The 58,169-nt window shown below is 45.6% G+C and overlaps 1 protein-coding gene across 1 annotated transcript; it reads right to left on the bottom strand.

Moving 5' to 3' along the window:
* Positions 1-1,179: 1,179 nt before the first annotated feature.
* On the bottom strand, positions 1,180-57,601 carry CPSF2 (cleavage and polyadenylation specific factor 2). The gene is made up of 15 exons (XM_069736926.1): positions 57,479-57,601; positions 56,954-57,126; positions 47,308-47,467; positions 47,113-47,218; positions 19,797-19,926; positions 19,576-19,691; positions 16,860-17,047; positions 16,409-16,699; positions 15,670-15,770; positions 15,382-15,582; positions 15,154-15,306; positions 8,760-8,985; positions 3,299-3,601; positions 2,484-2,618; positions 1,180-2,295 (listed from the first exon to the last, which is right to left on the bottom strand). The coding sequence occupies exons 2-15, from the start codon at positions 57,100-57,102 to the stop codon at positions 2,203-2,205; spliced, it is 2,352 nt and encodes a 783-aa protein (XP_069593027.1). The 5' UTR covers positions 57,103-57,126; positions 57,479-57,601; the 3' UTR covers positions 1,180-2,202.
* Positions 57,602-58,169: the final 568 nt, after the last annotated feature.

Raw genomic sequence — 58,169 nt, 5'->3', positions numbered from 1 at the left:
TCACTCGGCTCTCGCGGATGCGGCTGTATCATTATCCATTGTGATTTCAATATACAAAACTCTCCTGACAATGTCCACTGTCAGAGGGGAAATATCTGATGAGAAGAGAAAGCTGCTGCATGTGGCACAGCACCCCCTTCTACAAGCAAAGCTCTAAAACACTCTCCTGAATCTTCCCCCATCACCTGTGAGTGGTATTACTGATAAGTGGAAGGAATCGCAGCAACTCAGCGAAGACCCTTGAACGTTACAGAGCGTGGGCCCATGTGCTGAGGAGCAGAATAGTCACCACCATTTTGCTGATATCAGAGCAGGTCTGGACACTACAGTTATCGGGTCAGCAGAGACACTGCACTTCCGCTGGCAGCATAACGGCAGAGAAGCTGCATGCAGCCGTACATCACCAAGCACAACGCCGAGCACTGGATGGAGTGGTGTAAAGCTGCCACCACTGGAATCTGGAGGAAACGTGTTCTGTGCAGTGATGGATCGCAATTCTCTGTGTCTGATGGAGGAGTCTGGGTTTGGTGACTCCAGGAGAACATTACCCCCTGTCTGCAATGTGCTGCTGTACAGATGGTGGAGGAGGATAATGCTATGTGCTGTTATCAGGAGGCTGCCTCCGCCCCTCAGCTCCAAGGATAGGAAATCTTAATCTTCAGCAAAAGACATTGTGGACAGTTGTAGCTTCAGTTTTTTTTTAGAACAGTTTGGGGATGGATCTTCTCTGTCCATGTACTGTTCTAGTGCACGAAATCCGTACAGAAATGGGGGGGGGGAAACACGAGCGGCTGCTGAGCCGGACCTCCACCCCATCCAACACCAGATTGTGAGCCCGGACTCCACAATGTCAGGGTCCGACCTCACAAATTCTCTTCTTAATGAAGAGGTAAAAATTCTCACGTACACCTACAAAATCTAGTAAAAGTCCCAGAAGAGCAGGAGCTGTCATATCTGCAGAGCAGCAACTGTAGAGTAAAGTCCATGGATGTAGATGAGGACAAAGATACTCCTGGGGGTGGATGTAGGGGCACATACTTTTCTTCATATAGTTTGTGTCCAATTTAAGTTACTCATCTTATATCGCTCCAGGACTATTTATATCTGCAAAGTTTGAATATGGAGAAAACAATCAAGTGCCCCGAGGTGTTATCGCTATGAACAATCAGAAACAAACGGTTTGATTTTGATTTTATTTCAGGATAACCAACAATACAGAATGACCATTTTTGTATCGATTTATCATTTGCGGTAAGGACGACTCCATGTGAATGCAGGCAATGCTGTAGTCGTAATTTACACATTAACGAACGTCATATACGGCAAAAGCAATTAAACACCTCAGATAACAGAGGCATTGAACATGTCACACTGCCGAGGCAGCCAAGCCCGAAAGTAAGACGACAAAACTAAGAAAATCAGGACATGTGGCGATCTGCCGCAGAATCGCTACTGCTCCCTGTCTGCCCAGAGAGAAACAATTAAAACAGAACTCGAAATAAAAACTAAAGAAATTTTATGTATCTACTCAAAAATCATAACTATTTCTTCAGTAAAAAAACAACAATTTCATATATTCACATCTGAGCACATGCAGAAATAATCTCCATGACATCCTGCATTATACTCCAGAGCTGCACTCACTATTCTGCTGGTGCAGTCACTGTGTACATGCATTACATTACTGATCCTGTATTGATCCTGAGTTACATAAGCTCCACCAGCAGAATAGCGAGTGCAGCTGTGAAGTATAATACAGCATGTAAATCAGGATCAGTAATGTAATGTATGTACACAGTGACTGCACCAGCAGAACAGCGAGTGCAGCTCGAGTAGAATACAGAATATAATTCCACATCATAAATGTATGTACACAGTAACTCCGCTTTTAGGTAGATTAGATCTGTTTATAAACTGGTAAAAAAAAAAAAAAATGTGACTATACTCTTCGGATGCATAAAGATCCCCCAATTTTAAAGAGGGCATCTGGTGCTGGTAGAAAATGTCATTCCTCCAATAACACTGGTTGTCCCAAAACACAATGAAGCAGCAAACCTGTACAATTCGAACAGCTCACAATCCACTTCTCAGATGTTCATGATATAAAAATAATTTATTAAAGGGAAAAAAAGAAAAAGTTAACAATCAAGTTTTTAGTTTGCTGTAGATCTCGGGTCAGAGGTAAAGTCCAGTAACCTCAGCTCATACAATGGCATACTGTGCATATAAAAGCTCTCTTATTTTATAAAAGTCCTCGCAGATGCAGCCCTCTAAACCGATACGCCCAGTCTCCGTCTGCAAACACAGAAAAAACTTAGGGTCAAAAGAAATCCACCCTTTGGGCCAAATACCTCACCTGAGCCCTTCTTATGCCAGTGTATGTAATGAAGACCACCTTACTTCTACATGGGGATTGCTGCATTCAGCGAGATCAGAAACATTAAAAGTTTGTTTTTATTTTTTTTAAAGAATTTTCTACTTACCCTGCGAACTGCGACCACGTTGTTACAGACGAGGACACCCCCCACAAACTCTGCCTGGATCCCCTCGCGTAGGAGGACTTGCTTGAAATCAGACAATCTGGGCTCGTTCATGAAGACAGACTGATGTCCAGGAACCTGAAAAATAGAGTGATACATGAGCTTCAAGAACACAAAACAAAAAAAAAAAAAATATATACATAAAAAAAAGGGGGTGGGGGAGGAGGGCAAAAGGTAAGCATGTGATAAAATAGTTAAAGGCGCTGTGCTTTAAATCACCCACTGTGGTAGTGGCCCCCTGATGCTTTCTTCTGTTCTTTACCTGGCTGCATTGATGACATGCTGCTTACACACGTCACTGCTGCAGCCATTCACTGGTCTTGTGCTGACGCTAAATTCCAGTGATTGGATGCAGTGGTCCTAAATGTGGGTGGCAAGAAGCACAGGAGCAGTCACTGGTGTGATTAATTCCCATCCACGCTCCTGGGATCCGTTTAATATCTCAAGATTTTACATAATCAACATAATTAAAAGGGGTACTTGGGTATTTCTTAGCTGAAGGCTTTCTGCAAGAGTATCTACACAATCCTCTGCTAAGCTGTTTGACACCGGTCAGATACATTTTAACCTGCATTGATACATTATATCCATCTAAAAAAGATGTGCGCTTCTGGTGTTTGCATTCACAGGACGCAACTGTTGCAAACTCTGGCCTGTGAGAAGTATTAGGCCCTGATCACATATTAGGGAGATGAGAACTTTGCAGATTTGATGAGCATTTCTGCAACAAACATTAAACCACATGCTACACTGCGTACTTCATTACTAGGTAGTGGCTCCAGAGTCGGGATGACCTCGCTTTCCTCTGAAAATTCCTTGTCATCGTCCCCAAACAAACTTTTGATGGCTTTCTGCTGAGCTATGGTGCTGGCATCAACGGTAGGAGTATCCACTTGCATTTCTGAGTCTTCAACTTCTTCTTTTAATTCCCCATCTTCCAAGATGACGCCGGTGTCCACCTTTGCCACCCGCATATCCAGCACGCCGTCAATCCAGGCTAGCTCTGTGTCCTTTGCTTTGCAGAACTTGAGGGAGCTGACGAGGGAGTCTTTTAATCTTACCTGTGTGAATAAGGACATTCTAGATTTTTCACAGAATTTCAAATACAAGTGCCTTAATTAGATTAACTCACCGACAAATGACACTATTACACGATAAACCAAAACCAATCACCAAACCAAAAGATGCACCAGGAAGACCAGACTGGATCAAGATATATTCTTTTATTAATTATCAAGCAGCGATACAATATATAAAAAACTACCGTTAAAAAATATACGATAAAAATACAAAACAATCATACAAAAAAGTGTGCAGCACGGGACGGCATATAAAAATGAATATACGGATACCCAACCGCACAATAATAATTATTTATATATCCGTGCAAAGTAAGTATTACCCACAATCGGGGTATATTAGTTCCCTGAAAAATTGAGTGACACAATGTGGAAACAATAATAAAAAAAAATAATAAAAACTCCAAAATTGATGTGCAATATATGCAAAAAAGTGCTGAAGTGCACGTCGTCAGGGAAGGAATTTAGTTCCGAAACGCGCGTCGGGTGTGTGCGTGTACTCAGGACGGCACCGTGCCCTAAGGTAATATCCACTATTTTTCCCTGAAATCTGTTATAGTTCAGCACTTAGCACTTTGTCTCTATCAGCACTGTGCAGGGTCTGAAAATAACCCTGATGGTTACAACAATTGTGTTCTTTGAATTTATTTGCACTTCAGCACTTTTTTGCATATATTGCACATCAATTTTGGAGTTTTTATTATTTTTTATTATTGTTTCCACATTGAGTCACTCAATTTTTCAGGGAACTAATATACCCCGATTGTGGGTAATACTTACCTTGCACGGATATATAAATTATTATTATTGTGCGGTTGGGTATATTCATTTTTATATGCCGTCCCGTGCTGCACACTTTTTTGTATGATTGTTTTGTATTTTTATGTATATTTTTGTATTTTTATGTATATTTTTTAACGGTAGTTTTTTAATATATTGTATCGCTGCTTGATAATTAAATAAAAGAATATATCTTGATCCAGTCTGGTCTTCCTGGTGCATCCTTTGGTTTGGTGACTGGTTTTGGTTCTTGGTTTAACCCCTTAGTGACAGAGCCAATTTGGTACTTAATGACTGAGCCAATTTTTGCAATTCTGACCACTGTCACTTTATGAGGTTATAACTCTGGAAAGCTTCAACGGATCCCGCTGATTCTGAGACTGTTTTTTCGTGACATATTGTACTTCATGTTAGTGGTAACATTTCTTCGATATTACTTGCGATTATCTATGAAAAAAACGGAAATATGGCGAAAATTTTTAACATTTTGCAATTTTCAAACTTTGTATTTTTATGCCCTTAAATCAGAGAGATATGTCACAAAAAAAAGTTAATAAATAACATTTCCCACATGTCTACTTTACATCAGCACAATTTTGGAAACAAACTTTTTTTTTTGTTAGGGAGTTATAAGGGTTAAAAGTTGACCAGCAATTTCTCATTTTTACAACACTTTTTTTTTTTAGGGACCACATCACATTTGAAGTCATTTTGAGGGGTCTATATGATAGAAAATAACGAAGTGTGACACCATTCTAAAAACTACACCCCTCAAGGTTCTCAAAACCACATTCAAGAGGTTTATTAACCCTTTACATGCTTCACAGGAACTGAAACAATGTGGAAGGAAAAAATGAACATTTAACTTTTTTTTGCAAACATTTTAATTCAGAACCATTTTTTTTATTTTCACAAGTGTAAAAACAGAAATGTAACCATAAATTTTGTTATGCCATTTCTCCTGAATACGCCAATACCCCATATGTGGGGGTAAACTACTGTTTGGGCGCACCGCAGAACTTGGAAGTGAAGGAGTGCCGTTTGACTTTTTCAATGTAGAATTGGCAGGAATTGAGATTGGACGCCATGTCGCATTTGGAGAGCCCCTGATGTACCTAAACAGTGGAAACCCCCCACAAGTGTCACCATTTTGGAAACTAGACCCCTTAAGGAACTTATCTAGCTGTGTGGTGAGCACTTTGAACCCCCAAGAGCTTCACAGAAGTTTATAACGTAGAGCCGTGAAAATAAAAAAATCGCATTTGTTTACACAAAAATGATCTTTTCGCCCACAAATTCTTATTTTCACAAGGGTAACAGGAGAAATTGGACCCCAAAAGTTGTTGTCCAAGTTATCCCGAGTACGCCGATGCCCCATATGTGGGGGTAACCCACTGTTTGGGCGCACAGCAGAGCTCAGAAGGGAGGGAGCACCATTTGACTTTTTGAGCGCAAAATTGGCTGTCGTGTTTGGAGACCCCCTGATGTAACTAAACAGTGGAAACCCCCCAATTCTAGCTCCAACCCTAACCCCAACACACCCCTAACCCTAATCCCAACCCGATCCATATTCCTAATCACCAACCCTAACGATAATCACAACCCTTACCCCAAAACAACCCTAATGTCAACCCTAACCATAACCCTAAATCCAACACACCCATAATCCTAATCTCAACCCTAACCTCAAACCTAACCCTAATCCCAATACACCCCTAATCACAACCCAAACCTTGACCCTAATCCCAAACCTAACCCTAATCCCAAGCGTAACCCTAATGCCAACCCTAACCCTAATACCAACTCTAATCCAAACCCCAAATCTAACCCTAACTTTAGCCCCAACCCTAGCCCTAACTTTAGCCCCTACCCTAACCCTAAGGCCACTTTCACACTTGCGTCGTTTGGCATCCGTCGCAATCCGTCGTTGTGGACAAAAAACGGATCCTCCAAATGTGCCCGCAGGATGCGTTTTTTTGCCCATAGACTTGTATTGCCGACGGATCGTGACGGATGGCCACACGTCGCGTCCGTCGTGCACTGGATCAGTTGTGTTTTGGCGGACCGTCGGCACAAAAAACGTTCAATGTAACGTTTTTTTTGTACGTCGCGTCCGCCATTTCTGACCGCGCATGCGTGGCCGTAACTCCGCCCCTTCCTCCCCAGGACATAGATTGGGCAGCGGATGCGTTGAAAAACTACATCCGCTGCCCACGTTGTGCACAATTTTCACAACGTGCGTCGGTATGTCGGGCCGACGCATTGCGACGGCCCCGTACCGACGTAACTGTGAAAGAACCCTAACCCTGAATTTAGCCCCAACCCTAACCTTAACCCTAAGTCTGGCCCTAACCCTAGCCCTAATTTTAGCCCCAACTGCTCTTCTCCTGTCAGCCGGCAGATGGCGGGCGCACTGCGCATGCGCCCGCCATTTTCTTTTCCCCGGCAGCCAGGAGGAGCAGCAGGAGGATCCAGGGACACCGGTAAGTATAATAGGGTCCCCGAATCCCCCTATTTCTCTGTCCTCTGATGTGCGATCACATCAGAGGACAGAGAATTACACTTTGATTTTTTTTTTTTGCGGTCGCCGGTAAACAGTTAATTACCGCGATCGCAAAACAGGGGTCGGTAAAACCGACCCCGATCATGTTCTTTGGGGTCTCGGCTACCCCCGGCAGCCGAGACCCCAAAGATTCTCCCGGTGCCGGCAGGCGGGCGCAGTGCGCCCGCCATTTTGAACATGGCGGCGCCGACCGGGAACCACGAGGAGCACCGGGGGAGATAGGTGAGTATCGGGGGGCTATCTGGGACCCCTTTTCTCTGTCCTCTGATGTGCGATCACATTGGAGGACAGAGAAATTAAAAAGAGATCGCTTTTTTTTTGCGATCGCCGGTAAACGGTTAATTACCGGCGATCGCAAATGTGGGGTCGGTAAAAAAACCACGAATCATGTTCTCTGGGGTCTCGGCTACCCCCGGAGAAAATCCGACTCTGGGGGGCGCTATTTACTTTTTCCACAGCGCCGTTAAATAACGGCGCTGTGGTTTAAGTACCCTTAGCGGCCGCCGTTAAAAGGCGTATAGGCGGTCGCTAAGGGGTTAAGTGGTCTCCACTTTCTTTTTACTCAAAAGACACCCGGGTGAGCTAATATCACTATATTTATGATTGTGATACTGATTTATATATAGCCTTTATTTTATTTGGGTTGTTCTTTTGTAATTTTCTCTATTACACGATAAAGTAAATGACCACAATAAAACTTAACATTTACTTGTTATTACTAAAACAAAACAATACAACATACACAACCTAAAAACACGTATGGCTGCAAACAAAGATACAGGGTGCACTAAATCCCTAAAGGGCCAACTGTCTAATGCCCTACCTTGCAGCAGAGGTTGGCACTCTATAAACCAGCGCAATGGCGCCCCTGCTCAACGTAGGCTCCCCCTAACTGTCCCTAATAGGCCCTATCGTGCGGAAAATAGAAAAAACAAAAACAAACAGCAGACCATACATATCAGACAGACAAACAAATGTCACTAGAGCAAAGATTCCATAAATTGTGTAAAAGTGTGCTAAATGGATAAAGTAACAATATTGCACACTTTTTGTAATATGTTGCACATGTAATCAATGGGATATACATTAAGGCCTGTGCAAAAGTGTGTTTTTTTAAAAAATATAACGATGTAACACACTTATATTATGTATTGCACGTTTATTTTGGCCTATACTGAAGCAATTTAGCCTATACCCCTGCACGTCGAGCTAAGCATACTTAGTATTATGATACTTAATGTCACTGGGTAACTTTTTTTGCACTTTACCTATGCCTTGCAATTTTTCCTGCCTTAATATTTTTTCTTTGCCATAGGCTTATTTGTCCGCACCTTTTTTCCTATAACAGGGTGTATTAGGGACAGACGACTAGAGCGGGGGCGCCATTTGCACAGGATTGTAGGGTGCCAACCCCCGCAGGCAGGTAGGACGCATCTAGGTACAGTGCAGGGGTATAGGCTAAATTGCTTCAGTATAGGCCAAAATAAACGTGCAATACATAATATAAGTGTGTTACTGTACATCGTTATATTTTAAAAAAACAAAACACTTTTTTAAACAAGCAAATGTTTATCATGTAATAGTGTCATTTGTCGGTGAGTTAAGGACATTCTATACTAAAAAGGTGGCAATTAGGGATACAAAGCGCTTACAAAAATGAAACCACCTCTATAAATGACCAATCAAAGCTACTAAGAACTTATTGCTCTCAGAAAAACTTCCTGCTATAATCTGAGGCTGTTTGTAAGAAAAAAAAAAAAAAAAAAAAAAAAGGGAGGACATATTCTGATCCCTTACCTGATAAATGTGAGTTTCACTTGTTGCATCCACTGTCTCAAGAAGTTTTGGGGTATAAACTTTAATATCTTTGCCGCCAAAAGCTCGGCAGGCCTCGGCAAGGTCCTGGCTGGCTTTGGGTGGCCCATGGACAATGACTAGCTGACGTGGCTTCATCTGGTTGATGATCTTTTTGACTGAGTCGCCATCAGACCGGCCTTCATAATCAATGTATGTGACCCTTGCTCTGGAAATAAAAATAATTTAGTGTATGTACACCATTGCAACCATTCCTGATGCTATAATGCACAAAATATAGATATTGAAGGAACTTTTGAAAAAGGTCTTGCATTTAAACCTCTTCAATTTAAAGCATTCAGTTTTTATGCAGAGTTGTGTGAAGCATGTTTAGGTAAAATGGTCATTTAGAAGTCCTGTATATCCCTGAGCAGAATTTTTCCCCCAGAAAATATGGCCATGTCTGTGTGAAAGGAAAGGTGGAAAGGAACAGCCATTGAGCTCTGAACATGTAGCTCCTGCAACTATACGAGAACAAAAGAGGGATTTTTGGTACTCACCGTAAAAGCTCTTTCTTGGAGCCTTCATTGGGGGACACAGGTAACTAGGAGGTGTATGCTGCTGTCACTAGGAGGCTGACACTATGCACGGAAAAAAAAAAAAAGAAAAAAAAAAAAAAATGGCTCCTCTGCTTTATACACCCACCGACAGGAACAAAGTACCTCAGTTAGTGTTAGAGCAGTAGGAGAAGCAACCAAAAAACTCAACATATGCACCAATCCAACAACGAAGGCACAAAGACCAAATAATGGTATAAACAGTTAGGGAGGGTGCTGTATCCCCCCAATGAAGGCTCCAAGAAAGAATTTACGGTGAGTACCAAAAATCCCTTTTTCTTTATCGCTTCATTGGGGGGGGGGGGACACAGGTAACCATGGGACGTCCCAAAGCAGTCCCTAGGGTGGGAAACAGGAAGATTCAAGGAATAAATGGACTTGGGTCAGCCGATGCAAAACCGCCAGCTGCAGCACCTTCCTTCCCAGGCCTGCATCAGATGAGGCATGGGTATGAACCCCGTAAAAACTCGCAAAGGGGTGCAAAGATGACCAGGTTGCGGCCTTACAATCTGGAAAGCCAAAACCTGGTAACGAACAGCCCAGGAGGCCCCCCACCGCAGAGCGGCGTGAGCCTTCACCTCCGGAAGAGCCTTCACCTCCGGAAGAGCCTTCACCTCCGGAAGAGGCTGTTTGTCCTGAACGCGGAATGCCTCCACGGCAATAGTGAACTTCAAAGATAGGAGTCCATTAAGAAAACCCTCAGAGATGACGCATCAGATTGATGAAAGGGAGCAGTCCTTGAAAGGTAGACTCGGATAGCTGTGACAGGATCCAGCTTGTGGAGGGACTTCTCCAGGAGATGGACCGGAGAGACACAGAAGGAAGGACAATGTCTTCATTAATGAGCAATGACAAGACCACCTTGTGTAGAAAGGAAGGAACAGGCCTGAGAACTACCTTGTCCTGATATAGAATCAGGAGCGGGAAACGGCAGGACAATGCCGCTAACTCTCCTGATGGACGTAATTTAACTAAGACGACAACTGTCCAAGACAGGAGAAAAAACGTGAATTCTTGAATGGGCTCAACAGGAGCGCGCTGCAGCGCGCCAAAAGACAAGGTTAAAAACCCATGGATCTATAGGAAGACGATAAGGAGGTACCAAGTGGGCGACTCCTTGAAGAAAGGTCCTTTACCTGGGAACGAGAAGCCAGACTTTGTTGGAAAAGAATTGACAGAAACGATAAAGCCTAGTCAAGACCCGCTTGTAGAAAACCAAGAATAGGAGGAAGAGAAAAAAGGACATAGGGACCAACCCTTGTCCACACTCCACCGGAAGGCGGCCTATCAGTGTTTGTAGTAGATATGCAAGGATGCTGGTTTCCTGGCCATAATAATGGTCTAAATGACCAGATGGGGGGGTAAAAAGAAAAAAAACAAAAACAACAGCCTCCCTCGGGACTATGGTCTCAACGGTTGTGTTATTAAACTTCTAGACTATAAACTCTGGTGGAAGAGGGAACCTTGAGAGAGAGAGATTCTGGACGGCCTGGAAGCTTCCAAGGGGTGTCCATGAACATGTTCACTGGGCCCTTCTTGGCCAGTCCGGAGCTATTTGGATTATATGATATTTCTGCTCGTCGGCTGAATTCGGATTGTCACAGAAAGATGGTAAAATTATTTCCTGACTTCTATGAAATTTGGAAGCCACTTTTGGTAGGCATGCTGGATCAGGTTTTAACACTACCCTGTCCTGAAAGACCATTAAATAAGGAGGATCTATCGATAACGCTTGTAAATCACTCACTCTCCTAGCAGAGGTCAGGGCTACTAGGAAGGCTGTTTTTAAAGTTAAATTTTTGATGGAGACAGAATCTAACGGCTCAAAGGGAGGTTCTGTTAAGGCGTCTAAAACCAAATTTAAATCCCATGGTGGTAATCTAGGAATATACACTGGGTTACTACGTTCAGAGGCCTTAAAAATAAATAAATAAATAAATAAAATCGGGAAACCCATCTATCTCTCGCCACATCACTGTTATATAATGCCCCCAAAGCTGATACTTGGACTCTAAGGGTATTAACCGCCAAGCCCAATTCTCGGCCTTTCTGTAAAAACTCCAGAATAGCCGGAATTGGAACCTTGCCTGAAAAGGGATGTTGGTAGAAGGCAAGGAACTTTTTCCAAGTTTTAGCATAGATCTTTGTAGTAACCTCTTTCCGGCTATTTAAAAGGGTAGCTATCAGAGCTTCTGAAAACCCTCTTCTCCTCAATAACTCCCTCTCAAATTCCACGCCGTCAGATGCAGGGATTCCACATTGGGGTGGCTGAATGGACCCTGAGAAAGAAGCTCCTGACTGACCGGTAGTACCCAGGGGTCGGTCACAGACATTGTCCTGAGTAACGAGAACCATGCCCTCCTGGGCCAGAAGGGGGCAATCAGGATCACTCTCGCCCTGTCCTCCCTGATCTTCCTGAGGACTATAGGGATCAGACACATTGGGGGGGGAACGCGTAAGCCAGAGGGAAATCCCAGTGAATTTGAAGGGAGTCTATTATACAGGGCTTGTCCGCCACTCGAAGAGAAGCGAACCTCCTGGTCTGTCTGTTCTCTCTCGTTGCAAATAGATCTATAACGGGCAACCCCCATAGGTCTACAATCTGTTTGAACACTCGTCGATTTAGCACCCATTCTCCCTGACGCAGAGAATGACGGCTGAGGTAGTCTGCCTCTGTGTTGAGCTCTCCCCGAATGTGAACGGCTGACAGAGTGTGAAAGTAAGCCTCGGCTACGTTGAGTATGTCCGTGGTGATATTCATTAGAGATCTTGACCTTGTACCTCCTTGACGGTTGAGATACGCTACTACTGTTGTGTTGTCTGACTGGACTCTTACGTGCGAATCCTGCAGAGATGGTAGCAACCTAAGTAGGGCCTTTTTTTACTGCCGTAAGCTCTTTCCAATTCGAGGACTCTTGAGCCTCTAAGAGAGACCATAGCCCTTGAGTCCAAACATCTCCTATAGGAGCTCCCCATCCTATCGGACTGGCATCGGTTGTAACCGTATTGTCTGGAACTATACTCCAGCGTACTCCTTTCCCTAAATGTCCTATGTTTAGCCACCATCTCAGACTGTGTAGAGTGGCGGTGGATAGCCTGAGTCTTCCGCCTAATTGCCCTTGAAGACTCCTCTCTGCATCCAAGACCTGGGCCTGCAACACTCGAGTGTGGAATTGAGCCCACTGGACGGCTGGTATGCAAGATGTTAGGGATCCCAGGAGGGACATAGCATCTCTCAAAGTCAGATCTGGTCTTTTTGTTACCGTACTGACTTTGTGTACAATTCTCTGCTTTCTCTCTTCTGGAAGGAAACATAGTTGCTCTTCCGAATCTAGCAGAACACCCAGGAAAGTCTGAGTCGTTGATGGTTCCAATCTTGATTTTTCCATATTGACTAGCCAACCCAAGTCCTGTAAGGAAGATATTACATGATTTAGGCGACTTCTACATTGAGAAAATGAATTTCCCACTACCAGGAAGTCATCCAAGTAGGGTATAATTAACGTATCATGCTCTCTGACATAGGCCATTACTTCCGCCACGACCTTAGTAAACACCCTCGGCGCCATAGATAGACCAAATGGCATTGCAGCAAACTGAAAATGTCTGACCTGGTCGTTTAAGCGCACCGCCATTCTGAGGAATTGTTGATGATCCTGGTGAATGGGCAGAGGGTAATACGCATCTTTTAAATCCAGGACTGTCATATAACATCTGGGAAAAAGAAGTTTAGTCGCTGTTTTAATAGATTCCATTTTAAAGGCATTGTATTTTAGATGTTTGTTCAATCTCCGTAAATTTATGTTGGTTCGAAAGGATCCATCTGGCTTGGAGATCAAAAATAAAGGGGAATAGAACCCTTTCCCCTGCTGATGTTTTGGAACCTCTACTATAACCTCCTTCCGTCTTAATATCTGAATCTCATTTTCAAGGGCCTTTTGTTGGTCTAAGGAATCCGGGGCAGACAAGATATAAAAATCAGAAGGGTTTTCCTGGAATTCTAATTTTAACCCTGAATTAATTATACCCAGAACCCATTTGCTCGAAGATATTTTGGCCCACTGAGCATAGAAGTATTTTAATCTGCCCCCTACTGGAAGATCTTTATTAACGATAATTTCTTCTTCTTCTGGAGGAAGATGATGAAGCATTAAAGTCTGAACCTTTCTTTTTCGGGTCTGTTGGTTCCCAGTCTCGGTTGTGGTAAGGTCTTCGGTATTGGAAGCGTCTCCTGAAGGTATTTCTAAAGGTAGGATTGAAAACTTTAGGAAAACCTTTCTTCCTATCCTCAGCCTTAGCTAGGATGTCGTCCAATACCGGGCCAAACAGGTACTCACCCCTACACGGTATTGTACACAGTTTAGCTCTCGCCTGGGCATCCCCTTTCGGCGTCCCCTACTGAGGACATTGCTGCACGCTTCATTCCACAGCCGCCGCTCTTTTCATAACGCTGCAGCGCTCCTCCCCCGGCTTACCCTGGAAGTGTACGAACTACTTCCGGGTTCACCAGCGCCGGTGTGTACCGCGCTCCACTACGACCCAGGACGGCACTGCCCGACTCCTGGGACGCAATCGCTTGGTCAGACGAGGGGGGGTCTGCAAGCAGGACACCCCCGACGCTGCTTCCGAGCCCCCGATTCTGCCGTTCTCACAGATACCGCGCAGAGGCATGGAGGCCCGGGTAAGACTGATCCTTACTGCAGGCTCCCGCCGTCCGGACAGGAACCCAAACTGGAGTGGTGAGGGGGACCGCCCCTTTAAATCCTGTAGGTTCCTGTCCGGAAGGTGGGCGGATCCCCTCTCTCGTAGGGGTGCTGTCGTGGCGATAGGAAAATTGGCCACGTCTGACGGTATCAGGGAGTACCAGGCAGTGAGAGGAGGCCCCTTGATAAAGAAAAAAGCGCACAATAATTATGGGGGCGTTAACGAAGCACTAGGATGAAGAAAAAGATGGCCGCTGTCGTACAGAGACACCACATTCTGTGCGCAGTTCTGTCACGGCTAAAAAGTGAGGCAGGCGGGTAGCTGCCGGGGACAGAGAAAGGGACATACCTGTAAAAGGTGAGTCCCGAATCCCTCTTCACTGACGAGGATCACAACAGGAGCCCTCAGGGTGGGTGAGGGTCACTGGAAACCGGGATCCCCCTTCCTGCACCGTCTCCAGACAGTGCAGAAGATGGCATCAACCCTTTACAAGAAGGGGGGAGGTCACCGCTGGTGACCACAGTCTTCCTCTCCGCCCTTTCCGAGGAGACGGGATAGGAGGGGAAAAGGCTAGGACTGGCCACTGGGAATCACCCTGAAACACCAGTAAAGGTGACAGGGGATAAAGTCCTGCCTGCGGGTCCGAGAGTGGGCGATGTGGGCGACACCACACTGCTCTCTCGGTCGCATAAGTGTAGGAAAACAGGGTGAGACATTACACCCTGTTACCCTCAACCTGAAAAGGAAAAGACGGATCTGGGATCAGATCCAGGTATGCCTCCTACAGACACTAAGCTTAAACTGAGGTACTTGGTGCCAGTCGGTGGGTGTATACTGCTGAGGAGGAGCTATTTTTTTTTTTTGCATAGCGTCAGCCTCCTAGCGACAAAAGCATACACACATGGTTACCCGTGTCCCCCAATGAAGCGATAAAGAAATACACATTCACCAAGTGTGGATTTCCCTCTCAAGTCTACAGATGGTTAATAATGGTGAGAGCAATAGTCGTTTCCACAAAGGTTTTCTACACAAGTATTGGAGCAGCACCAACAAACCATCACTGCAGATTTACTCACTTGATCTCCATTGGCTCGGTCGCAGAAACACATTTGGTTGGGACGTCTGATAAATCCTGGTCCATTGGTTCCTCTCCGTTGGTCAGTCCAGATTCGAGCTTGTTCTTTTCCTCTTCTGTTGCTTGCAGTTCAGGAACCAAGAAGTCTTCCGGCCTTCATTAGAACGTGAAAATCATAAACGTGACGGCATATAAATCAGCACAGATTGCAGAAGAAATGGTCACTCACTTTATGATTTCACCATACTCGTCCCATTTGATTCGTTCTTCAGGGGCAGGGAACATGGGATGAGACTTTTTCGCCTGCTTGAAGAAGCTGCCTTTCCTGCTGCCCTCATTCTTCATCATCAGGTCGTGTTTGGTCTTGTGGGCCATGGGCTGGTCGATGTCTTCTTCAGTGTCGCTCTCATCGCTGGAGTCAATGTCCGCTCTAGAAAATGAAGGAGGAATAGAGATATTAAAGAGGCAAAGAATATGAAGCCTGAAAAGATCTGCAAACACCACACTCGGCACCTACTCCTTAGACTGTTCCAGTTTTTTTGCTGCCTCTTTCTTCAGCTTTTCTTTTTCCAGATATTCCTCCAGTTCTCTTCCTTCCAACTTCACTCGTTTTCTAAGCTGAAAGAAAATGAAGGGTACATGGTCGGATAAATTGTTTTTCTACTTAGCTAATATATCAGACAGTCCAGTGAGCACAAAAGAGAAAGAAAGATAAAAAACACAAAACTCAGTTCTCCTCGATGGTGCTTGTCATCATAGACTGGAGGGTCAGCAGAGCAGTCCTTGACCCTTTAACTTTGCAGCCTTTGTGTAGAGAAAAAAAACTCACAATAACTTTAGGGACGGATTAGCTTTCTTCTAGTCTAGTATGCCCTCGATTTAATTTAAGAGGCTGTCCCTATGTCAGTAAGTAATGGCATTGCACTTGGATATGCCAGCACTTAACTGCTGGAGGTCCAGCCTCAGCAATGGCCACCATTCCTGAGAACGAAGCAATACATCACCAGCACAGATTTTCCTTTGCATAGTGGACACTTCCCCGCACAGCCGGCTGTGCCAATGTACAGAACAAAGCAGTGCATTATCAGGATCAATTTGGCCCAGAGTTGAGAACCTTAGCGATCACTAAATGATTGTATATTCCTATGTTATTAGGCTAAGAAGACGCCTTTAACAGTTTTGTAGCCACGCAGGGTAATGCCTGACTGCATCGTAAATCAAACCTCATCAGCCTTCAAGTGCAGGCTCAGGATTACCTCTATATCTATGATTTTTTCTGTAGGGTTGTCTATCAGGAAGCGGGAGAGAGTCCCAGGGGTGGTCCTGTATGTGAGGATGACAGAGTTTTTGGGGTCTTGGCACCACTGGATAAACAGCTCTCTGGAAAATCCACACTCAAGGTCAGGTTGGCTAGCGAGTACGACCTTAGGACTAGGCACACGAGAAAGATCAGCAAAGCCATGACACAAGGACAGGTGACGGAACTGGAAGGGATTGTTCCTCTTGTCTTCAAAACATCTCATGAGCTTGTCACTCATCCACTCCACCTGCAGGGAGAGGAGCAGTTACCACAAGGAAGGAAAAAGTAACCACGGAGGAAAAACTTATTGAGTGTCATGTGCAATCCAGGAAGTGTGCATACGTCCAGCTTCTTAACTCAAACATCACTCTGGATCAGAATCTGATCAGTTTCAGGCTGAGACTTACCTGAGACTTTGAGAACTCCACCACATTGTAGCTGACATTATTGAGCAGAGCTAGGGAATACACCCCGAGGCCGGCATCTTTGGTTCTCCAAATCTGGTCAAGAAGCTGCGCCAGTTCCAAGACTCTGCCGGCGGTATCGACAGCAATTAACACATTTCCGTCCCCTCGCAAGGTCTCCAGTACATTTGCTGTGAAGTAAATAAGACAACATGGCGCTGTGTAGTACCGGTATTGGTTTTATATGCTGCAGATCACATGTATCTAGCAAATAAAACAAAACATTAAAACACTATTAAATGGATTATTCCCAAACTAACAACCTATAATAACAGCGATCCCGAGAATGGAGCTTTGCATCCCCCTCTTCAATATACTGGAGGTATGAATGATCAACCTCTGCTCCATTCTTTGTCAATGGGACTGGTGGAGATAGGTGAACACTGTAATTGGTTCTCCGGCAATCGCATAAAAAATGAAGTGCATGTGCACCTCTGCTTCTTTCAGGCGTAGGGATGAGCGACTAGCTTCGGATAACTCATCTGAATAGATATAGCGCTAACCGAATAGCTGCATCGGGAATCCGGATACCTGGAGCGCTCCCGATAATCAGCTTTTCGGACCGCAGCTGCATGTATCCCAGCTGTGTGACAGTCACCACACATGCATGGAGATCCCAACAACAGGCTTTCCATGCATGTGTTGTCACTGACACATACAGCTGCGGCGCTGATCAGCTGATTATCGGGAACGCTCCAGATATCCGGGTTCTCGATGCAGCTAGTCGGTAAACGCTATAGCTACTCGGATAAGGACTTATCTGAAGCCATTCGCTCATCGCTACTCAGGAGGCTAAAAACGCTAGATTTCAGGATCATCGGAGTCTCAGAAGAAGTACAACCTCAAATGATCAGCAAGTTAACCCATACATTGCAAATAAGCTCTTAATGACTGCCCAAAGAAAGAGGGTCAGGAAAAAAAAATACTGTGTGGACACCTAGTATGTCTGGAGTTTATTTTTGTTATATGTATAAAACACTTCCAGCCCCAATCCATATATCAAACCACCACAGATATATTGTTTGCAAACTTTATCACCCGAGATCATGCATTTCTTGCAAAACGCAGTTCCTGGATCCCTATGTGTTAATACTTTATTATATGCTTTCTGGACATTCCCAGCAGTGGAGTATTGCATTATGGCTACACTGTTATGTAGTCCATTCACTGCTGCTATTATTGGGTGGTGTATTTGGTTCCTGATCACCCCTAGTTTGTGGATCTGTCTCCTGCCAAACATCCTATGACTTTATAGGACACTTCTATTTGCCATCCCGCTTTACTAACAATTCTGGAATATTGCATCTATGTGGCATACTTTTGTGTTACTTTTTTCTTTCCCATGATGTTTTGAGGTGATATTTTTTGGTTATATATGTTTGTCCCCCAAAGGGATCATGGAACATTTCAAAGGGACCATTTTTTCCCCTTTATTGTTAATTTTCTCACCTGTAACTAGGGCATCCATAGGAGTCACACTAGAGTGACATGTCAGTAGCAGAGCGGATTGGGGTCTGCTAGATCAGGGGTCCCCAACTCCAGTCCTCAAGGCCCACCAACATGTCATGTTTTCAGGATTTCCTTAGTCTTGCCCAGGTAATAATTGCATCACCTGTGCAATGCAAAGGAAATCCTGAAAACATGACCTGTTGGTGGGCCTTGAGGACTGGAGTTGGGGACCCCTGTGCTAGATACTTGTAGGTCTGCTATGCTGGGCAGACACATGTAGATCATCAGGTCCTTCAGAAGCATTGTCTGCATATAGGACACTAAACTCCAGCATACAGCAAAAGTGGAAGTGGTAATATACTGGGCTGTTTTATGCATCCCTGGTTGTTTCTGACAGCCGTGACCTGAACGGCTACTGCTAGCTGGCAGAAGCTTTAACCCTACACTGCAGATTTCCCTTAGCGCTGGATTATAGCCAACAACAAAGTGAACTAAATTAAAGCTGCTTCACCAATGTCAGGTTAAAGGGAACGAGGAAACACCAATGTATTCAATGTTTACACATAGACTTCAATATGATAGGCATCGATCTATCGGAAGCATAGGTTCCCCTAGTTTAGAAGGCGGTTTTTGGCAGTTGCGGATGCTAAATAGTGATGAGCAAATATGCTCGTTACTAGAGTTTCTCCGAGTATGCTTGGGTTGTCTGAGTATTTCGGTGTTCTCAGAGATTTAGTTGATGTGGACGCAGCTGCATGATTTGCAGATGCTAGACAGCTTGAATACATGTGGGGATTCCCTAACAAACAGGCATTCCTCACATGTATTCAAGCTGTCTAGCAGCCGCAAATCATGCAGCTGCGTCGACATAAACTAAGTCTCTGAGCACGCCGAAATACTCGGGAGACAACCCCAGCATGCTAGGAGAAATTCGAGTAACGAGCATACTCGCTCATCACTAATGCTAAACCTTTGACACTTAGCTGTCGATCTGGTAAGCTGCAGCACCAACAATGCATTTTTCCAGATCGTGGATTTAAAGACGTTATCATATGAAGTGTAGTAAGTTGCATAAAGCTGGAAATATCTAGCAGAGACCCTCAACAGAAAAATTTAAGACCAAATTAGGTTTAAAACATATTTTTGGGACCACAAGGAGTTTCCAATCTGCAGGACAGTATGGGACAGTCATGAAAAGGTTAAAACGCACTGAGCAGTTGTTCATCTCGTTGTTTTCTCCGGGGTTGGACGTAAGTGGCGTTGAAGCTGTCAGTGATGAGAAGTGATGGTCGACTGATCATCTCCAAAGAGCAACCATTCAAGTGTCTGAGGAAATAAGACATGAAAAGCTTTATATTCCATGGTGCTAGACCGAGAGGATATGCAGCAGGGTTCCCATCATACTACAACCCTCATCAGTGACCAGCTTACATCTCTCTCTTGTGATTAAAATCCACGGCGTACACAATCTCTTCCTCTCCATCCTTTACGATTTTCCATATGGTTCCCCCGATCATGTGACCAGCTGGCAGAGGAGTGATGGACAATCCATGACCTTTACCTACAGAGAAAAATAAATGGTGTTCACTGAACAACCTCTTCAAAAGGAGCTCTAAACCTACTTTACTGAAGCCAGCAGTGTAAAGAATGTTTTTTTTGTTTGTTTTTTAAAAGATGTCTACACAGCAGCACATTTTTATCTAATATGTTTCTTATAGTGTTGTAATAATAATGAAAAAAAAATAATTGATGCCAACTTAACCACATTTATATATTAACCCCTTTCTGACATTAGACGTACTATCCCGTCGAGGTGGGGTGGGCCCCTATGACCACCGACTGGATAGTACGTCATACGCGATCGGCCGCGCTCACGGGGGGAGCGCGGCCGATCACGGCTGGGTGTCAGATGCCTATCGCAGCTGACATCCGGCACTATGTGCCAGGAGCGGTCACGGACCGCTCCCGGCACATTAACCCCCGGCACACCGCGATCAAACATGATCGCGATGTGCCGGCGGTACAGGGAAGCATCGTGCAGGGAGCGGGCTCCCTGCGGGCTTCCCTGAGCCCCCCGCAGCAACGCGATGTGATCTGTTAACACTAAGGAAAAAAAAACGAGGCAAAAAAAAAAAAAAAAAAAAGCTTTATTATCATACCGCCGAACAAAAAGTGGAATAACACGCGATTAAAAAGACAGATATAAATAACCATGGTACCGCTGAAAACGTCATCTTGTCCCGCAAAAAACGAGCCGCCATACAGCATCATCAGCAAAAAAATAAAAAAGTTATAATCCTGAGAATAAAGCGATGCAAAAATAATTATTTTTTCTATAAAATAGTTTTTATCGTATAAAAGCGCCAAAACATAAAAAATTATAAATGAGGTGTCGCTGTAATCGTACTGCCCCGAAGAATAAAACTGATTTATCAATTTTACCAAACGCGGAACGGTACAAACGCCTCCCCCAAAAGAAATTCATGATTAGCTGTTTTTTGGTCATTCTGCCTCACAAAAATCGGAATAAAAAGCGATCAAAAAATGTCACGTGCCCGAAAATGTTATCAATAAAAACGTCAACTCGTCCCGCAAAAAACAAGACCTCACATGACTCTGTGGACCAAAATATGGAAAAATTATAGCTCTCAAAATGTGGTAACGCAAAAAATATTTTTTGCAATAAAAAGCGTCTTTCAGTGTGTGACGGCTGCCAATCATAAAAATCCGCTAAAAACCCCGCTATAAAAGTAAATCAAACCCCCCTTCATCACCCCCTTAGTTAGGGAAAAATTAAAAAAAATGTATTTATTTCCATTTTCCCATTAGGGCTATGGTTACGGGTAGGGTTAGGGCTAGGGTTGGGGCTACAGTTAGGGTTGGTGTTTAGATTACATTTACAAGTTGGGAATAGGTTGGGATTAGGGTTAGGGGTGTGTCAGGGTTAGAGATGTGGTTAGGGTTACTGTTGGGATTAGGGTTAGGGGTGTGTTTGGATTAGGGTTTCAGTTATAATTGGGAGGTTTCCACTGTTTAGGCACATCAGGGGCTCTCCAAACGCGACATGGCGTCCGATCTCAATTCCAGCCAATTCTGCATTGAAAAAGTAAAACAGTGCTCCTTCCCTTCCAAGCTCTCCCGTGTGCCCAAACAGGGGTTTACCCCAACATATGGGGTATCAGCGTACTCAGGACAAATAGGACAACAACTTTTGGGGTCCAATTTCTCCTGTTACCCTTTGTGGGAAAAAAAAGATTTTTTATTTTCACGGCTCTGCATTATAAACTGTAGTGAAACACATGGGGGTTCAAAGTTCTCACAACACATCTAGATGAGTTCCCTGGGGGGGTCTAGTTTCCAAATATGGGATCACTTGTGGGGGGTTTCTACTGTTTAAGTACATTAGGGGCTCTGCAAACGCAATGTGACGCCTGCAGACCATTCCATCTAAGTCTGCATTCCAAATGGCGCTCCTTCCCTTCCGAGCCCTCCCATGTGCTTAAACAGTGGTTCCCCCCCACATATGGGGTATCAGCGTACTCAGGACAAATTGGACAACAACTTTTGGGGTCGAACTTCTCCTCTTACCCTCGGGAAAATACAAAACTGGGGGCTAAAAAATAATTTTTGGGGGAAAAATATGATTTTTTATTTTTACGGTTCTGTATTATAAACTTCTGTGAAGCACTTGGTGTGTCAAAGTGCTCACCACACCTCTAGATAAGTTCCTTAGGGGGTCTACTTTCCAAAATAGTGTCACTTGTGGGGGGTTTCAATGTTTAGGCACATCAGGGGCTCTCCAAACGCAACATTGTGTCCCATCTCGATTCCAGTCAATTTTGCATTGAAAAGTCAAATGGTGCTCCTTCGCTTCCGAGCTCTGTCATGCGCCCAAACAGTGGTTTACCCCCACATGTGGGGTATCGGTGTACTCAAGACAAATTGTACAACAACTTTTGAGGTCCATTTTCTCCTGTTACCCTTGGTAAAATAAAACAAATTGGAGCTGAAGTAAATTTTTTGTGAAAAAAAGTTAAATGTTCATTTTTATTTAAACATTCCAAAAATTCCTGTGAAGCACCAGAAGGGTTAATAAACTTCTTGAATATGGTTTTGAGCACCTTGAGGGGTGAGGTTTTTAGAATGGTGTCACACTTGGGTATTTTCTATCATATAGACCCCTCAAAATGACTTCATTTTTTTTTTTTTAGGGACCACATCTCATTTGGTGTTGTAAAAATGAGAAATTGCTGGTCAACTTTTAACCCTTATAACTCCCTAACAAAAAAAAATTTTGGTTCCAAAATTGTGCTGATGTAAAGTAGACATGTGAGAAATGTTACTTATTAAGTATTTTGTGTGACATATCTCTGTGATTTAATTGCATAAAAATTCAAAGTTGGAAAATTGCGAAATTTTCATAATTTTCGCCAAATTTCTGTTTTTTTCACAAATAAACGCAGGTACCATCAAAGAATTTTTACCACTATCATGAAGTACAATATGTCACGAGAAAACAATGTCAGAATCACTGGGATCCGTTGAAGCGTTCCAGAGTTATAACCTCATAAAGGGACAGTGGTAAGAATTGTAAAAATTGGCCCGGTCATTAACGTGCAAACCACCCTTGGGGGTAAAGGGGTTAACTAGATGGTGGCCCGATTCTAACGCATCGGGTATTCTAGAATATGTATTTATGTATGTATATAGCAGCCACATAGTATATAGCACAGGCCACGTAGTATATAGGAGCCATGTAGTATATAGCAGACAAATACTACGTGGCCTGTGCTATATACTATGTGGCTGCTTTAGACATACATATTGTAGAACACCTGATGCGTTAATACAGGCCACGCAATATATAACAGCGGCCACGCAGTATATAACACAGCCACGTACTATATAACGCAGCCCACGCAGTATATAGCAGCCACGCAGTATATAACACAGGAGACGTAGTATATAACACAGGCAACGCAGTATATAACACAGGCCACGTAATATATAGCACAGCCCACGCAGTATATAGCATCCACGTAGTATATAACACAGCCCACGCAGTATATAACAGTGGCCACTTAATATATAGCACAGCCCACGAAGTATAGAACACAGCCCACATAGTATATAACACTGCCTATGTAGTATATAGCAGCCACGCGGTATCTAACACAGCCCACGTGGTATACAGCAGTGTGGGCACCATATCCCTGTTAAAAAAAAATAATTATAATAAAAAATAGTTATATACTAACCCGCGATGATTCAGCAAACCTCTGGTGATGCGCACGCGGCTGCCACCATCTTCCATTCCCAGGATGCATTGCGAAATTACCCAGATGACTTAGCGGTCTCGCATCGCCGGGAACGGAAGATGGCGGCAGGCGCGAGCGCATCGTCAGACGATGGAGGGTAAGAATAGCAGTTTGTTTTTTTTGTTACTATTTTTAACATTAGATCTTTTTACTATTGATGCCGCATACGCAGCATCAATAGTAAAAAGTTGGGGACACACAGGGTTAATAGCAGCGGTTACGGAGTGCATTACCCACGGCATAACGCGGTCCGTTACCGCCGGCATTAACCCTGTGTGAGCGGTGACTGGAAGGGAGTATGCGGGCGACAGGCACTGACTGTGGGGAGTAAGGAGCGGCCATTTTCTTCCGGACTGTGCCAGTCGCTGATTGATTGGTCGCGGCAAAACAGCCATGACCAATCAGCGACTTGGATTTCCATGACAGACAGAGGCCGCGACCAATGAATATCCGTGACAGAAAGGAGGAAAGACAGAAGTGACCCTTAGACAATTATATAGTAGATATGGCCAACACAATCAAAGCCACTAGTCTCTACAATTTATCTGAATTGTAGCCTGCATTTTAATCATTCCAAAAAAAGGTTTTTATTACGCATTCATTTTAAAAGGTATAAATCCTTTATTTCTAAAAGTTTAGACTCCCCTTCAATAAAATGATATAAAATAGATGTTTTCAAGGGAAGCCCTTCAAAGGAGGGTCCTGAGTAGAATATCCTTCAGCCTATGATTTTATGTGACCTAATACAGAATATATAATTTCCAAATTGGGGAGAACCCCAAATAAACCCTCACTAGAAAACCATAAAAAGGAGATTTTTTGTGTACTCACCGTAAAATCTTTCTCTTAGCCTCTAATTGGGGGACACAGGACCATGGGTGTTATGCTGCTGTCCACTAGGAGGTGACACTATGCATAATCTGAAAAAGATTAACCGTGGCTCCTCCTCTGCAGTATACACCCCTGGACGGCGCAACCTTCTCCAGTTTAGTGCAAAAGCATTAGAAGCAACGTAACATGAATAACATAACCATGCCTATAAGAAGGCAACTATGTACGAGCTCAAGAAAACAATATGAGAACTCAACAGTAACAGCGGCCTGGAAGGGCAACAGGGTGGGAGCTGTGTCCCCCAATTAGAGGCTAAGAGAAAGATTTTACGGTGAGTACACAAAAAATCTCCTTTACTCTGTCGCCTCTTTGGGGGACACAGGATCATGGGACGTCCCAAAGCAGTCCCTGGGTGCGAAGCAATGGACGAATATTGTGCAGACAGGCCCCTACACTTGGGGCACCAAAACCAAGAGAAAGAAAAAAGCAGCAAATAGTCCGGAATAATGCAAAAAAATACAAAAAACTTTATTAATAATCACAACAGGTAAAAACATAACGGGGGGATATAACAATCCCCATCTACACATAGCATGCACAAGAAATGGGCAGGTGGTAGGTGCCAGTAGTATAAAGCTTATACACACTACTACCCTGTGGATACAATCCACCAAGAAATATAGGTACTGCAAAAGTAGCCAAAAATATCTGCATATATTGAGACTCATATGATACAAGTAATAGGGCCAATGCATAATACCACATATACATACCGGGTAGAGCGCTAAGATCACGAGTATCGGAAGGCACCACACACACACCTGTCCCCCCCACCGCCACCTGCAGAACACATCTACCCAGGCTCGCGTCCGCTGAGGACTAGGTATGAACCCTGTAGTGTTTAGTAAACATGTGTAGGCTAGTTCAAGTGGCCCCTTACACACTTGTTGTGCCGAATAGCCCAGGAGGCCCCTACCGCCCCTGTAGAGTATGCCATAATACCGGCTGGAAGAGGAGAATTCTTAAGGCGGTAGGCCTCTTGTATGGTAGATTTGATCCACCTGGCAAGGGTAGCTTTGGAAGCTGGCAGACCGTTGCGGCCGCCTTCTGGAAGAAGGAAAAAAGAGAATCAGACCTCCGGAACGATGCAGTCCTAGACACATATATACGCAATGCCCTGACAAGGTCAAGCGTATGCAGAGCCTTCTCCACTCTATGAACCGGACAAAGGGAAGGCAGAGAAATTTCCTCATTGAGGTGGAAGTCGGACACAACCTTCGGAAGGAAGGATGGGACCGTACGGAGGACTACCTTGTCCTGGTGAAAAACCAGAAAGGGTTGTCTGCAGGAGAGTGCTGTCAGTTCAGACACCCTGCGTAGCGAGGTGATTGCTACCAGGAAAAACCACCTTCTGGGATAGAAGCGGAGCGGGACCTCCTTAAGGGGTTCGAAGGGTGGTTCCTGCAATGCTGTCAGGTCCCACGTTTCTAGCGATAGTCTGTAGGGGGGAACCAATTGGGAAACCCCCTGAAGAAAAGTCCTTACTTGCGGCTTGGTAGCAATGAGCCTTTGAAAAAGCACTGAGCGGGCTGACACCTGGCTCTTAAGCAAGCCCAGGGACAGCGTGGCCTCCAGACCCGATTGGAGAGAAGATCCGGGCGGTCGGGGAGGCGCCAGGGGGCGTCTGCTGTAAGTTATACGGTGTCGGCGTACCATGTACATCTGGGCCAGTCCGGTGCGATTATGATGGTTGGAATTCCCTCTGGCTTGATCTTCCTCACCACTCTGGATATCAGTGGGAGAGGTGGGAAAATGTACAGAAGCTGGAACTGGGTCCAGTCCTGAACCAGAGCGTCTGCTCCGAGCGACCGCGGATCGTGTGTTCTGGCCGTGAAGTTGGAGACCTTGGCATTGAAGTTGGATGCCATTAGGTCCACATCCGGGGCCCCCCAGCGATGGCAGATCTGGCAAAAAGTTTCGGGATGGAGAGACCACTCTCCCGAGTCTATTCCTTGTCGGCTCAGGAAGTCTGCTTCCCAGTTGTCCACACCCGGAATGTGGACCGCCGAGAGAACCGACCCTGTGTCCTCCGCCCAGTGGAGGATGTGTGACACTTCTTGCATCGCCTGGGTACTGCGGGTCCCCCCTTGGTGATTCACATATGCCACAGCCGTGGCATTGTCCGACTGTATTCTGATGTGAGAGGCTGCCAGTAAGTGATGGAAGGCCCTCAATGCCAGGAGGATGGCACGAATTTCCAGGATGTTGATGGGCATGATCGCTTCCACTGGGGACCACTTGCCCTGTGGTGTAGGTGCATTGCACCCCAACCCATCAGGCTCGTATTGGTGGTCACAACCTTCCATTGACTTGTGAGAAAGGATTTCCCCTTTGCTAGTGAGGTTGGCTTGAGCCACCAGTGCAGGGACCTCCTAGTTGACGACGTTAGCTGGAACTCCCTGTCGAGAGAGAAAGGGTTCTTGTCCCAGGACTTGAGGATAGCTAGATAGAGAGGCCTGAGATGAAACTGGGCAAACGGGACCACTATTATTGCTGCTTATAACCTGCCGAGGACTCTCATGGCAAACCGGAGATCGACGGGGTTTGCGGAGGAGGGTGCGAACTCCTAGGCGGAAAGCCAGTGCCTTGTCCTTGGGAAGGAGCACTAGACCCCTGGAGGTGTTGAATAACATTCCCAGGAAGGTCAGAGACTGACTTGTGGTTGGTGATGACTTTTGTAGGTTGACTAACCAGCTCATGCGACTCAGAGTGTCGATTGTGATTGAGACGCTGAGCTCGCAGTCCTTGAAGGTGGGAGTCTTGATGAGTAGATCGTCCAAGTATGGAACAACTACTATGCCTCTGGAGTGTAGGACGTCCATGGTGGCTGCCATGACCTTGGTAAACACTCTGGGAGCCGTGGAGAGTCCAAACAGGAGAGCCAGGAAACTGGTAATGGTCCTGGTCAATTGCGAACCTGAGAAATCTCTGATGGGCGGGTGCAATAGGCATATGCAGGTATGCGTATTGTATGTCTATGGAGTCGAGATATTCTCCCTTCTCCATGGACACAATGATGGACCGAAGGGACTCCATGCGGAAGTGACGGACCCATACATATTTGTTGAGCTGTTTTAGGTCCAGTATGGGCTGTACGCTGCCTCCTTTCTTGGGAACTACGAATAGATTGGAGTAGAACCCTCGGAAGCGCTCGGCCGTGGGGACCAGTAGTATGACTCCTAAATTATATATATATATATATATATATATATATATATATATATATATATATATATATATATATATATATATATATATATATATATATATATATATATATATATATATATATATATATATATATATATATATATATATAGTGCACCCCTATACTGATAATGATACAGGGTGCAAAACCTAGTCTGTAGGGCGAACTAGATACAGCAAAAAAAGAGAAAATACTAGACTAATGATGGTATGCACACCTGCAAGTTATAAAGAATCAGAAAACTTTTATTATTACACCTCAAAAAAGACAGACATAGATAAAATCATTTAAAAGGGCCTAAAATATAGGACCGATAAGCGACACCCCTATATAATCACAAATATAGTATAGTACAACCAAAAAAAAAGTTGTGATTATAAGCAAATATGCATAATATAATAGGCTGTACAGATATGAATAACAAAATGTCTCTTGCTCATAGATTAAATAAGTCTCCTAGTATTGAACCAAAACAAAAAGAATGTCATGACACAATGTGCTGCAAACATATACACACATAATTGGATTTGGAGCCCTATAAAATAGGCATAACTATAATAAGTAACAGTGTTATCTAAGCATGCTCAATGCCTAGAAAGCCCGAATACCAATGTTCATATCACAATATGATGCTTGAATGTAGGCACAGACCCCACAATGATATATCCGGCTATACAGCAAATAACAGTATTGTCTGAGCATGCTAGGTACCTGGAAAGCCTAAGTCCCAATGTCCACATGACAATATTAGGCTGACACATAAGCATAAACCCCACAAGGATGTATGTACAAATACCTATGTGGACCTGGTCCAACAAAAATAGGCAGCAACTGATAACAAATATCGTGCCATAGGGCCTGGAGAAAGCAAGGTGGGGGGGAAAAAAAAAAAAAAAAAAAAAGTCTTCCCCTGACTCGCCTCACCCTTTATCCTGGTCTCTTGTGCCTTCTGGGCGCCTCAATCCGCTGCACTCCCCCGCAGCTCGAGTGGTATTTATCTACCTAAAGTGGGCTTATTTTATTTTTCCCACCTTGCTTTCTCCAGGCGCCATGGCACGATATTTGTTATCAGTTGCTACCTATTTTTGTTGGCCCACTGAGGTAGGGGAGGTGCGTGAGGGACTTCGAGGCTGCCGAATTGTGATGGCATTTGATGCTATCCCCGCTACACCCCTTGCTGAATCCAGAGCTGCATGAAGCATGTAATCTGCTACAACTGCTATCTGAACCGCTTGGTCCGACAGCTCAGGAGCGGATGCTTGGAGGCCAGCTTGTAAATTTTTGGCCCAGGCCAGAATGGCATTGGTAGCCCAAACTGAAGCAAACGTGGGAGCCAGGGATGCCCCTGCAGCCTCGAAAATTGAACGAGCCAAGTGTTCTACCTGCTGGTCTGCTGCGTCCCTGAGGGTTGAGCTATCTGGCAGTGAAAGGAGGGTCTGTGCTGCTACTCTAGAGACTGGGGGGTCCACTTCGGGTGGATCTGTCCTTCCTTGGTGTCCTTCTGTGGGAAGGGGGTACCTTGCCTCCAGATATTTGCGATTAGCAAATTTTTTCTCAGGCTGTGAGAGCTGCTTTTTAACCCCTTCGCGCCATGCGCCGTACTAGTACTGCGCTGCCGGCACTGTATTTGTGCCAGCAGCAGTACTAGTACGGCGCACCGATCACCGCGGTCTCGCGCTGAGCGCCGCGGTGATCGGGTGCGGGTGTCAGCTGTATATGACAGCTGACACCCCGCAGCAATGCCCACGATCAGCGCTATCGCCGATCGCGGGCATTTAACCCCTCTGATGCCGCTGTCAGTAGTGACAGTGGCATAGAGGGGGATCGCGCAGGGACGGGGGCTCCCTGCGCTCTCCCACCGGAGCAACGCAATGAGATCGCGTTGCTCCGGTGACCCGGAAGGAGTCCCCGGATCCAAGATGGCCGCCGGACTCCTTCCGGGTCATGAAGTGACCTGGCTAGCCGGCGCCTGCTGAGAGCAGGCGCTGGAAAGCCAGCTAAACTGCCTGTCAGATCGTTGATCTGACAGTGTGCTATGCACAGTGTCAGATCAACGATCTGATCTAATACAGAGATGTCCCACCCTGGGACAATGTTAGAAAGTTCAAAAAAAAAAAAAAAAAAAATAGAATGTGTAAAAAAAATAAAAATAAAAAAAAAAAATCCCCAAATAAAAAAAAACATTTCCCAATAAATCCATTTATTTATGTAAAAAAAAAAAAAAAACAATAATTGTACACATTTGGTATCGCCGCGTCCGTAACGACCCGCTCTATAAAACTATCCCACTAGTTAACCCCTTCAGTGAACACCGCAAAAAAAATAAATAAAAAACAAGGCAAAAAACATTGCTTTATTATCATACAGGCGAACAAAAAGTGGAATAACACGCGATCAAAATGACGGATATAAATAACCATGGTACCGCTGAAAACGTCATCTTGTCCCGCAAAAAAAAGCCGCCATACAGCATCATCAGAAAAATAAAAAAGTTATAGCTCTCAGAATAATGCGATGCAAAAACAATTATTTTTTTTATATAAAATAGTTTTTATTGTGTAAAAGCGCCAAAACATAAAAAAAAATTACATAAATGAGGTATCGCTGTAATCGTACTGATCTGAAGAATAAAACTGCTTTATCCATTTTACCACACGTGGAACGGTATAAACAACCCCCCTAAAAGAAATTCAGGAATTGCTGGTTTTTGTTCATTCCGCCTCCCAAAAATCGGAATAAAAAGCGATCAAAAAATGTCATCTGCCCGAAAATGTTACCAATAAAAACGTCAACTCGTCCCGCAAAAAACAAGACCTCATATGACTCTGTGGGCCAAAATATGGATAAATTATAGCTCTCAAAATGTGGTGATGCAAAAACTATTTTTTGCAATAAAAAGCGTCTTTTAGTGTGTGACGGCTGCCAATCATAAAAATCCGCCAAAAAAATGCTATAAAAGTAAATCAAACCCCCCTTCATCACCCCCTTAGTTAGGGAAAAATAATAAAATGTAAAAAAATGTATTTATTTCCATTTTCCCATTAGGGCTAGGGTTAGGGCTAGGGTTGGGATTAGGGTTAGGGCTAGGGTTAGGGCTAGGGTTAGGGTTTCAGTTATAATTGGGGGTTTCCACTGTTTAGGCACATCAGGGTCTCTCCAAACGCGACATGGCGTCCGATCTCAATTCCAGCCAATTCTGCTTTGAAAAAGTAAAACAGGGCTCCTTCCCTTCCGAGTTCTCCTGTGTGCCCAAACAGTGGTTCCCCCCAACATATGGGGTATCAGCGTTCTCAGGACAAGTTGGACAACAACTTTTGGGGTCCAATTTGTCCTGTTACCCTTGGGAAAATAAAAACATAGGGGATAAAATATCATTTTCGTGGGAAAAAAAATATTTTTTATTTTCACGGCTCTGCGTTATAAACTGTAGTGAAACACTTGTTGGTTCAAAGCTCTCACAACACATCTAGATAAGTTCCTTGGGGGGTCTAGTTTCCAATATGGGGTCACTTGTGGGGGGTTTCTACTGTTTAGGTACATCAGGGGCTCTGCAAATGCAACATGACGCCTGCAGACCAATCCATCTAAGTCTGCATTTCAAATGGCGCTCCTTCCCTTCCGAGCTCTGCCGTGCACTCAAACAGTGGTTCCCCCCCACATGTGGGGTATCAGCGTACTCAGGACAAATTGGACAATAACATTTGTGGTCCAATTTCTCCTGTTATCCTTGGGAAAAGAAAATTGCGGGCTAAAACATCATTTTGTGGAAAGAAAAAATGATTTTTTAATTTTCACAATGCTACATTCTAAACTTTAGTGAAACAATTGGGGGTTAAAAGTGCTCACCACACATCTAGATAAGTTCCTTAGGGGGTCTTCTTTCCAAAATGGGGTCACTTGTGGGGGGTTCCCACTGTTAAGGCACGTCAGGGGCTCTCCAAATGCGACATGGCGTCCGATCTCAATTCCAGCCAATTTTGCATTGAAAAGTCAAATGGCACTCCTTCCCTTCCGAGCTCTGCCATGCGCTCAAACAGTGGTTTATCCCCATATATAAAGTATCGGCGTACTCAGGACAAATTGCACAACAACATTTGGGGTCCAATTTATCCTGTTACCCTTGGGAAAATAAAAAATTTGGGGCAAAAAGATCATTTTTTGTGAAAATTAATATAAATTTTTTTTACGGCTCTACATTATAAACTTCTGTGAAGCACTTGGAGGTTCAAAGTGCTCACCACACATCTAGATTAGTTCCTTAGGGGGTCTACTTTCCAAAATGGTGTCACTTGTGGGGGTTTCCACTGTTTAGGCACATCAGGGGCTCTCCAATCGTGACATGGGCTCCGATCTCAATTCCAGCAAATCTTGCATTGAAAAGTCAAATGGCGCTCCTTCCCTTCCGAGCTCTGCCATGTGCCCAAACAGTGGTTTACCCCCACATATGGGGTATCGGCGTACTCAGGACAAATTGTACAACGACTTTTGTGGTCCAATTTCTCCTGTTACCCTTGGTAAAATGAAACAAATTGGACCTGAAGTAAAAATTTTGTGAAAAAAAAGTTAAATGTTCAATTTTTTTAAACATTCAAAAAATTCCTGTGAAGCACCTGAAGGGTTAATAAACTTTTTGAATGTGGTTTTGAGTACCTTGAGGGGTGCAGTTTTTAGAATGGTGTCACTTTTGGGCATTTTCTGTCATATAGACCCCTCAAAGTCACTTCAAGTGTGAGGTGGTCCGTAAAAAAATGGTTTTGCAAATTTTGTTGCAAAAAGGAGAAATTGCTGGTCAACTTTTAACCCTTATAACGTCCTAACAAAAAAAAATTATGTTTCCAAAATTGTGCTGATGTAAAGTAGACATGTGGGAAATGTTGTTTATTAACTATATTATGTGATATAACTCTCTAATTTAAGGGCATGAAAACTAAGAGTTTGAAAATTGCTAAATTTTCATAATTTCCGACAAATTTTTGTTTTTTTCACAAATAAATGCAAGTCATATCGAAGAAGTTTTGCCACTATCATGAAGTACAATATGTCACGAGAAAACAGTGTCAGAATCACCAGGATCCGTTGAAGCGTTTCAGAGTTATGACCTCATAAAGTGACAGTGGTCAGAATTGTAAAAATTGGCCCTGTCACTTAGGTGAAAACATGCTTTGGGGTGAAGGGGTTAAGGATCGCCTTAAACTCTGGGTGGTTAGAGAAAAACCTTATGCGGCTTCAGTGCTCCTTCAAAGGAAATCTTGTGTTCTGGGGCCTCTGGTGGCGGATCAGAAATGTCCAGTACCTGACGGATGGAAGAGATTATGTCCTCAACTAGCGCTGTATTGCTAGGGGGGATTGGGATCAGGGACCCCTCCGTTTCCTTGTCAGAGTCGGAGTCACAGATGCCTTCCGAATCCGGTGTATCACTGAGGCGTCACCCTGCTGGGTGTAGAAGGCTGATGCCGTCCAGGGGTGTATACTGCAGAGGAGGAGCCATGGTTAATCTTTTTCAGATTATGCAGTGTCGCCTCCTAGTGGACAGCAGCATAACACCCATGGTCCTGTGTCGCCCAATAAGGCGACAGAGTAATTTCACTTTTATTTCTATAGGCTTAATGTCCTATCCCCTGATGACGCAGCTAGTGTGGTAAAACAACAGACTGTGGATTCCTCACCCTCCCCAGGCCAGCACGGAATCCTTAGCCCCGCTGCAGGTATCTGTTATTGTCTGCAGCGCTGATGCCATGTCGACAGCCAACACCTGGGCCCAGGGGCTTGGAGCAGCTCACACAGTCCACAAACATACAGCAGCTGATTGGCTGCAGCGCTGTACAGGAGACATCAGTTCAGCAGGAAACAAAAGAAACTAAGAGCAGCGAAGAGGGTAAGAAAAACAATTTTTCTTTTTTACAACATACTGAAGCCAGGATTTCTGAAACCAGAAAACCCCTTTAGGCCGGGGTCACACTTGTGTGTGCAATGCGAGAAACTCGCATCAATACCCGGCACTACTGTCGGCACTTGGGACCGGCACACGCAAGTGTGACCCTGGCCTTAAAAACATAGTCCATCTTGGATTAGACATCTACAGGGGCCCCATTTATCTTGACAACAGGGGTCTCTGGACACCAACTTGCAGCAGCTGTGAACGGAGGGGGATCTATTTACTTCTTTAGGAGATGGGCAGCACGGTGGCTCAGTGGTTAGCACTGCAGCCTTGCAGCGCTTGGGGTCCTGGGTTCAAATCCCACCAAGGGGTTTGTATGCTCTCCCCATGTTTGTGTGGGTTTCCTCCGGGTTTTCCAGTTTCCTCCCACATTCCAAAGACATACTGATGGGGAATTTAGATTGTGAGCCCCAACGAGGAGAGCGATGATAATGTGTGCAAACTGTAAAGTTACATTGCATAAAGTAAGTGCCACGGAATATGTCAGCGCTATATAAAATTAAAGATTATTATTAGATGTAAACATGGGCCACTTCAGAAGAAATGAATGAATGCATGCTTGTGCCACACCCATTCACAATGGGTCCCAGAGGTGTGAATATGCCATGAATGTCTGAGCTAAAAATCTCCATAAGGACATCCTCAACCGCCTTTCTATAGAGCAATACAAATGAGTAAATATGCACTCGCATCAGCTATTGACACAGTCGCCCCTCTCGTTCATGGCAGAGTGCGACGTATCAATAGACAATCCTGGCACAATAACACCACTAAAAAGCTCCGGCAACTGTCCAGGGTTGCAGAGTGGCATTGGAAGAAAACCCATTCACAAGACGACTTCACTGCATTCAAACAGGCAACACTGGCATTTAAATCTGCTCTCACCTCTGCTAAACAGGCCTACTTCACAACCCTCGTATCTTCCCTATCCTACAACCCCAAACAGTTATTCAAAACCTTTAACTCCCTCCTCCGCCCCCCACTGCCCCCTCCAACCTGCCTCATCTCTGCTGAGGACTTTGCCACACACTTTAAAAATAAGATCGACCAAACAATCTTGTCTTCACTGTCAACCACCACAACCCCTTTGTATACCAGACCAATGCCCAAACCCCATAACCTTCCTCTCCAAGATCACTGAAGTGGGGCTTAATTGTCTCCTCCTCAAATCGCAACTCACCACCTGTGCGCTTGACCCCATCCCATTCCACTTCCTCCCCAAACTCACCACCACACGTATCCCATCCCTAACCCACCTCTTCAACCTATCACTAACTTCTGGCACCTTGCCTTCTGCTTTCAAACATGCCACAATAACGGCTATCCTTAAAAAGCCAACCCGCGACCCAACAGTTATGTTCAGCTATCGCCCAATATCGCTGCTCCCATTTGCTTCCAAACTCCTCGAGCAGCATGTCCACGCTGAACTTTCCTACCACCTCTCATCTAACTTGCTCTTTGGCAATCTACCATCTGGTTTCCTCCCCCATCGCTCAACTGAGACAGCCCTGACCAAAATCACTAATGACCTACTTATAGCCAAAGCTAACAGACAATACTCTGTACTCCACCTTCTAGACCTGTCCTGCTTTTGACACAGTTGACCACTGCCTCCTACTACAGATCATCTCCTCCTTTGGCATCAAAGACCTCGCCCTATCCTGGATCTCCTCATACCTTTCCAACCGCACATTCAGCGTCTCCCACACTACCTCCTCATCCCACCTTCTCTCTGTTGGAGTCCCCCAAGGCTCTGTTCCAGGACCCCTACTCTTCTCAATCTACACACTTGGCCTGGGACAACTCAAAGTCCCATGGATTCCAGTACCACCTTTATGCTGATAACACTCAGATCTATCTTTCTAGCCCAGACGTCACCTCTCTGCTGTCCAGAATCCCGGAGTGACTATAAGCCATATCCTCCTCCTTCTCCTCTTGCTTCCTCAAACTCCATGTGGACAAATCTGAACTCATCATCTTTTCTCCACCTAATAGATCTTCCTTACCTGACCTATCGCAATTAACACCATCACGCTTTCCCCCGTACCAGAAGTCCGCTGCCTCGGAGTAATCCTTGACTCTACCCTGTCCTTCAAACCGCACATTCTTTCCTTATAATGGCAGCAGGCCGTAAAAGAGACCCAGTTTGGGAAAATATTTTAATGAAGCTCCTTCGCCTATCGGTAAGGCAGGCATGCGTGCAAAATGCAAACGATGCAACAAAGATGCAAGGCCTGGTGGCGCGAATGAGGCAACATCATGAGATGACTCATCTTCATCACCGCACTTCTCATGATGTTGCCTCATTCGCGCCACCAGGCCTTGCATCTTTGTTGCATCGTTTGCATTTTGCACGCATGCCTGCCTTACCGATAGGCGAAGGAGCTTCATTAAAATATTCCCAAACTGGGTCTCTTTTACGGCCTGCTGCCATTATAAGGAAAGAATGTAATAAACCTCAGATCGTACATACAAACTGATCCAGAGTTGTCTGTCTGTGGCTATGCTGCAGTATTGTGCTCAAAGTTTCACTTTCATTTTCTTGTCTGCTTGCCCTTCCTCCTCCTCACACTTAGATTCACATTCTTCTTGTGTTGTGCAGATCTATTCCACTCCAAACAATCAGAAACATATTGTCTAACTTCTTGGACTTGGCACTGAAGGGGTTGATTCTGTATTCATAGGTTTGTAGAACAATAGGATTAAGGTATTTTTCTGAACTCTGTTCATGTTGTAACATTTTTGCCGTGAAGAAGAGGCTGGGACCTCTGCGGAGTCAAATTCAGTTTTGAGAACTGCGTAAGTAAAGCGAGCGTCTGTGATAATATAGGAGAGAAACTGCCCACTAATCCTACAGAAACCTCTGGAAGAGCATGGCATTGTGAATGTTACACATACAGTGGGGCAAAAAAGTATTTAGTCAGTCAGCAATAGTGCAAGTTCCACCACTTAAAAAGATGAGAGGCGTCTGTAATTTACATCATAGGTAGACCTCAACTATGGGAGACAAACTGAGAAAAAAAAAATCCAGAAAATCACATTGTCTGTTTTTTTAACATTTTATTTGCATATTATGGTGGCAAATAAGTATTTGGTCAGAAACAAAATTTCATCTCAATACTTTGTAATATATCCTTTGTTGGCAATGACAGAGGTCAAACGTTTTCTGTAAGTCTTCACAAGGTTGCCACACACTGTTGTTGGTATGTTGGCCCATTCCTCCATGCAGATCTCCTCTAGAGCAGTGATGTTTTTGGCTTTTCGCTTGGCAACACGGACTTTCAACTCCCTCCAAAGGTTTTCGATAGGGTTGAGATCTGGAGACTGGCTAGGCCACTCCAGGACCTTGAAATGCTTCTTACGAAGCCACTCCTTCGTTGCCCTGGCGGTGTGCTTTGGATCATTGTCATGTTGAAAGACCCAGCCACGTTTCATCTTCAATGCCCTTGCTGATGGAAGGAGGTTTGCACTCAAAATCTCACGATACATGGCCCCATTCATTCTTTCATGTACCCGGATCAGTCGTCCTGGCCCCTTTGCAGAGAAACAGCCCCAAAGCATGATGTTTCCACCACCATGCTTTACAGTAGGTATGGTGTTTGATGGATGCAACTCCGTATTCTTTTTCCTCCAAACACGACAAGTTGTGTTTCTACCAAACAGTTCCAGTTTGGTTTCATCAGACCATAGGACATTCTCCCAAAACTCCTCTGAATCATCCAAATGCTCTCTAGCAAACTTCAGACGGGCCCGGGCATGTACTGGCTTAAGCAGTGGGACACGTCTGGCACTGCAGGATCTGAGTCCATGGTGGCGTAGTGTGTTACTTATGGTAGGCCTTGTTACATTGGTCCCAGCTCTCTGCAGTTCATTCACTAGGTCCCCCCGCGTGGTTCTGGGATTTTTGCTCACCGTTCTTGTGATCATTCTGACCCCCCGGGGTGGGATTTTGCATGGAGCCCCAGATCGAGGGAGATTATCAGTGGTCTTGTATGTCTTCCATTTTCTAATTTTTGCTCCCACTGTTGATTTCTTCACTCCAAGCTGGTTGGCTATTGCAGATTCAGTCTTCCCAGCCTGGTGCAGGGCTACAATTTTGTTTCTGGTGTCCTTTGACAGCTCTTTGGTCTTCACCATAGTGGAGTTTGGAGTCAGACTGTTTGAGGGTGTGCACAGGTGTCTTTTTATACTGATAACAAGTTTAAACAGGTGCCATTACTACAGGTAATGAGTGGAGGAAAGAGGAGACTCTTAACCCCTTCCCGACCTTTGACGCATACGCTGCGTCATGAAAGTCGGTGCCATTCCGACCCATGACGCAGCATATGCGTCATGGAAAGATCGCGTCCCTGCAGATCGGGTGAAAGGGTTAACTCCCATTTCACCCGATCTGCAGGGACAGGGGGAGTGGTAGTTTAGCCCAGGGGGGGTGGCTTCACCCCCTCGTGGCTACGATCGCTCTGATTGGCTGTTGAAAGTGAAACTGCCAATCAGAGCGATTTGTAATATTTCCCCTAAAAAAATGGTGAAATATTACAATCCAGCCAAGGCCGATGCTGCAATATCATCGGCCATGGCTGGACACACTAATGTGCACCCACTCCACTCCTCCGATCGCCCCCCCAGCCCCCCGATCTGCGGTCTGCTCCCCTCGGTCCTGTGCTCCGCTCCCCCGTCCTCCTGCCCGCTCCCCCCGTGCTCCTATCACACCCCCCGTGCTCCAATCAAACCCCCCCGCACTCCGATCCCCCCCCCCGCACAGCAATCCCCCCCCCGCACAGGGTTCCCCCCCCCCCCCCCGTGCTCCGATCCACCCGCCCGCACAGCGATCCCCCACTCCGTGCTCCAATCCACCCCCCGTGTTCCGGTCCACCCCCCCCCCCCGTGCCCTGATCTCCCCCCCCTTATACTTACCTGGCCTCCCGGGGACCGTCCGTCTTCTTTCCTGGGCGCCGCCATCTTCCAAAATGGCGGGCGCATGTGCAGTGCGCCCGCCGAATCTGCCGGCCGGCAGATTCGTTCCAGAGTGAATTTTGATCACTGAGATATTTTGATCACTGAGATATAACCTAAAAAAAAAAAAAAAGTAAATGACCCCCCCCCCCCCCCCCTTTGTCACCCCCATAGGTAGGGACAATAAAAAAAATATTTTTTTTTTTTCCACTAAGGTTGGGGTAAGAACTAGGGTTAGGGTTAGGGGTAGGGTTAGGGGTAGGGTTTCGGTATGTGCACACGTATTCTGGTCCTCTGCGGATTTTTCCGCTGCGGATTTGATAAATCCGCACTGCTAAACCGCTGCGGATTTACCATGTTTTTTCTGCGCATTTCAATGCGGTTTTACAACAGCGATTTTCTATTTGAGCAGTTGTAAAAACGCTGCGGAATCTGCAGAAAGAAGTGACATGCTGCGGAATGTAAACCGCTGCGTTTCCGTGCAGTTTTTCCGCAGCATGTGTACAGAGATTTTTGTTTCCCGTAGGTTTGCATTGAACTGTAAACTCATGGGAAACTGCTGCGGATCCGCAGCGTGTGCACATACCTTTAGAATTAGGCTATGTGCACACGGTGCGGATTGGCCGCTGCGGATTCGCAGCAGTGTTCCATCAGGTTTACAGTACCATGTAAACATATGGAAAGCCAAATCCGCTGTGCCCATGGTGCGGAAAATACCACGCGGGAACGCTGCGTTGTATTTTCCGCAGCATGTCAATTCTTTGTGCGGATTCCGCAGCGTTTTACACCTGTTCCTCAATAGGAATCCGCAGGTGAAATCCGGACAAAAAACACTGGCAATCCGCGGTAAATCCGCAGGTAAAACGCAGTGCCTTTTACCCGCGGATTTTTCAAAAAATGGTGCTGTGCTAAAAAATCTCATACGAATCCGCAATGTTGGCACATAGCCTTAGGGCTAGGGTTGGGTTGGAATTAGGGTTGTGGTTAGGGTTAGGGGTGTGTTGGGGTTACGGGTGTGTTGGGGTTACGGTTGTGATTAGGGTTACGGCTACTGTTGGGATAAGGGTTAGGGGTGTGTTGGAGTTAGAATTGAGGGGTTTCCACTGTTTAGGCACATCAGGGGGTCTCCAAACGCAACATGGCGCCACCATTAATTCCAGCCAATCTTGTATTCAAAAAGTCAAATGGTGCTCCCTCACTTCCGAGCCCCGACGTGCACCCAAACAGTGGTTTACCCCCACATATGGGGTACCAGCATACTCAGGACAAACTGCGCAACAATTACTGGGGTCCAATTTCTCCTGTTACCCTTGTGAAAATAAAGAAATGCTTGCTAAAACATCATTTTTGAGGAAAGAAAAATGATTTTTTATTTTCACGGCTCTGCGTTGTAAACGTCTGTGAAGCACTTGGGGGTTCAAAGTGCTCACCACATATCTAAATAAGTTCCTTGGGGGGTCTAGTTTCTAAAATGGGGTCACTTGTGGGGGGTTTCTACTGTTTAGGCACACCAGGGGCTCTGCAAACGCAATGTGACGCCCGCAGACCATTCCATCAAAGTCTGCATTTCAAAAGTCACTACTTCCCTTCTGAGCCCCGACGTGTGCCCAAACAGTGGTTTACCCTCACACATGGGGTATCAGCGTACTCAGGAGAAACTGGACAACAACTTTTGGGGTCCAATTTCTCCTGTAACCCTTGGGAAAATAAAAAATTCTGGGCTAAATAATTATTTTTGAGGAAAGAAAACGTATTTATTATTTTCACGGCTCTGCATTATAAACTTCTATGAAGCACTTGGGGGTTCAAAGTGCTCACCACACATCTAGATAAGTTCCTTTCGGGGTCTAGTTTCCAAAATGGGGTCACTTGTGGGGGGTTTCTACTGTTTAGGCACACCAGGGGCTCTGCAAACGCAACGTGACGCCCGCAGAGCATTCCATCAAAGTCTGCATTTCAAAATGTCACTACTTCACTTCCGAGCCCCGGCATGTGCCCAAACAGTGGTTTACCCCCAGATATGGGGTATCAGCGTACTCAGGAGAAACTGGACAACAACTTTTGGGGTCAAATTTCTCCTGTTACCCTTTGTAAAATAAAAAATTGCAGGCTAAAAGATCATTTTTGAGAAAATAATTTTTATTTTTTATTTTCATGGCTCTGCGTTATAAACTTCTGTGAAGCACTTGGGGGTTCAAAGTCCTCACCACACATCTAGATTAGTTCCTTTGGGGGTCTAGTTTCCAAAATGGGGTCATTTCTGGGGGATCTCCAATGTTTAGGCACACAGGGGCTCTCCAAACGTGACATGGTGTCCGCTAATGATTGGAGCTAATTTTCCATTTAAAAAGCCAAATGGCGTGCCATCCCTTCCGAGCCCTGCCGTGCGCCCAAACAGTGGTTTACCCCCACACATGGGGTATCAGCGTGCTCAGGACAAACTGGACAACAATATTTGGGGTCCAATTTCTCCTATTATCCTTGGCAAAATAGGAAATTCCAGGCTAAAAAATCATTTTTGAGGAAAGAAAAATTATTTTTTATTTTCATGGCTCTGCGTTATAAACTTCTGTGAAGCACCTGGGGGTTTAAAGTGCTCAATATGCATCTAGATAAGTTCCTTGGGGGGTCTAGTTTCCAAAATGGGGTCACTTGTGGGGGAGCTCCAATGCATAGGCACACAGGGGCTCTCCAAACGCGACATGGTGTCCGCTAACAATTGGAGCCAATTTTCCATTCAAAAAGTCAAATGGCGCGCCTTCCCTTCCGAGCCCTGCCGTGTGCCCAAACAGTGGTTTACCCCCACATATGAGGTATCGGCGTACTCGGGAGAAATTGCCCAACACATTTTAGGATCCATTTTATCCTGTTGCCCATGTGAAAATGAAAAAATTGAGGCTAAAAGAATTTTTGTGTGAAAAAAAAGTACTTTTTCATTTTTACGGATCAATTTGTGAAGCACCTGGGGGTTCAAAGTGCTCACTATGCATCTAGATAAGTTCCTTGGGGGGTCTAGTTTCCAAAATGGGGTCACTTGTGGGGGAGCTCCAATTTTTAGGCACACGGGGGCTCTCCAAACGTGACATGGTGTCCGCTAAAGAGTGGAGCCAATTTTTATTCAAAAAGTCAAATGGCGCTCCTTCCCTTCCAAGCCCTGCCGTGCGCCCAAACAGTGGTTTACCCCCACATATGAGGTATCAGCGTACTCAGGACAAATTGGACAACAACTTTCGTGGTTCAGTTTCTCCTTTTACCATTGGGAAAATAAAAAAATTGTTGCTAAAAGATAATTTTTGTGACTAAAAAGTTAAATGTTCATTTTTTCCTTCCATGTTGCTTCTGCTGCTGTGAAGCACCTGAAGGGTTAATAAACTTCTTGAATGTGGTTTTGAGTACCTTGAGGGGTGCAGTTTTTAGAATGGTGTCACTTTTGGGTATTTTCAGCCATATAGACCCCTCAAACTGACTTCAAATGTGAGGTGGTCCCTAAAAAAAATGGTTTTGTAAATTTCGTTGTAAAAATGACAAATCGCTGGTCAAATTTTAACCCTTATAACTTCCTAACAAAAAAAAATTTTGTTTCCAAAATTGTGCTGATGTAAAGTAAACATGTGGGAAATGTTATTTATTAACCATTTTGTGTCACATATCTCTCTGGTTTAACAGAATAAAAATTCAAAATGTGAAAATTGCAAAATTTTCAAAATTTTCGCCAAATTTCCGTTTTTATCACAAATAAACACAGAATTTATTGACCTAAATTTACCACTAACATGAAGCCCAATATGTCACGAAAAAACAATCTCAGAACCGCTAGGATCCGTTGAAGCGTTCCTGAGTTATTACCTCATAAAGGGACACTGGTCAGAATTGCAAAAAACGGCAAGGTCTTTAACCCCTTTACCCCCAAGGGTGGTTTGCACGTTATGGACCGGGTCAATTTTTACAATTCTGACCACTGTCCCTTTATGAGGTTATAACTCTGGAACGCTTCAACGGATCCCGGTGATTCTGACATTGTTTTCTCGTGACATATTGTACTTCATGATAGTGGTAAAATTTCTTTGATATTACCTGCGTTTGTGAAAAAAACGGAAATTTGGCGAAAATTTTGAAAATTTTGCAATTTTCCAACTTTGAATTTTTATGCAATTAAATCACAGAGATATGTCACACAAAATACTTAATAAGTAACATTTCCCACATGTCTACTTTACATCAGCACAATTTTGGAACCAAAAATTTTTTTTTGTTAGGGAGTTATAAGGGTTAAAAGTTGACCAGCAATTTCTCATTTTTACAACACCATTTTATTTTAGGGACCACATCTCATTTGAAGTCATTTTGAGGGGTCTATATGATAGAAAATACCCAAGTGTGACACCATTCTAAAAACTGCACACCTCAAGGTTCTCAAAACCACATTCAAGAAGTTTATTAACCCTTCAGGTGCTTCACAGGAATTTTTGGAATGTTTAAATAAAAATTAACATTTAACTTTTTTTCACAAAAAATTTACTTCAGCTCCAATTTGTTTTATTTTGCCAAGGGTAACAGGAGAAAATGGACCCCAAAAGTTGTTGTACAATTTGTCCGGAGTACGCTGATACCCCATATGTGGGGGTTAACCACAGTTTGTGCGCATGGCAGAGCTCGGAAGGGAAGGAGCGCCATTTGACTTTTCAATGCAAAGTTGACTGGAATTGAGATGGGACGCCATGTTGCGTTTGGAGAGCCACTGATGTGCCTAAACATTGAAACCCCCCACAAGTGACACCATTTTGGAAAGTAGACCCCCTAAGGAACTTATCTAGAGGTGTGGTGAGCACTTTGACCCACCAAGTGCTTCACAGAAGTTAATAATGCAGAACCGTAAAAATAAAAAATCATTTTTTTTCACAAACATTATCTTTTCGCCCCAAATTTTTTATTTTCCCAATGGTAAGAGAAGAAATTGGACCACAAAAGTTGTGGCACAATTTGTCCTGAGTACTCTGATACCCCATATGTGGGGGTAAACCATTGTTTGGGCGCATGGGAGAGCTCGGAAGGGAAGGAGCGCCGTTTGACCTTTCAATGCAAAATTGACAGGAATTGAGATTGGACGCCATGTTGCGTTTGGAGAGCCACTGATGTACCTAAACATTGAAACCCCCCACAAGTGACACCATTTTGAAAAGTAGACCCCCTAAGGAACTTATCTAGATGTGTGGTGAGCACTTTGACCCAATAAGAGCTTCACAGAAGTTTATAATGCAGAGCCGTAAAAATAAAACAAAATTTTTTTCCCACAAAAATAAATTTTTAGCCCCCAGTTTTGTATTTTCCTGAGGGTAACAGGAGAAATTGGACCCCAAAAGTTGTTGTGCAATTTGTCCTGAGTGCGCTGATACCCTATATGTGGGGGAGAACCAGCGTTTGGGCGCATGGGAGGGCTCGGAAGGGAAGGAGAGCCATTTGGAATACAGACTTAGATGGAATGGTCTGCAGGCGTCACATTGTGTTTGCAGAGCCCCTAATGTACCTAAACAGTAGAAACCCCCCACAAGTGACCCCATATTGGAAACTAGACCCCCCAAGGAACTTATTTAGATGTGTTGTGAGAACTTTGAGCCCCCAAGTATTTCACTACAGTTTATAACGCAGAGCCGTGAAAATAAAAAATCTCTTTTTTTCCCACAAAAATTATTTTTTAGCCCCCAGTTTTGTATTTTCCCAAGGGTAACAGGAGAAATTGGTCCACAAAAGTTGTTGTCCAATTTGTCCTGAGTACGCTGATACCCCATATGTTGGGGTAAACTCCTGTTTGGGCACACGGGAGAGCTCGGAAGGGAAGGAGCACTGTTTTACTTTTTCAATGCAGAATTGGATGGAATTGAGATCGGTCGCCATGTCGCGTTTGGAGATCCCCCTGATGTGCCTAAATAGTGGAAACCCCCCAATTATAACTGAAACCCTAATCCAAACACACCCCTAACCCTAATCCCAACGGTAACCCTAACCACACCTCTAACCCAGACACACCCCTAATCCTAATCCCAAATGTAATCCAAACCCTAACCCCAACTTTAGCCCCAACCCTAACTGTAGCCTTAACCCTAACCCTAGCCCTTACCCTAGCCCTAACCCTAGCCCCAACCCTAACCCTAGCCCTAACCCTAACCCTAGCCCCAACCCTAACCCTAGCCCTAACCCTAGCCCTAACCCTAGCCCTAACCCTAGCCCTAACCCTAGCCCTAACCCTAGCCCTAACCCTAGCCCTAGCCCTAACCCTAGCCCTAGCCCTAACGGGAAAATGGAAATAAATACATTTTTTTCATTTACTTTTATAGCGGGTTTTTTAGCGGATTTTTATGATTGGCAGCCATCACACACTGAAAGACGCTTTTTATTGCAAAAAATATTTTTTGCGTTACCACATTTTGAGAGCTATAATTTTTCCATATTTGAGTCCACAGAGTCATGTGAGGTCTTGTTTTTTGCGGGACGAGTTGACGTTTTTATTGGTAACATTTTCGGGCACGTGACATTTTTTTGATCGCTTTTTATTCCGATTTTTGTGAGGCAGAATGACCAAAAACCAGCTATTCATGAATTTCTTTTGGGGGAGGCGTTTATACCGTTCCGCGTTTGGTAAAATTGATAAGCAGTTTTAATCTTCGGTTCAGTACGATTACAGCGACACCTCATTTATATCATTTTTTTATGTTTTGGCGCTTTTATACGATAAAAACTATTTTATAGAAAAAAATTATTATTTTTGCATCGCTTTATTCTGAGGACTATAACTTTTTTATTTTTTTGCTGTTGTCGCTGTATGGTGGCTCGTTTTTTGCGGGACAAGATGACGCTTTCAGCGGTACCATGGTTATTTATATCCGTCTTTTTGATCGCGTGTTATTCCACTTTATGTTTGGCGGTATGATAATAAAGCGTTGTTTTTTGCCTCTTTTTTTTTTTTTTTCTTACGGTGTTTACTGAAGGGGTTAACTAGTGGGCCAGTTTTATAGGTCGGGTCGTTACGGACGCGGAGATACTAAATATGTGTACTTTTATTGTTTTGTTTTTTTTATTTAGATAAAGAAATGTATTTATGGGAATAATATTTTTTTTTTTTTTTCATTATTTAGGATTTTTTTTTTTTTTTTTTTTTTACACACTTGGAAATTTTTTTTTTTACTTTTTTACTTTGCCCCAGGGGGGGACAATACAGATCGGTGATCTGCCAGTTTGCACAGCACTCTGACAGATCACCGATCTGTCTGAGAGCAGTGCAGCGTTACCAAGTGCCTGCTCTGAGCAGGCACTTGGTAAGCCACCTCCCTCCCTGCAGGACCCGGATCCGTGGCCATTTTGGATCCGGGACTTACTGCAGGGAGGGAGGTAGGAGACCCCCGGAGCAACGCGATCACATCGCGTTGCTGCGGGGGTCTCAGGGAAGCCCGCAGGGAGCCCCCTCCCTGCGCGATGCTTCCCTGCACCGCCGGCACATCGCGATCATCTTTGATCGCGGTGTGCCGGGGGTTAATGTGCCGGGGGCGGTCCGTGACCGCTCCTGGCACATAGTGCCGGATGTCAGCTGCGATAAGCAGCTGACACCCGGCCGCGATCGGCGGCGCTCCCCCCGTGAGCGCGGCCGATCGCGCTGGACGTAATATTCCGTCCTTGGGAATTAAGGCCCACCCCACATGGACGGAATATTACGTCCAATGGCAGAAAGAGGTTAAGGTCAAAATAGGCTGGGTCATGAAGGGGTTAAAGAAGAAGTTACAGGTCTGTGAGAGCCAGAAATCTTGATTATTTGGTCAGAAACAAACACTTATTTTCCACCATAATATGCAAATAAAATGTTAAAAAAAAAAACAGACAATGTGATTTTCTGGATTTTTTTTTCTCAGTTTGTCTCCCATAGTTGAGGTCTACCTATGATGTAAATTACAGACGCCTCTCATCTTTTTAAGTGGTGGAACTTGCACTATTGCTGACTGATTAAATACTTTTTTGCCCCACTGTATACAGCCTTTATTCTACTGAGTTAAACAACTCAGCTTTATCTCATGATGGAAGAACCTTTGGATGGTAAAATATTTTCCTCAAAAAGCAGTTTATTGAAAAAAATCCGATTTAAATCAAAAAAATCCGATTTTTTTGATTTAAAAAAAAAAAATAAAAAAAAAATTGATTTTTATCCACCCTGATTTGTATGTAACCCCTTCTCAAGTACAGCACCGTGGAATCAATGGTGCTATATAAATAAAAAATAAATGTATAAAATCTGCCAAACAACTACCTGCAGGTGCGGGTCTCGAACATGCTTTTCGAGTACGCTGAAAGCACTCAGTTAGCACCCAAGCATGCTCAGACAACACCATATCCAAGGACGTTTGCTCATCAATAACAAATAGTATATAGTAGACAGCAGGTGAACCTGTGCTCTACCTTTCAGGTGTACGATCTGGGAAAACTTCAGTTGTTGTATTTTATCGAATGCAGAGTCCACGTCATCCAGAGTGTAAAGATTGAAATCCTCAGTGTTGTGCCGAGACTGAAAAGAGAAAATGCAGTTTTCATCTTGTGGATGAAACAAAAAAAAAAAAAAAAAAAAAAAAAAAAAATCACAGAAACCTTACAGACCTGGTAGAGATCGTACATGAACATCTGGCCCATCTTGTACACCGGGATGGTAGCGTAGATCGCACAGTTTAACCCCAATTTACCAACTGCATAGGGGAGTGCTCCAAGGTGAAGGGGGTCCGGATGAGACAGAAGAACGGCGTCTACCTGATGAACGTATCTGGGAAGAAAAAATATACTGCTCTTAATGAAGGTTCGCTGACTTCACAAGAAAGTATTACAGACACACAGTGACTGCACCATCAGAATAGTGAGTGCAGCTCTGGAGTATAATACAGGATGTAACTCAGGATCAGTAATGTAATGTATGTACACAGTGACTGCACCAGCAAAATAGTGAGTACAGCTCTGGGGTATAATACAGGATGTAACTCAGGATCAGTAATGTATGTACATAGTGACTGCACCAGCAGAATAGTGAGTGCAGCTCTGGAGTATAATACAGAATGTAACTCAGGATCAGTAATGTAATGTACGTACACAGTGACCGCATCAGAATAGTGAGTGCAGCTCTGGAGTGTCATACAGGAAGAGGCGGAGCCTGCTTGCCGTGTGCTCTGTGTGTGCTGCCTAGAGAGAGCTTCTGGGAAGGGAGGTAAACTTTTTCATCCAGGACTTTGTCTGCCCCCTTCCCAGGAAAGAAGGCTCATTTTGGGACTGGCCTTCGGAGCTGGGCCCCCGGCTCCCACTTCCCGGTCCAGGCCAGCAGGGGTTGGGAGGACTCCCAATTCGGCTAGGGTCACAAGATCTGGCCAAGGATCAGGCAAGGGATCCAGCATGAAAACCCATAGGACCCCTGAGGCTGCAGCGGCTCCTTCACCCGGAGGTAGGCCTAGTACGAGCAGGGGTGCTGCAACGGTGCCTCTTGGTTGGGGCACCAAGGCGGCTAGGGAATCCGCCGTGGGCTATGGTTCCCGCATCCATGCGCACCTCTGCGAGTATGACGACGCCTCAAGGAAGCTAAAATCCCTCTGGGGGGAGTTGAGGGTAGGTAAGGAGAGGTCTGACAGGGCCTCTGGCAATAAGAAGGCCGAGCTATCTGCTGCGGTCAAGAAGATCAAAAAAATCCATACAAGACCCGGAAAGCCGGAGATGTGAGATCCTAGACGGCAGCGGGCCCTTCCGTGAAAAGCTGGAGAACGATTACCGGTCCAGAGCCATGACCGGTGGGGCTCTGGAGGGGTCACGGAGCTCCAGCCAGGTGCTGGAGGAGGATGATGAGGAAGAGGAATGCGAGGAGGAGGTCGTGCCCTACCCACTGCCTGGTAAGAGATCTCCAGGTGTCGCATAGCGGGATACCCCCCCCCCTCCCCCCCGAGCAGGTGGCTCTCCCGTTAGATTCTGGCCCTTCAGGGAGAAGCGGGAGGATGAGGATGGTGGTAGTAGTAGCAGTGAGGGGGGCTGCCTCGTCATGCAGCAGATCAAGTCCCTGGTCCGTTTTAACCAGCTGAGGTTCAGGGATGAGATCTGCGAGGACAAGGCAACCAGGAGGGGGATGAAGAGAAAGGCTAAGAAAAGGAGTAAGAAGAAAACATCATGGCTTCCCAAGGAAAAGGGAAAAAAAAAAAAAAAAAAAGACCTTAGCTGCAGTCAGAAATGGAGCAGGGACTGCAGCAAACAGCAGCATGGGCGCCTGCCTGGCGGGGTCCCCTACGTCTGGGGGCTTACCTGCGGTGGGGGCACTGGTGACAAAGCAGGATGTGGCTGGAGGCGGGTCTGGCTTCCTACCTGCCAGTGGGGGAGGAAGCTCTGTACCTGCTGTGGTGGCAAGTCAGACAGTGCTGCTTAAACTCTATGGCAGCATGACTCAAAGGGACAGCAGTGCTGTGTGTTCCAAACCCACCAGCAGGGAAGATGACACCAGTAGCAGTTAGCAGTGGGGAAACAGAACCTGGAAATACCCAAAAGGTGAGGCAAAATAATACTGACCCCAGTGTGCATGTGAGTGAGAGTGGGGTGACTGATGGAGTGGATGAGGAGGGTGCAGGTATGGAAGTGTCTGTGGTTGAGGATGCGAGTGGCAGTGCGTCTAAGGTGGCAAGTGTGATTAGGGTGGCAAGTGTGAGTACGGTGTCTGATGGTAGTGGGAGAAGGGGGCAGGTCCATCTGCCTTCCCGGCCACCGGTTCTCTGAGTTACTCGGGGGTGGTGGCTGGAACCTCAGGTTCTAGTCAGGGGGTTTCCTCACCTCTGGACCTCAGGGAAAGCGTCTTGTGGCGCTGTTTCCTGGAGGCCCTCAAAAAAGGGAGAACGGACGATCGAAGTAGAGAGAAGAGAGGTGGACTTGGCCTTTTGGCTGGATAGACACGGCCTGGCTGCCTTCCAAGATAAAAGGGAGGGGGAAACGGTTTTGTCCCTCCCGACAGCCGGGCAGGGGGTGGCCAGGCGGAATGTGGTCTGCTTTCAGTGGAGGGGTTGTGCAGCTCCTTCTGAAGATGGACTTCAGGGCGACGGACATCTTTGCCCTGATTCATCCGTTTGGTACCTCCTTCTTCGATGTCAGTTTTGTTCGGCCAGAGGGCTTGGAGCTTTTCAAGTCGAATTTCGAACTGGCAAAGGGGGAGCCCGGCTGGTGAGATTTTGCTGTACAGGCGGTGTCTTGCCAAAATAGTGTAAAGAGGGTGACCATTCTGACAAGTAACGAGTCACTCTCTAGGGTCAACATTATGACATGGCTTTCCCGTTATGGGAAATCACTGAGGTCCCTAAGAAAGATAGGGACGAGTTTGGCATTTGGTCAGGGGGCTGGACCTTCATGGTAAAGTTGAAGGTTTTAGGAGGTACGGTCACCCACATCCCCTCCTCAGCATTTCTGGGGAGGGACAGAATCCAGATCTTCTACCAGGGGCAACCGAAGGTCTGCCACAGGTGCGGGGATCCCCACCACTTCACCGCAGGCAGGTCAGTGAGGAAAGGCGAGGCTGGTACATCTGCCCACCAGTGGCAACAGGTGAGGTGCCGTGAAGGCAGGGGGCAGGATAAACCTCAGGCAACTGGGGTGATGACTGCCCCCACCCTGGAGGTGGCAGGCGAAGCCTCTGAGGCCCTGGGGGAGAAGGCGGTGAGCGAGGAGATCCGGAGGATGGAGAGGGAGGAGTTGGCTGCTTCTGATAACTCTTCCCGGTATGAAAGTCTGGATGAAGAGGTGGTGGAGCAGCCTTAAAAAACAGGTGACAATCGTATCGGTAAGAGTCGGAAAAAGAGGAAGAACAAGGCTAAAAAAAAATCTAATGGCCCCCTCCCCCCCAGGATGCCTACGTAAGGGCTCACCGGCTCCTCTCTGATCCCCCTCTCCAATCGGTTCCAAGCCCTCGATTACTCTGCTGTGTCGGAGATGAGGGGCCAGCTGCAACATTTGGGGTGCCTTCGGGGAGTGGCGGGGTCTTTACTCCGGGGGATTCACAGGTGTGTGTGTGTGTGTTGGACTGCCTTGGGGTCCAGGGGCGAGGAATCTATTTCTGGGAAGGAGGTGTCCAGTGCTGTAAAGGAGTATATGGACACCTCGGTGTCTTTGAGGAGGAGGGGTGAGTCGGGCTCCTCCTCAGAGGGGGAGAGGAAATCAGGGGGAACGGTTAAAAAACAGGCCATCTAATTCAATCACCCATGATGGCGGAACCAACCCCGTTGACTCTGGCATCAATTAATGTACCAGAACAAAGTCAGATACGGCTAGATTTACGGCCTTTGATTTTTTTCACCCAGGTTGAGGCTGATATTTTATTTTTGCAGGAGACCAGACTAACGGACCTGCGGTCCATCTACAAAGCAAAAAGGTAATGGAGGAGTGGGCCCTCATACTAGTCTCTTGCCGTATAGCGGGGTAGCGAGGTACCTCTCTTGGGTCTTTGTAGCAGTAAGTCTGAGTGGTGGGAGATCTTCAAAAGAAGGGTCACGAGGTTCTTCTGTCAGCTCTCGCGCCTCAGGTGCCTGAACAGGTACCGCCTGTATCGGGAGCTGGGGAGGAAACTCGAGCAGCTCGTCTCGACTGGAGGGGACAGAGAGGAAATTTCCAGGGTGAAGACCTTGCTCAAGGGGTGCCAGTATGATAGGCACACATCCTTGGTTTTTTAGAGGGATTTCGGGAGATACCGCTCACCCGACCCGTACAGAAACTGCAGGTTGTCAGTGAATTGTAAGATCGTGACAGGACTGATCGACAGTAAGGGGTCCCTGAACAGATCCAAATCAGGGATCCTGGAGGTGGTCAGATCCCTATAATCGCACCTCTTGGGGAGGAGGGATCCTGATCGGATTTAGACGTCGGCTTTCCTGCCGGAAACCATCCCTGAGCCAGGGGATGACCCCTCTCTTCATTTTTTGGCAGAAGTAATCAGGGAAGAGGAAGTGAGACGGGCGATTGATGGACTCCGGCCCAAAAATTTGCCCGGTCCGGATGGCTTAACATCCGAGTTCTACAAGATTTTTAGGGACTCTTTGGTCACCCTCTTGACTGAGGTGTTTAATGAGTGCCTCTCCTCGGACATTCTGCCCAGTTCAATGAGGAAGTCAGCCCCGATTATCCTGTCAAAGGGTAAAGACTTGTCCCGTATTGAGAATTGGTGTCCCATAGCGCTTCTCAATACGGACCGAAAGGTTCTGGCAAAGGTGCTTTTTAACCCTGCTGTTCTGTTGGTCAAAAATGACCGACTTTGAACTTCAATATTCTTTAAAATATTCAAGATGCGGCTCTGAAACCCGTGGCCGACCGACCCATCCTCATTTAAGTCAATCAACCACAAGTTTCAGAACCGCATCTTGAACACCCCAAAAAATACCAAAGTTCAAAATAGGTCTCCCCAGACCGAACAGAACAGCAGGGTTAATCGGTTGGCGCAGTTTGCGCCCCTGCTCCTTTCGGGGGCCCAGCACTGCTCTGTTCCAGGCCGCAGTACATTTAGTGCTGTGCTCGGTGTCCGGGAGGCAGTGGAGCAGGGCAGGTCACTGGAAGGGGTACTTGCTGTCCTTAGACCAGGCGAAGGCCTTTGACCGGGTTAACCATGAGTACTTCTGGTCCGTCCTTCTGAGGTATGGTCTGCCTGGGAGGTTTGTTGATTGGTTGACAGTTTTATACAATGGGGCACAGAGTTTTCCGCTCGTGAGCGGTTGGGTCGGGCACCATTTTGAGGTGAGGTCTGGTGTCCGCCAGGGTTGTCCTCTGAGCCCACTTTTATACGTGTTCGCGATCGACCCCTTTTTAAGGAGGGTGGAGCGTGGACCGTTGGTGGGAGTCGGGATGGACCAGGCGGAGCCAGAGGCTGCCTTGAGGGTCGTACACTGACGACGTTTTCCTTTTTGTATCCTCGAGAGAGGAGGCAGATTGGGTGATGTCTGAGGTTGAACGCTACTCAGTGGCATCCGGGTCCAAGATCAACCGGGACAAGTGTGAGAGTCTCTGGCTGGGAAGGGGAGATCCAAGTTTTGATCTCCCGGAAACCCTTCCAGGGCCTCAGGCCACAGCAAAAATATTAGGCATCAGTTTCGGCCCGGGAGACTATCCCCAGCAAAACTGGGAGGGCAGACTTAAGATTGCCGCCCAGAAGGTGGATCAGTGGAAGGGTTGGTCTTTGACCCTAAGGGAAAGGGTTAGTCTTGCCAAGGGCTATTTGCTTCCTTTGCTAATATATCTGGGCAGCATCTGCATCTACAGTCTGTTTTACCAATTATTATGGGGAAATAGGCTGAACCTAATCAAGAGGGAGGTCACGTACCACACGAGGAGACTAGGAGGGTTGGGTATGGTCAACCCAGTGGTGTTTCTAGTAAACACCTTTCTTAAGGAAAACATCGCCAACCTCTGGTTAGAGAGGGCTCCTCTGTGGGTATTCTCCTGTAGGGGGTGGTTTCGGCTTTTCATCCAGGAATGGGAGACAGGAGGGCAGGTGAAGGACCTTCATACACCTCAGGGGCATCTTCCGGCTTATGCTACCCCAGTTCTGAAGGTGATCCGTCGGTGGGGTCTGGGAGTGTGGGAGATCAGGACCATGTTGAGAAGGTTTCTTGACAATAGGGTCCTGTTGACCCACTTTCAGAAGCCCCTGGCGCTCAGGGATTGCCCAAGCCGAGATCTGGAGGTGGGGCTCTGGTTATTGAACTCTAAGCGGATCCCCTTGAAGTTTTGGGACTTGGCGCTACTTCCATGGGAAGCTGTATGTGAGGGACAACATGAAGTGCAGGAGCTCTGATGACTGGGATTGTCCCCGCGAGGAGTGTGGCGGTATGCTTGAAAGCATGGAGCACTTCCTGCTTCGGTGTCCCTTTAATACAGAGGTCTACAGCAGGGTGGGTGCTTCCATTGGCTGGCCCAGGCTGGCAGGCCTTTCCTATGCAGAAAGGGCCTATGGAACATTCAGGTCCCTTGGTGGCCGAGATCGGGGCACTGTTTTCTTAGTTAGTTTAATAACTAGGTTCCACACGTAGAATGCACGGTGTCTAGTGTCTACTCAGCGTAAAGTCCTCCCCAGGGAAGAGGTGATTAGGAACATCCTGGGTGACTTGGCAAAAGTGCGCTTGCTGGAGTTTGAGAGGCTGGGTGCAGGGAGGGCCTCTTTTCTATGGAGGGGTTTCTCCTTTAATGTGCCCTAGGGAGAGTTAGGTTCTGTGTGCCTGTGATAGGATTGACAAGTATTCAAGAATCACCCGGCACTCAAAAATTGTAAAAAGTAACAATTACAGTTTATTATTACGCAGATATAGAACCAGTTTGTTTGTTGAACGTTTTCGGTCCCAGATGGACCTTCTTCAGAACAGTTCAATTTATCAATGTGTACATCTGGGGTTTGTAGTGAACAGCGGCGCTACAGAGATCTGGAGGTCAGCACGTGGTGAAGCTGCAGCACTGGTGGCGTGCTAGGTCGCCGAGGGGAAGCGTGCTGTGATAGGGTTGAGTTAGTCTTCTTTATCCTTTTATCTTTATTTTCTAGGGTCAGATAGATGTGTAGGGACAGTCTTTAGGGACAGGTAGTTAGTATTAGGTTGGTAGTGAGGGTCAGTGAGGGGCAGGTAGGGAGAAATTGGTAGGGCTATAGGGACAGAATTTTCTCTTTTGTTGTTGTTAGGGAGGGTCAGGGTGATGTGCGGTAGATTAGGATGAGAGCCTCTATGGTCTCCAGTTCCTGGTGGTGGGCTGTAACCCTCACTTATAGATTTTTGTTTTGTAATTGGTAACCCTGGTATAGGGCTTGCAAGCATTGAACTTGGGCCTGTTCTTTGGTCATGGTTAAGGTGTGTAGTGGTTATTATTGATATATGTTATTACAAGGTTGTAATATATATATATATATATATATATATATATATATATATATATATATATATATATATATATATATATATATATATATATATATACTAGGGGGGATTTAGGAGAATGGATGTCCGGCTGGATGCCAAGAAGAGGGAAAAAAAGGCTATAAACCTTTATGGACCTTGCTGTGTAGGAAAGGCCACAAACCCTCGTGGGACGTTTGGGGGAATGGTGGTGGATTAGTTTAGGAGAAAAAAAAAAAAAGTGTGTGTGTGTGTATTTATTTCTCCTAAACTAAACCACCACCATTCCCCCAAAGGTCCCACGAGAGTTTGTAGCCTATCACACCAGTCACACACAAGTTTCGGCCGGGTGGCCTATTTACTTTCTTTAGGGCAGTTGGCCGAATTTTGTTTTTTTTTTTCTAGGGGTCAATGCGTGGGTATGAGTGTATGAAGGGAAAAAAGGAACATAGGAAGGGAATAAAGGATATAGGTTGAGGTCTCTTCCCTTGCTGGGTTTTTTTAATGAAATGGAGGAACATTTTGTTTGTATAAATCTGCTGGACATTGGACTCTTGGGCATTGTAAATAATGGGTTTTGTTATTGAGTTTGTCTGTAAGTTTTGTACTTTTATAATAAAAAAAAGAGACACAGGATGTAGCTCGGGATCAGTAATCTAATGTATGTACACAATGACTGCACCAGCAGAATAGTGAGTGCAGCTCTGGGGTATAATACAGGATGTAACTCAGGATCAGTAATGTAATGTCTGTACACAGTGATTGCACCAGCAGAATAGTGAGTGCAGCTCTGGGGTATAATACAGGATGTAACTCAGGATCAGTAATGTAATGTCTGTACACAGTGATTGCACCAGCAGAATAGTGAGTGCAGCTCTGGAGTATAATACAGGATGTACCGTATTTTCTGGTGTATAAGACGACCCCCAACTTTTCCATATAAAATATGGAATTTGAGATATACCCGCCGTATAAGACGGGAGTCATCTTATTCGGCGTGTGGTTCCCAGGGTCTGGAGGAGAGGAGACTCTCCTTCAGGCCCTGGGATCCATATTCATGTAAAAAATAAAGAAAAAAAAAAATATGGATATACTCACCCTCCGACGAACCCTGGCTCTCACCGCTGCAAGCGTCTGCCTCCGTTCCTAAGAATGAAGTGAGTGAAGGACCTTCGATGATGTCACGGTCACATGAGCAGTCAGGTGACCGGTCACCTGACCGCGACGTCATCGAAGGTCCTTCACTCACTGCATTCTTAGGAACGGAGGCAGACGCTTGCAGCGGTGTGAGCCAGGGTTCGTCAGAGGGTGAGTATATCCATGTTTTTTTATTCTTTACTTTTTACATGAATATGGATCCCAGGGCCTGAAGGAGAGTCTCCTCTCCTTCAGACCCTGGGAACCATCCAGGATCGCTCCGTGCACCCGTACCCGGTGTATAAGACGACCCCCGTCTTTTGGGACAATTTTTAGGGGTTAAAAAGTCGTCTTATACGCCGGAAAATACGGTAACTCAGGATAAGTAATGTAATGTATGTACACAGTGACTGCACCAGCAGAATAGTGAGTGCAGCTCTAGGGAATAATACAGGATGTAACTCAGGATCAGTAATGTAATGTATGTACACAGTGACTGCACCAGCAGAATAGTGAGTGCAGCTCTAGGGAATAATACAGGATGTAACTCAGGATCAGTAATGTAATGTATGTACACAGTGACTGCACCAGCAGAATAGTGAGTGCAGCTCTGGAGTATAATACAGGATGTAACTCAGGATCAGTAATGTATGTACACAGTGACTGCACCAGCAGAATAGTGAGTGCAGCTCTGGAGTATAGTACAGGATGTAACTCAGGATCAGTAATGTAATGTATGTACACAGCGACTGTACCAGCAGAATAGTGAGTACAGCTCTAGGGAATAATACAGGAGGTAACTCAGGATCAGTAATGTAATGTATGTACACAGTGACTGCACCAGCAGAATAGTGAGTGCAGCTCTAGGGAATAATACAGGATGTAACTCAGGATCAGTAATGTAATGTATGTACACAGTGACTGCACCAGCAGAATAGTGAGTGCAGCTCTAGGGAATAATACAGGATGTAACTCAGGATCAGTAATGTAATGTATGTACACAGTGACTGCACCAGCAGAATAGTGAGTGCAGCTCTGGAGTATAATACAGGATGTAACTCAGGATCAGTAATGTATGTACACAGTGACTGCACCAGCAGAATAGTGAGTGCAGCTCTGGAGTATAGTACAGGATGTAACTCAGGATCAGTAATGTAATGTATGTACACAGCGACTGTACCAGCAGAATAGTGAGTACAGCTCTAGGGAATAATACAGGAGGTAACTCAGACTCGGTCACATACTTTTTGATTGATTCTATAATTTCCATGGAGAAGTTTTCATCCCAGCCACAATCAAGGAGGAAGCGAAACTCGTCGACCTGCAGCAGGTAGCAGAGCGCGGACTCCTCTTGGGCTCCGGACAGCGTGGTCAGTTTGATGATAGACGTCATCCTTCCTTCCAAATCTTAGAGAATCTAAAATAATTGAGAATTAATGTAAAAATTCACGGCAGCGGTTTTCTCAGAGCATCGGGGGAGGGGATGCAGAAGGCAGAGCTGAGATGGGGGGAGGTAGACCCCGCTATCTGGGGGAGCACAGCAATGAGTTACAGGACACGAGCGTTCGCATTCACTGACAGGCAGCAGAGCTATTACCTGGAGACAAGCTGCAGCGAGCACAGGATCAGGCGTCATTATACACTGCACATTAACCCCTCACCGCCCAGCTCTATGAAAGGTCTTCCGACCACGTTACCATAGCGACAGTGCTCCATCTGCCCAGACATGGGCTCCTGTGCCCGGGGCCACACACCGGACAACGACCTACCAGTCAGAAAGACAGGAGATTCCTCCTCAGCCGACACCGCAGCCCTCAGCGCCTCACACCGGTCTCTCAGCCTGCGGCCCGGCACTCCGGCTCCCGCCAGCCCCCAACCTAGTCACTGCGCATGACCGGAACTAGCCCCGCACAGTCCATTTTACAAGAAGAGGGAAAAGCGAAGTAAATTAGTAAGAGCCGTACAAGCACGTCCGCGTTTATCCATATTTAGTGTTCCCTGCAAACATATGACCATGGTCTTATACTGAGGGGGTGAGCGCGTTATTGTACGGGAAAGTCTCCTCCCAGGAATGACAGTGGTCTCGTCCGGTGTCCTCTGTCTCCAGCGCACAGGCCGTGACAGGTGAGAGCTGCCAGAACCACCGGACGGAGACCGGGGGAACAAGTCTGCGGGGTGAGAGGAGGTCCCGGGAGTGCAGGGGGCACCTGGAGAAATGTACCAGGATCCTAGCGACCCTGAGTGTGAGAGGGGATACAGTGGGGATCTCTGTGATTGGGGGATGGCAGTGGTGGTGGTTGAGGCACAAGTTGGGGGTCCGTGGGGGTGGTGTGAGGCACTAGTTGGGGGTCCACGGGGGTGGTGTGAGGCACTAGTTGGGGGTCCACGGGGGTGGTGTGAGGCACTAGTTGGGGGTCCACGGGGGTGGTGTGTTGCACTAGTTGGGGGTCCACGGGGGTG

Source organism: Ranitomeya imitator, chromosome 1, assembly GCF_032444005.1.
Source record: "Ranitomeya imitator isolate aRanImi1 chromosome 1, aRanImi1.pri, whole genome shotgun sequence".
Classification (NCBI taxonomy): domain Eukaryota; kingdom Metazoa; phylum Chordata; class Amphibia; order Anura; family Dendrobatidae; genus Ranitomeya; species Ranitomeya imitator.
The sequence above is the reverse complement of the archived record's forward strand: the minus strand, read 5'-3'. Positions and strand labels throughout refer to the sequence as shown.

Excerpts from the sequence above, each read along its gene's own strand:
- CPSF2 (XM_069736926.1), bottom strand. The coding sequence starts at position 57,102 with ATGACGTCTATCATCAAACTGACCACGCTGTCCGGAGCCCAAGAGGAG. Across the intron at positions 15,307-15,381 it reads GAGTATGGTGAAATCATAAA|GCCGGAAGACTTCTTGGTTC; the intron begins GTGAGTGACCAT and ends GTTCTAATGAAG. Across the intron at positions 2,619-3,298 it reads AGCCACTACCTAGTAATGAA|GTTCCTGGACATCAGTCTGT; the intron begins GTACGCAGTGTA and ends TCTATTTTTCAG.